The sequence below is a fragment of the Vicia villosa genome, linkage group LG2 (genome assembly GCF_029867415.1).
Source record: "Vicia villosa cultivar HV-30 ecotype Madison, WI linkage group LG2, Vvil1.0, whole genome shotgun sequence".
Lineage (NCBI taxonomy): Eukaryota > Viridiplantae > Streptophyta > Magnoliopsida > Fabales > Fabaceae > Vicia > Vicia villosa.
The window spans coordinates 67,337,147-67,409,235 of NC_081181.1; the positions used below are offsets into that span (position 1 = coordinate 67,337,147).

Below are 72,089 nucleotides of genomic sequence, written 5' to 3' on the forward strand. Positions count from 1 at the left end.
TAGACAAAGAGTCCGACTGACAGTTCATAGAAATGTGCAAAGCAAGATTGTGATTTCTGCCCTCCTCGGGGAGTTCTTCATCACAGAAGCTTAAATTGTTGCAAGCAGTTATGTTGGCTATTATCCCATCAAAATGGTCAACAGTCACATCATGATCTACAAAAGCCTGATCCAAGACCTTCATCAGGGCTTCCCTGTGGGCTTCTGAGTTTAACAGCAATGAAAGTATTGAGATTTTTGAAGGAGTCTGCATAAGCTGATCCACAATCTTGTATTCACTTCTTTTGATAAGCTTCAAAATTTCATCAAAATCAGGATTCACATTGGTTCCACTGGATTGACCAACATTAGTGTTTGTATTACTGACAGGAGTTTCCACAGGATTTCCCACTGGAATATTGACATGATTTTGTTCGGTCGCAGGAGCAACAGGCTGCTTTGGAGGTAGTGGAGTATACACACGTCCACTTCTTGTTACTCGACTCACATCAGCAATGTTTACAACAGATGAAAGAGTAGGTAAAGGAACTTCTTGTCCATCCTTTATCATCGTGGCATTGTAGTTGTATGGAACTGCCTTGTCAGAGTCATAAGGAACAGGTCCAGGTAGACAAATGATCAAAGGAGTAACAGGAACCTTCGGCTTGTTGTAAGTAACTTCTATGCGCTCAGGCATGTTGAAATGAGGAACGATGACGTTAACTTTAGGCATTTCCGAGTTGATATCTGAGACTAAAAGCTCATGCGGATAACATCCTATCATGTTAACTTCATTTTCATCCCTATTTCTGTAGATCTGAAGAGTACCATTATCTAGCAAAACTTGGAGATCTCTTCTCACAATCGAACACCCGTGAGGATCCACACAACATATTCTACAGGAACCGTATTGATGCTGGCGAAAATTCTGCCCCCGACAAAGAGTAGCGTGCATTTGTACCAAATCGGCTCTTGAGAAATTGATATTATAGACCCGGTATGGACCAGGACATCCATACACCATGTTTACAACATGCCCTCCATGATTGGGCAGTGGATTTGCTTGCACATTTGGATTCAAATTTCTGAACGAGAGGAGATTAGATTTAACCAACCTCTGAACTTCATATTTCAAGGCTATGCAATGCTAAAGATCATGTCCAGGTGCTCCTTGATGATAAGGGCATGAGACCTCTGCTTTGTACCACCACGGGAGTCTCTCAGGTACTGGTGGTGGTGCTTTAGTTTGAACAAGACCTCTTTCAATCAAAGCAGGGTACAATTCTGTATAGGTCATTGGAATCGGATCAAACTGTGGAGCTCTTTGCACACGATTCTGATTGTTGTTAAGTTGTTGAGCCTGTTGTCGAGGCTGTTGTTGTTGAAACTGCGGGGTAAATCCCGGATTCGGTGTTGTATTAACGACTGGTGTGATAGCAGCAACCTGTCGTTGACGATTGACGTTTCCTCTTGGCTTCCCTTGGGACACCATGTCAACACTTTGTTCTTTCTTCTTTGGGAAACCACTTCCGAACTTTTTGGTTCCGCTTGAAGATCCACCTTCTTTAGTTAAACGTCCGGTTCGGACCCCTTCTTCTAGACGCATCCCCATGTTTACCATTTCGGTGAAATCACTTGGAGCACTAGCAATCATGCGTTCATAATAAAACGGACTGAGAGTATTCAAGAAGATCTTTGTCATCTCTTTCTCTTTTAACGGTGGATTAATCTGAGCAGCAGTTTCTCTCCATCGTTGGGCATACTCTTTGAAAGCTTCATGGTCTTTCTGAGCCATGGATCGAAGCTGATCTCTGTCTGGAGCCATATCCGAGTTATACTTGTATTGTCGGACAAAGGCCTCGCCTAGGTCATTGAATGTTCGAATATTAGTGCTATCCAAGCCTGTGTACCACTTCAGTGCGGCACCAGTCAAACTGTCTTGAAAGTAATGGATAAGCAACTGATGATTATCTGCATAAGTAGACATCTTTCTGGCATACATTACGAGATGACTTTGTGGACAAGAACTACCTTTGTACTTCTCAAAGTCAGGGACCTTGAATTTAGCAGGTATTTGTACACTGGGAACCAAACATAGCTCCTGGGCATTCTTTCCAAACAAATCTTTTCCACGGATAGCTTTAACTTCCAACTGCATCTTGTTAAACTGCTCTTGGAGATCTCCCACAAGATTACGCTGATTTGTGCTATCACCTTGATCATGATAAATCTCATTGCCATCATAAGGAACAGTGTGAACCGTAGGGGTCGGAACTGTCATAGTGGGTTGAGAAAGTGCCATAGTGATTTGGGAAAAAGTTACCCCTGAATGTGGAATAAATGCTGAACCTTGTGCAGCAGGTGCTTCAGTTGTAGCTGTTTGAACCCCAGAAAAATTATGGCGGAAACCTGCACCAAAGCTGAAAGGCGTGCCCCAACCTTCTGGCATGGAGAAAGATGGAATGTTGAATGCAACTGTAGAAACTGGAGTAGTGACTTCAGATGTTACTGTTGCTTGACTGTTGGGTGGCGGCGGCTGATTCTGTGCGGCCATTAAGGAGTCAACCAGAGTAGTGAGACTTTCCAACTTTTCCTGAAGGGTGGTCACTGTACCACGGAGCTCAATATTCTCTTGTTCAGAGTGTTCCATTACTCTTCTTCTGCTTGAACGAGTATTGTATCTGTGATCTGATTGCGAGCGCGGTCGAGAAACTTTGAGACGCGACAGCTTGACGATCTATTGGAGAAAGATCCAAAAGATGAGACTCTATACAACAGACTCGATATGCAGAATGATGTATGCAAAAAGAAATTTATGATTTTTTCCAATTATTTTAGAGATTATTTCCTTGCAAACAATTGAACACAAACTATTCTTTTATTCATTTTTTTTTATTGCAATAATGGGAAATGTTACAACATTGGAGCATAGCTCCTTACAGAAGCAAATGATAAGTAAAAAAAGCTAAATAAATCCTAAGCATCTTCATCAGACGAAGAACCAAATGCATTATGCAGCTTGAGCTTCATGATTTCTTTCCCATAGTGAGCTTTCAATTTGGCCTTTTCAGCTCTCAGCTTGTCAACCACATTCTTCCATTCGTCAGGCATCGGAGCGTTGCTTGTCGAGGCTTCAAGATTCTTCTTGCTTTCTTTGATGTATCTTCTGATTGCAGCATCTTTCTGACGGATCTTCTCATCTTTACTCATGAGCCAACCATCTTGATAATAGAGTGTTTCTTCGTGATCTTTCACCCTTTTCTTCAACTTTCTATTTTCCTCCTCAGTTTTACGAAACTTTTCTTCCCAAGCGTCTTTTTCTGACCTCATCTTGGCTAAAATCTCTTGGTATTCTTCCGTAGTGTCAATGGGAATGTTATGTAGTTGAGACACCACAGGGAACATGGGTTTTTCATAATCGTAAGGCATTTGAAACTCTTTTGCTCTTTTCTTTACCCAGCTGGTGTAGGCGTTCGTAGCAATGCAGTTCCTTATCCCACCTTTTTCTTTTCTTCGGACGTCGTACCAAGCTCTCACCATTCTTGTCTTCAACCTTTGAGGATCCTCCCCTTCTCGGTAAAAGTAGCATTCCACTGCGAGACCCATTGGTTTAGTTGAATTTGCATACCCGAGTTGTCGTCGGGCTAGGACCGGATTGTAGTTAATTCCTCCTTGTGTACCAATGAGGGGTACATTGGCGAACTCTCCACAACTATCAATGGTTTCTGTACCACAGCGAGCCAAGGTATACCAATGAATATCATTATTAGTAAGTGACATAAGTCTTCGAGGCCAACGTAAACCTTCTCGGTTTTCCGTGAAAATAGGAGACTTAGGTAAGTGTGAAACTATCCATTTGTACAAAAGAGGTGCACAACATACAATGATTCCACCGCCTTGGCGATTCCTATGATGAACAGAGAAATACATGTCACCAAGCAAGGTCGGAACAGGATTTCCAATCAGAAAGATCTTTATGGCGTTGATATCAACAAAGTCGTTGACGTTGGGAAACAGAACCAACCCATAGATGAGCAAGGCTAGTACAGCTTCAAAAGCTATCATGCTACCAGTGTCAATGAAATCAAAGGCTTTCTTTATTAGAAACTGCGAAGTTAAACCCGGAAAGTTTCCTTTGGTAGTCCAATTACTTTCTATTTCAGATTTCTTCAAGTGGATACTTGCTGCAATGACTGGTGACTTAGGAATGGCTTCCAAACCATTGAAAGGTATTTTGTCAGACACAGGAATACCCAAAAGATCGGCGTATTCTTCCAAAGTTGGTACCAACTGATAGTCTGGAAAGGTAAAACACCGGTAGACGGGATCATAGAACTGAACCAGAGTTTTGAGAAGTCCTTCATCAACATGAGTGTTCAAGATAGGCAAAAGCTTTCCATGGCTTTTCCTAAAATCAGAAGGATCTTGTAAAGAAGATGCTAACTCTTTCAGCCTTTCCACATTAGGCATTTTGAAATCGTACTTTTTGGTATGCCTTTTTACCCACTCCATAACTTAATCCTATAATGTTTGCAAAGAAAATTCTCTAAATTTTTTTGGAAAAATCATGTTTTTATGGAAAAAGATGGATTTTTTTGAATGTATGAATGCATGGATGCGTGGATGCCACATATTCAAACATGGTAAAGCAAACATGGTAGTTCAAACATAGTAACGCAAACATGGTAATTCAAACATAACTCTACAAACATGGTAACACAAACAAGGTACACACAAGTTCAATGGTCCAGCGTCACGAGCATGAGGTCAGAGAACCAAACATGGGATAGTACTAGGGTTTATCACCTGCAAAACATGTTCTACTGATACGTCAGAGTCTACATTTTTCTTTCGGATATTACCGGCTTGCACAACTGAACTTGTGAGCTAGAAATATTCTCAAGAAAAACTCGTCTGAGTGTGGTTCTCCGCATGACAACTATCCAAGTCTTCACCTGGATCGTTTCTGCACCACGTCCTAATAAGGCCAGGATGGGTTGGGGTTCTACAGCCAACTCAGCTTCTACAGTTCAATGAAAGCAATAATGTCTTCGCAACTGAACTTGCTAAACATGTACTACAAACAAGGAACCTCCACTGAGCGGAAGGATTCTCATGCTGACTTTTTAAGGACTAACTCCTTGTATGCCATACATGACTATACCCTCCACCTAATTCTTATGTGTACTTAATCCGGGTTAGGATTTGTCCATAATGTATCACTTGTAACAGAATCACAGATGTAACAGAACCAAGGAACCACACATGTAACAAGAATAAAATAAAAACAAAACAAATAGAAATAACCCTTTCTTTGGAAACAATAAAAAGATGGTCCCCAGTGAAGTCGCCATTTTTCTGTCGCGGGCGAAAAATCGTTTTGTGTTCCTCTTTTTTGTGGGATGAGACACCTGATGCCTTCTTTGGGCTCGAGTGCTCAAAAAATGATTTTTCTTTTGTACCGACCAAACTTTTTATTGTTTCCAAAGTAGGAAAAGGAAAAAAGCTGCAATAACCTAAAAAGTGGGGGAGAGATTCCGGGTAAGAGGGTTGGTTATACGAAGGGAAGGTATTAGCACCCAACGTATCTATAGTACTCTATAGGTTTCTTTGTTTTGTTTATTCCATTCTTGTTATGGTGGAGGTTCTTGTGAGAAAGAGGTGGGACCTAAGGTGTTTGTTTGATTATGCTCGCAAAGATCATCGCGATCCTCTGCATACATATCCCCTAGAGGGAATCAGAGCATCTGTAGCTCGGGGTCTACGGGTGCTAAGGTTTGAATGGTTTGAGAGAGAAGTTTTGTTTTGTTTTGAAGAATGTTTTGAAAACTGTACAAAAAGAAAAGAAATGGGACTTACATTCTCTAATATTCGAGAGGCCCCACTTCGTTTTGAAAATCAATTGATCAATTAAAAAGATTTAATCAAAAGTTTCCTTTGAGAATCAAAAAGAAATGGTTTATCGTTTTTGAAAAGAATCGCGATCGCTTGTTTTAAAACGATTTGAATTTGACAAAAGTCAACTTAATTAAGTTAAAACAAATTTTAATGCTTAATTAAGACCTAAATGATTAGGGTTTGATCACAAAAATATTTACAGGTGATTAGGTTAAAAAATTTAAATGAAAAAAACAATATTTAAAGTGTTAAAAATACTTAAAAATAAGTCATTTTAAACCTAAGTAAAAACATATTAAATAAATATTTTTTGATGATTTTTTTGATATTGTCAAAATAGGTATATTAAATAAGAAGTGTGTAAAAAATGAAGAAAAAATAATGAATTTTGATTGGTTAAAATAATTGATGAAGTTTGTTAAAAAATGAAAGAAAACAAGTGGCAAAAAATTGGTTTTGTCTCCACTAGGGTTTGAACCCACGCCCTCTCTCTCACAACTCAAAACACTTGCCAACTGAGCTGCGCGCGCAGCTTGTAATATACACGCTTCTATTGAATTATATTTTAAACTTAGCATTTGAAATTTCCAAACCAAAACTGGCGCCAAGAACACACCTTCAACTGATTTTCAAAAATCTTCAAAACTGTGTTGTTTTGATTAATCAAAGGGTCTATCTCACTCGGTTTTTCACGAGGAACATGATGATGACCTTTAATTTCATTTATTTTCACTCTAAGGGGGTCAATTTTCGCATGAACATGAAGAACCCTAAAACTGAATTTGATCGTGAAATCGTGTATGTGCAAGTTATGATGCAATTGATTGAGGGTTAATGATCCTCATGTGTGCAGAAATGAGATGGTATGTTCATATTTCATTTATGATGCATGGAGAGTAGAGTTTGAAGTTCAAGTGCACTTACCTCAAAACGGCCAAACTGAGAATTGGATTTTGATCTGGAGGTGTTACAGATGCTTTGTATCAATCTGAATAGCTTCTATGATGATTATGGAAGGTGTCTGGATGTCTGGAACAAGTTGAATTCGTCTGAGCATAGTCATGGGACCCGATCTGCAGTTGCTTGGAGTGAGGATCGAATCTGATGATGGAGGTGTTTCAGGTCATGGATGATGATTGGTATAGCTCATATATGATATATGGAATGTGTTTGAAGCATTAGTTTGGGCAGAAATGAGCTTGTGTGGATTTTGGCATGATAAGGCTCATTTGATGTTCATATGAAGGTTGAAAAGTGAATCTGAGTTTTGGAGTGATTTGGGGTGTGTGAGTGGTTCAAACACATCCCATATGATGTTTATGAGTTGTTAGAACCATCACTTTGGCCATAACTTCAATGATTTGGAGGTTGAGTTTTCTACCTCTTTGAAAACTATGAAACTTGTAATTCAAGAAAGAAGAGAGAAAACCTATAATTGTGAGGTTTTGGTGTGAATTGAAGAGTGATTTGCACCTCTATTTATAGGCCAAAGTTTCTGAATACAAAGCTCTTGCAAGTTGATCAAGAATGATGATTTGGCTTAAGAGATAAAATGGAATCTTTCACATTAAATGCAAATGGTTAAAAGTGACTTAACCATGGTTATTTCTCAAGCTTCTTATCCTCTTCCATTCTGATCTCAAATCAGAAAATATCTACCAATTATTGCTTCTATGCATCATTACTTGGATCATTTGGCAAATTGGTTCATAACTTAGTAAAAATGGCATGTAATTTCAAGTGAAAAGTTCACTAATGTCAAAATTCAAAACCATGGCTACACTCCATATTTTTTCATGCTCTTGGACATTTTGGAAAGCTCATATTACACACTTCAAAACCCTAGTTGAAAGTTTCTTCAAGATCCTTAAGGAAGTGGGTGAAAAAGATCCATGAACTTTGAAGAAAATGAAGTTTTAAGTGAAATTTTCATAAGATACCAACTTTGAAGCTCCATATCTCTTAAATGGTTGATCTTATGAAAAAAAATTATATGTGACAAAGTTGTTCATTGGATCAAAATCTACAACTTTCATGTTGGAAGTTTTTTTCAGTTTGTAGGTGAAATTTTGAGTTATTCCCTTTCAAAGTTTGGAAAAAAACCATTGAAAAACACTTAGAAATTTTTCTAAGTATGAAAGTCAAACTTTTGACTTTTTGATTCTTGATTGATTTTCTTGATTTTTCTTGATCAAATGACTTCTCATATCATATATTGATGATTTAAAACTTCAAAAGTCATGGTTGACCAAAATTCCCCAAAAGTCAATGGTGATCTTGTACAGTTGACTTTTTCAGACGAATCGCGTTTCTGGAGATTTCAAATGAAACAGGCTATCCTCACCATATGAATGGTATGAATGGATCACATTGAAGCATTAGAGGATATTGAGCCATGGTTTGAGTTGTGGCACCATGTCCTGATTAAAAGGTCAGTTGTTCAGTGAGTTAGGTCAAAAACCCTAATTGTCGACCAGATGAAATTGATGACTGTAGGTCTTGAATTGAAATGTAATTTCCATTGGATGTTGTCATAGGGATTATTTGAGGATGATTGAAACCTTTGATTGACTCCCTGGGGATTTTTAGGGTTTCCCAAATGTGATCCCTGATTTCAGTCCCTGATAGTTCAAAACCCTGATCTGAGGATTTGTCTGATCAATCTTTGTGTAGGAGATGTATTGAGCCAATGGATTAGATCAAAATGGTGTACTTGGGATGTGAGGTCATGTCCCCAAGTCATTAGGTCAAATTCTGAGCAAAAGTCAGGAGTATGCTATCTTCAGTCAAAACCCTAATTCAGTCGATTCAGAGCCTTTGAGCTTGTTGAAATGAATCTCTGAGGACCAAATATTGATTGTTGATGAAGATGATTCATTTGAGATGAAGGGAGAACAAGACCCTAATTGACTGTTGCTTGCACTGATGAGTGATCTCTTGATTAAATCCCTGCTGAGTCACAAGTAGCAAACACAAGCTATGCAATTTGTTAGAGATGCAGATGATGCATATGCAAATGATATGAGGTGGTATCTTAGGTCAAAAATTGGGGTATGACAGTATGCTTCATGAACTTTTAACTAGTTGGGGCAAATATATACATATATTTCTAATATAAATTTTTTAATATATATATATATATATACATATATATATATATATATATATATATATATATATATATATATATATATATATATATATATATATATATATCCGTGTGTGTATGTATGCGCACGCGTGCGTGCGTATGTGAAATAATTTCTATGATATATACTAGTATAGTATGACATTGAGGAGTTAATCGTGTAATTAGCTTAAAATACCACAACTAATTAAATAACGTTTGTATATTTAATGCAAAGACCAACTAACATAAAAGAGAGTTGTGAGATGTGGATCGAACTCTAGTATGACCGAAGGGTAGCTTCTTGGTTCGACAGGGTTAAGCATGATGTTGAAGGTTGTTCACATGCTTGTGTCGAAGATGCTAGGGTTGTTAGCATGTTAAATTAGGTTTTAGTGTTTAAACCCTAATTTGTTAAGTTAGCTTGTTTATTAAGTTGGCTTGTGTAATGGGCCTTGTGGAAAAAGCCCATTAGTTAGTATGTTAGGTTTTATTATAAATAGCAAACTAGTCTCTCCTCATTGCTAAGCTGCAAATCCTAATTTAGGGTGAGAGAGATTATTTGTTATTCTTGTAAACTTGTAATCTTGTTTTAAGAGAAAGTGAAAGAATAGCAGTTATAACCAATTCTTGTGTTCCTCTTCTTCCGTCAGTGGTCCACCACCCAATTCGAATCTATTCCTTATCTGATAATTAACTCTATACAATAAATTATTTCGAATCCGTCAGTGGTCCACCACCCAATTCGAATCTATTCCTTATCTGATAATTAACTCTATACAATAAATTATTTCGAATCCGTCAGTGGTCCACCACCCAATTCGAATCTATTCCTTATCTGATAATTAACTCTATACAATAAATTATTTCGAATCCGTCAGTGGTCCACCACCTACATCCATTTATATATAGGGACTCATACATCCATTTATGTACCAATATCCCAAATCCCATCCAATCTACCTCCAATATCACAAAAAATGGATCCATCACAATATCATTTTGATATCGCAGCCTACAATCAAAATCGTGAAATTGAAGAAAATTATATAGTCAATCGATTTAGAGAGCGTAGAAACAAAATATCGGAAGATAATGCGCCTCGTGTTAGAACAAGATTTGTTCTGATCAATTATCTTAGTTTTGATGATAACAATAATATGAATTTTGCTTAAGATAATATGGTACTCTAATCCAATGCAATTTCCTTTTCAGGAAATATATAAAGAGTATGCATAATTCAGCGCTCAGAAGCTTTGTCTCAAGGGTTCAGCATGCAACATCAGAACATGGTCTGGCAAGACATCAGAAGATGGTCGAAGCAGAATCAGAACATGGGTCTATGGAAGCATCAGAAGAACATGAGATCAGAAGCACTGAAGTTCTGATGGTATCACGCACAGAAGCACTTCAAGGTCAGAAGATCAGAAGATGCTTTGCACCAAGCTGTTTGACTCTGATGATATTCAAACGTTGTATTCACAAACATCAGATCAGAAGGAAGTACAAGTGGCAAGCTACGCTGACTGACAAAAGGAACGTTAAAAGCTATTAAAGGCAACGTCAGTAGACACAGTGTGAACAAGGCTCGAGGTAGTTGACAAAAGCGTATAACATTAAATGCGATGCTGTACGGAACACGCAAAGCATTAAATGCACTCAACGGTCATCTTCTCCAACGCCTATAAATATGAAGTTCTGATGAGAAGCAAGGTTAACGATTCTGAACAAAACAACTCATATTAACTTGCTGAAACTCTGTTCTATTCAAAGCTCAGAATCTTCATCTTCATCAAAGCTCACTACATTGCTGTTGTAATATATTAGTGAGATTAAGCTTAAACGTTAAGAGAAATATCACAGTTTGTGATTATAGCTTTTAAGAAGCAATTGTAATACTCTTAGAATTGATTACATTAAGTTGTAAGGAACTAGAGTGATCGTGTGGATCAGAATACTCTAGGAAGTCTTAGAGGTTATCTAAGCAGGTTGTAACTAGAGTGATCGTGTGGATCAGAATACTCTAGAAAGTCTTAGAGGGTATCTAAGCAGTTGTTCCTGGAGTGATCAGTGTGTGATCAGAAGACTCTGGAAGACTTAGTTGCTGACTAAGTGGAGAACCATTGTAATCCGTGCGATTAGTGGATTAAATCCTCAGTTGAGGTAAATCATCTCTGCGGGGGTGGACTGGAGTAGTTTAGTTAACAACGAACCAGGATAAAAATAACTTTGCAATTTATTTTTATCGGTCAAGTTTTTAAAGCTACACTTATTCAAACCCCCCCTTTCTAAGTGTTTTTCTATCCTTCAATTGGCATCAGAGCGCCGGTTCTAAGGTGCAAGCACTTAACCGTGTTTAGAAAAGATTCAGGAAGAGAAAAACGCTTCAGTAAAAGATGGCTGATGAAACTGCAAAGTCTACATCTACATCTGGCTCTGCTGAGCAACACAACGGTAACAATGGTTATACTAGACCGCCGGTATTTGATGGTGAAAACTTTGAATACTGGAAAGATAAACTGGAAAGTTACTTTCTTGGTCTAGATGGTGATCTATGGGATCTTCTGATGGATGGTTACAAACATCCGGTAAATGCCAGTGGCGTAAAGCTGACAAGGCAAGAAATGAGCGATGATCAGAAGAAGCTTTTCAGGAATCATCATAAATGCAGAACTGTTTTGCTGAATGCTATCTCTCGTGCTGAGTATGAGAAGATATCTAACAGGGAAACGGCCTATGACATATATGAGTCCTTGAAAATGACTCATGAAGGAAATGCTCAAGTCAAGGAGACTAAAGCTCTTGCTCTAATCCAGAAATATGAAGCCTTCAAGATGGAGGATGATGAAGACATTGAAAAGATGTTTTCAAGATTTCAAACTCTTACTGCTGGATTGAGAGTTCTTGACAAGGGATACACCAAGGCTGATCACGTAAAGAAGATCATCAGAAGCTTACCCAGAAGATGGGGTCCTATGGTGACCGCATTTAAGATTGCGAAGAATCTAAATGAAGTCTCTTTGGAAGAGCTGATCAGTGCCCCGAGGAGTCATGAAATTGAACTGGATGCAAACGAGCCTCAAAATAAAGGTAAGTCTATTGCATTAAAATCCAATATCAAGAAATGCACTAATGCTTTTCAGGCTAGAGAAGAAGATCCTGAAGAATCAGAATCTGAAGAAGAAGATGAACTGTCCTTGATCTCCAGAAGGCGAAATCAACTCTGGAAGAACAAGCAAAGGAAGTTCAGAGGCGTCAGAAGTTCAAAGAAATCTGAACGTGGAGAATCTTCTGATGACAGAAGATTTGACAAGAAGAAGGTCATGTGCTATGAATGCAATGAGCCTGGACACTTCAAGAATGAATGTCCAAAACTTCAGAAGGAAAATCCCAAGAAGAAGTTTCATAAGAAGAAAAGTCTTATGGCAACCTGGGATGAGTCAGAAGATGATTCAGACTCTGAAGATGAGCAGGCTAACTGTGCGCTGATGGCGACAGAAGATGACGGATCAGAATCTACATCAGAATCAGATTCTGAAGAGGTATTTTCTGAACTTACTAGAGATGAGTTAGTTTCCGGTCTAACAGAACTTCTGGAATTCAAGTCTCAGATTAGTCTCAAATACAAAAAGCTGAAAAAGCTATTTGAATTTGAAACAAAGAAGCTTGAGTTGGAGAATTCTGAATTAAAAGAAAAACTTTTAAAATTATCCAATAATGTTGGATCTCCTTCTGATTCAGAAAAATCCACTCCTAGTCTAAACCATATTCTGAAAGAATATGATTTAAGTTTCAGGAAGTTCTTATCTAGAAGTATTGGCAGAAGTCAGCTAGCTTCTATGATATATGATGTGTCTGGAAACAAAAGAGTCGGCATTGGTTTTGAGGGTAAAACCCCATACAAACTTGAACCTGTTGATGAAATGAAAATCACATACAAGCCATTGTATGATCAGTTCAAGTATGGCCACTCCCATGATATTAGGCACACTTCACATGCTCAAAGTTTTCACATAACACACACCAAAAAGCATGTGACACAACCTAGGAAATATCATGAAACTCACATTAAAAATTATCATGATGTTCCTCCTATTGCTTACAATGTCAAACCCAAGTTCAATCAGAACTTGAGGAGAACCAACAAGAAAGGACCCAAGAAGATGTGGGTACCAAAGAAAAAGACTATTTCTTTTGCAGATTCTCTTGGCGACAAAGAAGATAAAAGTCAACATGTCATGTCACCTGGACTCAAGTTGGTCTCAACACTTGAAGGGAAGAAGGACTGTCTTCCAAGTTCTGGTACTTAAATCTGTTGAAGAAACTATGTTCGTAGGAGATCAGAAAAGAAAGTTTATTAGTCTTGGAACCATCTGTTTTGTTTGTTTCTAAAGCAATGATGTTTCGTTCTTGATTATTCTGAATGCTCTAAATGCTACAGAATATACAATATTGAAACATTGATTGTGGACGAATCAATAAATATCTGGTTTGATGATAAACTTATTTCTGATGAAACAAAGCAGCTTAAGAATTTCTGCAGATACAGTTTTGTCTTATCAGAAGCTGCAGAACAAAGAAGTGAATCTCCAGAAGCTGTGTATATCAGAAGTAATGGATCAGAAGATCATTCAGATTTACATCAGCACACTTCAGAAGGAGCGTTTCCAGAAGAGAAACTTGATCAATTCAGAAGCAGTGATCGAAATCAGAAGGCGTAAAGCCTATTGAATATTTCACACCTGTCATCCATTATCTGATGATGAACACGTGTCTCTACGGTCAGTACGAAGCGTGCAGTTGAAAAGACGCCGACCTAGGTAACTGTATTAAATCATTTCATTTACCATGCTATCTCTCCTAATGTCATTTCTCATTTAATGCAAAATGATTTAATTATTTTCAAATCTTTTAAATAGCCCGCTTCAACTTCATTCTTTTCTCCTTCTCTCTATTTTGTTGTACATTTTTTTTTCGCTGCATCTGTTTTTCTTTTTCAAACCCTAGTCTTTGTTCTAATCTTACGACATAATCATCATGAACTCTTCCTCTTGTTCATCTTCCTCAAAAGAAAGACTTACTTCTTCACAAATCCTTCTACGAAATTATGAATATGCTCCTTTGAAAACTTGCTTGATACCCACGAAGGACTTGGAGGTTTTATGTGAAACTGCTGTGGACTTAAACAATCTTAAAGCGAATGGCTTTAAGTGTGATGCAAGAATCCTTGAGCAAGGATGGTCCAAGTACCTTAATAGATTGGTTGGTCCAATTTATCCTGATCTTGTGAAGGATTTCTGGGTACATGCAACGGTTACCCCAACGGCCATCATTTCATTCGTGCTAGGGCATGAAGTGGTTATCTCTGAAAAACTGATCAGGAAGCTATACAATCTGAATGATGAAGAAGGTTGGTCTGGTTTTCGACATGCATCTGTTGATTGGTCGATAGTTGAAAAACAAATCTCTCAGTCTTCTGGGATTGACTCGAATAACACAGGCACCTTGAGGCCATTTTATAGAGTATGGGCTGAGATTATTCTGGGTTCTCTTCATCACAGAAAAAGGATGCTCTCCTCTTCTTACATCAGTCCAGATCACAAGCACATTCTTTTCTGCATTGGCAAAAAGACTGAGATCAACATTTCTCACATTCTGTTTGAGAATCTGAAGACTTCAATCTTTGAGTCAAGAGAAGAGGAAAGGGCGAAGTACCCTCATCTTTCAAGAATGACTATTCCGTTTGGAAGAATGATTTCAGACATTCTTACTGAAAGCAAAGTGCTGGACTCCATCAGAAAACTCAATGCATCCCATTTGCTTGGAGTAGTTCAAGGTCCCATTTTCAATGGTGTGGATTTGTTCAGATTAGAACTCATTCAAAATGTACCTTCTGTGTGCCCAAGCTTTCCTGACATTCTCTCAAGAAGAGTTGCCGTTGAAGGTTTTGCCTCCTTGTTTCAAGAAGAACTGCATCAGGTTGTCAAGTCTTACCTGGAAGATTTTGTTAGGAAGCAATCAGATATTGATCCTGCTTGGATCCGTGGCAGAGTACTTGCGTCCAAGGCTGACCTTTTGAAGAAGGATCAGAAGGAACAAAAGGCTAGGTTTAAAAGAAAAGCCCGAGAAGATGAGGCTAAGAAAGCCAAGAAGTTGAGAGTCACCTTTGATCCTGACAAGGTGGACTCTGAAGAACGAAGGGAGAAAAGGATTAGAGATTCCTTTCGCAGAACCAGATCTTCTTCTTCTGTGCAAATCTCCAGGCAGGTTTTTACTCCACCTCCCTCTGTCCCTAAACCATCCTTCCAATCACCTCCATCTGAACCAAAAATAAACTTCACCTTACCAAATCCTTCTCCATCAACCTCCTCCTCTCCCATTCTAAATCCCACTCCTCTAAATATTCTTCCCCCAACTCCTTCTGATAAGACTTTCTCACCAATTCCCTTTACAAATAATCCATCCTCATCAATCATTCTCTCAGTTATTCCCTCCTCCTCATCCACCGCACCTCCACCTTCTGTATCCAATCCCTTACCTACCAGAAAATCAAAACCTTTTTGTCCTCTCTACCCGGACTACAAATTCACCCTCAATCCGCCTGAACCTGAACTCTCTACCTACCTGGAACTTTTCAGATATGAGGTAATCAATGGCTTAGACCTTCTGAAGGAAGCCTTCCTAAATGGTCTGAATGATGTTTCTACAAGAAATATCTGGAAAAGATTTCGCAAGGTGTTTCAAGAAGAAGCAATGGGAGTACAGAAAAGACTAGTGGCTGCTGCCCCACGACCTCGTGGAATTCTGAGGAATTATGAAGACTTCTGGTTTGCTAGTCTCAAAGGAAGACATCTGTTGGAAGAGAAGCCCTTCTTGGATGAGATGGAACAATTAAGACTGGCTGCTGAAATGGAAGAAAATCCATGCAGGGATATTGTTATCTTTATTCCTGATTATCCTGTTCTGCTCGGAGACTTCAAGACTCTCTTTGACTATCTGAGGGAAAACCCTTCTGAGAAAGACCCAAGCTTGGTCATTCCAGAAGTTGTTGACCCACCAGAAAGTGAAGGTCCTTCTGCTCCCAGGAATCTAGCTGCCATTCTTCAGGCACTTGAGAATGGAGACTCGGAAATTCCTGCTGCAGAATATGGAGATGCTTCTATGCAAGAAGCAGAGGTTGAAGATCATGTTGCTGAATCAGATCCTGTTGAGGAAATCCCTGCAAATGATCTATCCATGGAAGCTACAGATCAAGTTGCTATTCCTGTGGTTGAAAGCGGTGAAGCTTCTTCTGATGAATCTTCTCGTCTTGCAAGGACTCTGGAAGAAATTCAGAAGAGACAGGATGAGCAAAGCTCACTCAATGCTGAGTTTAGAGCTTTCATGGTGAGGCAAGATGGACACAACAATGAGGTTCAAGAGATGCTGGCCAAGATCCTGTCAAGGCTAGGGCCATCTTAGATTGAGTCTGTGTTGTTTCTTTCTTTTCGTTGCATCTGTTTTTGTGCATCTGATCTTACTTATCTTCATGTACTTCTGTACCTGATGTTTGAACTTCAATGAAATCATCTTCCTCCTCCGTGTGTTTCTTTCCTTTTGTCTCTTGCTTTGCATCTGAATCTTTTATGCTTTTTGATGTTATGACAAAAAGGGGGAGAAGATAAATGATAAATGATTTGATTAATCTATCAGTTGCCGGGTAAAGCTCCCACACATTTACTAACAAGAACTGCAAGTTCTATATGGTTTAAGTGTTTTGCAGGTATAAAGAAGTGAAGAGAATCTTCAAAGCAAACACAAGAAGCAAAACCATAAGAAGCGTTATTCTATAAAAAGAATAAACTCATGGAAACTGAAGCAAGCTGAGTGCTGTCAAGCTTCAGAAATCAGAAGCAAGAAAGAAGAATGAATGAGAAGCACTGATAATAGAATTTGATCCATATTTGTCTATTTGCTCTGACAAAATTCTATTTGCTCTGATACATTATTTTAGCCTATATGGCTCTGATACATATCATGTGTTCTAATATACATTTTATGTTCTGACTCGTTCATGCTGACTTTTGTCGTTTAGTTTTTGTTCTGTAACATTTCAGGATGAAGAGATGCTCTGATGATGCTCTGGTACATTCAACAATGTTCTGATACAAATCTAGCATGAAGTGATGTTGGTAGAAATTCAAAGCTCTGAAGCTATCCGAGGGAAGCAGAAATCAGAAGCTGTGAATGTTCTAAAGATCCAGAAAACTCAAGCTCTGAAGCTGTCCTAAATGGAAGCAGAAATCAGAAGCTGTGAATGTTCTGAAGATCAAAGAAATTCAAGTTCTGAAGCTGTCCTAGATGGAAGAAGGAATCAGAAGTTGTGAATGTTCTGTTGATCTAAAGAAATTCAAGTTCTGAAGCTGTCCTAAACGGAAGCAGGAATCAGAAGCTGTGAGTGTTCTAAGGATCTAAAGAAATTCTAGTTCTGAAGCTGTCCAATGGAAGCAGAAGTCAGAAGCTATGAATTCTCTGAAGACAGAAGCTTATGTGATCGTCTCTACCGAAATAATCAGGGAAGTCTTTTATTAAAGTTCTTCGAGTATTTATTTCAGGGGGAGATTATTTATCTCAGGGGGAGATTGTTAATCTCAGGGGGAGACATATTCACATGCTTATGCTATAGCTGTGTAATTTGTTTTTTGCCGTCTGCTCTTTCTGATCGCAAATTCATATCATTTATATATGTTTTTGTCATCATCAAAAAGGGGGAGATTGTTAGAACAAGATTTGTTCTGATCAATTATCTTAGTTTTGATGATAACAATAATATGAATTTTGCTTAAGATAATATGGTACTCTAATCCAATGCAATTTCCTTTTCAGGAAATATATAAAGAGTATGCATAATTCAGCGCTCAGAAGCTTTGTCTCAAGGGTTCAGCATGCAACATCAGAACATGGTCTGGCAAGACATCAGAAGATGGTCGAAGCAGAATCAGAACATGGGTCTATGGAAGCATCAGAAGAACATGAGATCAGAAGCACTGAAGTTCTGATGGTATCACGCACAGAAGCACTTCAAGGTCAGAAGATCAGAAGATGCTTTGCACCAAGCTGTTTGACTCTGATGATATTCAAACGTTGTATTCACAAACATCAGATCAGAAGGAAGTACAAGTGGCAAGCTACGCTGACTGACAAAAGGAACGTTAAAAGCTATTAAAGGCAACGTCAGTAGACACAGTGTGAACAAGGCTCGAGGTAGTTGACAAAAGCGTATAACATTAAATGCGATGCTGTACGGAACACGCAAAGCATTAAATGCACTCAACGGTCATCTTCTCCAATGCCTATAAATATGAAGTTCTGATGAGAAGCAAGGTTAACGATTCTGAACAAAACAACTCATATTAACTTGCTGAAACTCTGTTCTATTCAAAGCTCAGAATCTTCATCTTCATCAAAGCTCACTACATTGCTGTTGTAATATATTAGTGAGATTAAGCTTAAACGTTAAGAGAAATATCACAGTTTGTGATTATAGCTTTTAAGAAGCAATTGTAATACTCTTAATTTGATTACATTAAGTTGTAAGGAACTAGAGTGATCGTGTGGATCAGAATACTCTAGGAAGTCTTAGAGGTTATCTAAGCAGGTTGTAACTAGAGTGATCGTGTGGATCAGAATACTCTAGAAAGTCTTAGAGGGTATCTAAGCAGTTGTTCCTGGAGTGATCAGTGTGTGATCAGAAGACTTTGGAAGACTTAGTTGCTGACTAAGTGGAGAACCATTGTAATCCGTGCGATTAGTGGATTAAATCCTCAGTTGAGGTAAATCATCTCTGCGGGGGTGGACTGGAGTAGTTTAGTTAACAACGAACCAGGATAAAAATAACTGTGCAATTTATTTTTATCGGTCAAGTTTTTAAAGCTACACTTATTCAAACCCCCCCTTTCTAAGTGTTTTTCTATCCTTCACCTCGTAGTAGAAAATATCTCAATAGAGATCATGCAGCGGCAAACCAAAGACTAATTGACGACTACTTTGCCAATGAGCCTACATATAACGATGCAATGTTTCGTCGTCGGTACTGGATGAAAAAAAATGTTTTCCTTCGAATCGTTGGGGACCTTTCAAGTAGTGATAACTACTTCACCCAGCGAGTTGATGCAGCCAATAAAGAAGGTATATCACCCTTAGCAAAATGTACCACAGCAATGCGAATGTTAGCATATGGTGTGGCAGCAGATGCGGTCGATAAGTACTTCAAAATAGGAGGTACTACAGCATTGGAGTGCTTACGTAGATTTTGTAAAGGAATCATACGCTTGTACGAGCAAGTGTATCTGAGAGCACCAACCCAAGATGACCTGCAAAGAATACTGCATTTTAGTGAAATGCGGGGGTTCCCAGGGATGATTGGGAGTATTGACTGCATGCACTGGGAGTGGAAAAATTGTCCTAAAGCATGGGAAGGAAAATTTACTAGAGGGGATAAGGGAACCACCACGGTTATTCTTGAAGCAGTTGCATCTCATGACCTATGGATCTGGCATGCCTTTTTTGGATGTCCGGGAATGTTGAACGATATAAACGTTCTAGACCGGTCACCAGTGTTTGATGACGTGGAATAGGGAAAGGCTCCAAGTGTGAATTTCTTTGTGAATCAACGTCCATATAATATGGCATACTATCTAGCTGATGGTATCTACCCTTCTTATCCAACTTTCGTCAAATCGATTAGACTTCCTCAAAGTGAACCCGATAAATTATTTGCAAAATTTCAGGAGGGATATCGGAAGGACATCGAACGTGCATTTGGAGTGCTCCAAGCTCGATTTAAAATCATCCGTGAACCAGCTCGCTTGTGGGACATAGCTGATTTGGGTATCATCATGAGGTCATGCATCATATTACATAATATGATTGTTGAAGATGAACGAGATTCATATTCTCAACGTTGGACCGATTTTGAGCAATCTGGGGAAAGTGGATCTAGTGCACCACAACCATACTCGACCGAGGTGTTACCCGCTTTTGCAAATCATGTGCGTGCTAGATCAGAGTTCCGTGATCCAAATGTTCATCAAGAATTGCAAGCCGATCTAGTGAAGCACATATGGACAAAGTTTGGAATGTTCCGTGATTGAATTATTTGTGTGTTGTATTGCATTTTAAATTATTTGTATCGTACTAATTACGTTACTTGTGTGTTGTATTGCATTTTAAATTATTTGTAACGTACTAATTACGTTAATTGTGTGTTGTATTTTAAATTAATTTAAGATGATTTGTATCGTATCCAATTATTTAAATAAATTTTGTTTTTATTACAAAAAATTAAAAAATAAATTATTAAGTATTTATTATTTTAATTTAATTTTAATCGATAATTGTAATTTTATGTAATCATAAAAATAAAAATAAAATTTAAATAAGAATATGAAAATAAAAAGTGGTGGGGTAGGGTGTTGAGTGAAAAACCATTGGAGAGGGTAAAAGTTGAATGGGTGTTGAGTTATTAGGTGGAAGAAAGAGAAAATGATGTGGAGTGTTGGGAGTTGAAAAAGTGGGTGTTAAGTTTTTCAACCATTGTAAATGGTCTTAAAATGTGCCAACTACACCTATAGTAATAATGGAGTACTGGTAGAATATAAAGCAATCTACTGGAAGAAATAAATGTAACTTTCGGTCGGTGTCAGACTGAATAAAACCACTTGCAGATCCGTGAGCTCAAACTTAACAGTGTGTTTGGTTTTAATGAAACTTGAAGGAAAGAAAGAGGAAGGAGGGAAAGACTAAAGAATATTCCATTTTCCTTTGTTTGGTTTACTATCATGAAGTGAATGAAAGAAAGTATGTGAGTGGGACCCACCAAAAAAGTAATCACTCCTAAATTGAACGGAAAGTGAAACTCCACTTGCTTTTTTGTTAAAATGACTTAAATGACCATCAATATTTTATAAAATCAAAACACTACACAATTTATATTCAATTTGCAGTGACAATGAATTGTTTCTTTAAAGTTTATATAATTCTTTTTTAAAGTGATAAAAATGGTTTTAATGTATTAAATTTTATATCTACTTAAAATTTATTAAATATTATTTTTTGGCATTAGATAAAAAATAATTTTTTTTGTTCAATTACATTTATATTTTTATTTAGGGACAACTTTGTCATTTTATATATACACATCTTTCTTTCCTCTCACTTTTTATTCATTTTCACTTCTAACAAACAACTAAACTTTCTTCTCACTTTCCTTTCACTTTCTATTCACTTTCATTCTTTTAACATTCTTTCCTTTTACTTTCTTTCTTATTGTTTTCCTTTCTCATCCAAACAGAGTGTAACCGTCTGAAGTGTTGGTTTTTTCAACGGGTGAAACGGGTTCGGTCGGACCTAACTTGTACTAACTCATTTGCTGTTTTCTGCAGAGCATTAATTGAGTAGAAGATGACCTGTTAGACCACCCAGTGGGTATTTCACCAAATTCAAGAAAATTGTGTCAGTAAGTTTTACTTTTGGACAGAAAACTTGTACTCCTATAATTTTCAAACGGTTATTTTTTAATTTATTTTTAATATATGTTGTGTTTTTTTATTACATTTTGATATAGTTGAATTAACTTGTTTAAATTATATATTTATATACTAATATATAAATTTGGAATATATTAAAAGTTTAATGGGATGCATTTTAAAATTTTAGAAGAGTGGTATGAATATTTGAAAAATATAATTGGGTGGTTTAAGTAATTGGAAAATATAAAATAATATATTATATTGGATGAGGTCCATTTACACCACCAAATTGGGTGGCTTTGATGCTCTTAGGTGGTGTGGTGTTCTTAGTTTGGTGTGTATTGCTTTCCTGAGTTGTTTTCTAGGTGTCCTTCCTGGTGTTAATTATGTCTCAGTCTTTTTAAACTTTGTGCTAGGTTTCTCCATCACAAAGCAAAGCATGTCAATAAAGAGTGCTATGTCAGGCACGCCTCCACCTCGAAACTTGTTAATAGGAAAACTTCACTTCTCTTTCTCCATCTTTTTTGGAGCATCCAAATACATAAATATGCAATCTCTTATATTATTGATTACTATAGTCACACTAACATCAGCTTATATTTTGTAATTTTTTAAAAATGTGATATAATTAGACTTTAAAATATTACTAAATTTATATTTTAATATTTAAAATAATAAAAAATATTATAAATTTATTTAGTGAGTAGTCTCAATGGTAGGACGTTTTTATATTTATATTTTGAGTTAAATGTATTATTTTATATCTATTAAAATACAAATTAACATTAAATTAAAAGGTTTGTTTTAAATTTTTTAAATTAAATTAAATATGTTCGATAAATTGACATGTGAATTTAAGAAAATGATGATGTCCAAATGCAGGGAGTGGAGAAAAAGAGAATCACGCGCAGTTCTTTTGGTGACAAAAGAAAAATCTACTTTGTTTAGAATAAAAAGAAGAGAAAGAGCACTCTATAACAAGGGCCTCTTTTTCCTCAAAAACATGCATTCTATGAATTGGTCCCTCTGGTGATAGAAGTGTTTGATAAAATATAATTTGATGATGTTGGTGTGTGAGAGTGTACGTTTCTTCATTTGTACTGATATGAATTTTTCATCTTCTTTTATTAAAGCTATCTACTACTCTTGACCAAACATCACATATGGTATATTGTTGTTTGAATTGGCTAGAAGAGGCAATCCATTTGACCATTGAAAATTTTATCTTCAACTCTCCTCAGAGCCCACAAGTTCATCACTTTGAAATCCATAAATTCACCTGTCCTCCCCGCAAACTTCTCACTTTAAAAACTCTTTAAGTTCATCACTTTGATCTCCATAAATTCACCTCTCCTCCCAGCAAACTTCTCACTTTAAAAACTCTTCAAGTTCATCACTTTGATCTCCATAAATTCACCCCGCAAACTTCTCACTTTAAAAACTCTTCAGGTTCATCACTTTGATCTCCATAAATTCACCCCGCAAACTTCTCACTTTAAAAACTCTTCAGGTTCATCACTTTGATCTCCATAAATTCACCTCTCCTCCCAGCAAACTTCTCACTTTAAACATATACAGACAGGTATTACTTTTCTTTGAACATTTGTTATATACTACATTTCCTTTTTAAGAAAAATCTAGAATGCATAACATATGTTAACAAGATTTCAATAGAAGAAAAAAATAGCAAGGTGCGTTTCTTCTTGTTGCAGTAAACTTGAAAATAAAGATGTTAATGGGTTCACGATTCTCGTAAGTTGTCTCGCAATGTTCATCTTTTATTGTTTATTTTTAGAAATTCCGAGTGGGACACTCGTGATGTGGTTTGGGGTTGAAAGGCGGTTGTTTGGCGGTGGTCCTTTATAAGGAATATTTCTCACGCCAATTGCAATTTTTATGAGTTGGACAAAAACCCTTTGTTTTACTTATGTTAAATTTCAATTGGTGGGCAATTTTCCGTTTGTGGTCTAGACCCCGTTTTTTTATTTCGCTTCGTGACCCTTTGGGTTATATATAAATAACGTTAAGGAAAAATAATCCAAGCGAAAACAAAAGGAAAAGATCATTATCAATATCATTATATAACATATAGTAAAAATTTCTAATTAGTATTTTGTTTTTGAGATCTTTTCATGCCTAGAAATTAAAAAGATTTCTCACAATATCATTTAACATGTTAATAATCATCACCCTTTAAATATTCTCAATCTCTTAGTAAGTGAATATCATCATTAATTTAGTGAACCATACAGTTTTATTTTTCATTAAACAATATATAATATGAAAATATAGTGGGGGCAAATATATACATATATTTTTAATATAAAATATATATATATATATATATATATATATATATATATATATATATATATGTGTGTGTGTGTGTGTGTGTGTGTGTGTGTGTGTGTGTGTGCATGTATGCGCGCGCGTGCGTGCGTGAAATAATTTCTATGATATATACTAGTATAGTATGACATTGAGGAGTTGATCGTGTAATTAGCTTAAAATATCACAACTAATTAAATAACATTTGTATATTTAATGCAAAGACCAACTAACATAAAAGAGTGAGTATGCAAAGACCAAGTGACATAAAAGGACATAAAAGAGAGTGAGTGTGATAATATGAGGTGTGAGTATGATAATATAATTATATGATGTGTATAAAAGTTTAAAAGATAGTGGGGGCATGGACCCACACTTTGTTGTGAATAGCTCCGTCTCTGGGCAAAATTCATTTGAATCATTAATCATATATTTTAATTTTTGACCCAACTAAATGTATAGTCATGCCCCCACATTTTTCATGACGTCACCGATGCGAGTCTCACAATTGTTATTTTGATGAACATAGTACAAATTAATATTATATAATTATATTGTTTGCAAATTGACATTTTAAAAAATATAGTGAAGTCTAAGAGATAAATTTAAGTCTAAGAGATAAATTGACTAAAAATAGTAATTTTTTTACTTGTGTGATAAATTTAAGAATAAGAGATTTATTTATTTGCATTAAGTGCTTTAAATTAAGTGTTTTTTTATAAAGATATATAAATAATTATAAGATAAAATAAATTTAAATTATTTTAGTAAATAATATAAATTATTTTAAACTGATACCTATAAATTAAGAAAAGCTTATGAAAAATATCATTATTAAGTTGTTTTCATAATTTTCTTTTCTAAAACAATTTCACAAAATTAATTATACTATAAGGCAGGCACAAATAAATTTATTTAAACAAGTTTTAAATAAATTTTTTATTAATTTTAATATTTTTTTTATTTATTAGAGTGTTATATATAATGATGTTAAAAAAATTTCCAATACTTTTAAAATATAAAAATGCTACATAAATACTTATAATTTTAAACTTGAAAATGTCTTTATACATATATATATAGGATTCAGAGATAGTGTGGCTGCAGCCCGCGGATGCTTCCACCTCCTTCTCGTACGCAGTGGATGATGGTGTGGTCGTGGGTGCTACTGTAACTCCGTGAATTTAATGAATTATTTAATTAAATTAATCCAGGATTTATTCGTTGGAATTAGTTGAAGTCGGAATTTATCGGTATTATTCTAAAGGCGTAACTGGATTAATATGTTTATTTAAGCAGTTAAGTTTATGGCCGAATTTATTAGTCGGATCAGTCGGAGAAATACAAATCGCAAAGCATGTCAATAAAGAGTGCTATGTCAAGCACGCTTGACGCTCCACCTCGAAACTTGTTAATAGGAAAACTTCACTTCTCTTTCTCCATCTTTTTTAGAGCATCCAATGACATAAATATGCAATCTCTTATATTATTGATTACTATAGTCACACTAACATCAGCTTATATTTTGTAATTTTTTAAAAATGTGATATAATTAGACTTTAAAATATTATTAAATTTATATTTCAATATTTAAAAATATTATAAATTTATTTAGTGAGTAGTCTCAATGGTAGGACGTTTTTATATTTATATTTTGAGTTAAATGTATTATTTTATATCTATTAAAATACAAATTAATATTAAATTAAAAGGTTTGTTTTAAATTTTTTAAATTAAATTAAATATGTTCGATAAATTGACATGTGAATTTAAGAAAATGATGATGTCCAAATGCAGGGAGTGGAGAAAAAGAGAATCACGCGCAGTTCTTTTGGTGACAAAAGAAAAATCTACTTTGTTTAGAATAAAAAGAAGAGAAAGAGCACTCTATAACAAGGGCCTCTTTTTCCTCAAAAACATGCATTCTATGAATTGGTCCCTCTGGTGATAGAAGTGTTTGATAAAATATAATTTGATGATGTTGGTGTGTGAGAGTGTACGTTTCTTCATTTGTACTGATATGAATTTTTCATCTTCTTTTATTAAAGCTATCTACTACTCTTGACCAAACATCACATATGGTATATTGTTGTTTGAATTGGCTAGAAGAGGCAATCCATTTGACCATTGAAAATTTTATCTTCAACTCTCCTCAGAGCCCACAAGTTCATCACTTTGAAATCCATAAATTCACCTGTCCTCCCCGCAAACTTCTCACTTTAAAAACTCTTTAAGTTCATCACTTTGATCTCCATAAATTCACCTCTCCTCCCAGCAAACTTCTCACTTTAAAAACTCTTCAAGTTCATCACTTTGATCTCCATAAATTCACCCCGCAAACTTCTCACTTTAAAAACTCTTCAGGTTCATCACTTTGATCTCCATAAATTCACCCCGCAAACTTCTCACTTTAAAAACTCTTCAGGTTCATCACTTTGATCTCCATAAATTCACCTCTCCTCCCAGCAAACTTCTCACTTTAAACATATACAGACAGGTATTACTTTTCTTTGAACATTTGTTATATACTACATTTCCTTTTTAAGAAAAATCTAGAATGCATAACATATGTTAACAAGATTTCAATAGAAGAAAAAAATAGCAAGGTGCGTTTCTTCTTGTTGCAGTAAACTTGAAAATAAAGATGTTAATGGGTTCACGATTCTCGTAAGTTGTCTCGCAATGTTCATCTTTTATTGTTTATTTTTAGAAATTCCGAGTGGGACACTCGTGATGTGGTTTGGGGTTGAAAGGCGGTTGTTTGGCGGTGGTCCTTTATAAGGAATATTTCTCACGCCAATTGCAATTTTTATGAGTTGGACAAAAACCCTTTGTTTTACTTATGTTAAATTTCAATTGGTGGGCAATTTTCCGTTTGTGGTCTAGACCCCGTTTTTTTATTTCGCTTCGTGACCCTTTGGGTTATATATAAATAACGTTAAGGAAAAATAATCCAAGCGAAAACAAAAGGAAAAGATCATTATCAATATCATTATATAACATATAGTAAAAATTTCTAATTAGTATTTTGTTTTTGAGATCTTTTCATGCCTAGAAATTAAAAAGATTTCTCACAATATCATTTAACATGTTAATAATCATCACCCTTTAAATATTCTCAATCTCTTAGTAAGTGAATATCATCATTAATTTAGTGAACCATACAGTTTTATTTTTCATTAAACAATATATAATATGAAAATATAGTGGGGGCAAATATATACATATATTTTTAATATATATATAATATATATATATATATATATATATATATATATATATATATATATATATATGTGTGTGTGTGTGTGTGTGTGTGTGTGTGTGTGTGTGTGTGCATGTATGCGCGCGCGTGCGTGCGTGAAATAATTTCTATGATATATACTAGTATAGTATGACATTGAGGAGTTGATCGTGTAATTAGCTTAAAATATCACAACTAATTAAATAACATTTGTATATTTAATGCAAAGACCAACTAACATAAAAGAGTGAGTATGCAAAGACCAAGTGACATAAAAGGACATAAAAGAGAGTGAGTGTGATAATATGAGGTGTGAGTATGATAATATAATTATATGATGTGTATAAAAGTTTAAAAGATAGTGGGGGCATGGACCCACACTTTGTTGTGAATAGCTCCGTCTCTGGGCAAAATTCATTTGAATCATTAATCATATATTTTAATTTTTGACCCAACTAAAAGTATAGTCATGCCCCCACATTTTTCATGACGTCACCGATGCGAGTCTCACAATTGTTATTTTGATGAACATAGTACAAATTAATATTATATAATTATATTGTTTGCAAATTGACATTTTAAAAAATATAGTGAAGTCTAAGAGATAAATTTAAGTCTAAGAGATAAATTGACTAAAAATAGTAATTTTTTTACTTGTGTGATAAATTTAAGAATAAGAGATTTATTTATTTGCATTAAGTGCTTTAAATTAAGTGTTTTTTTATAAAGATATATAAATAATTATAAGATAAAATAAATTTAAATTATTTTAGTAAATAATATAAATTATTTTAAACTGATACCTATAAATTAAGAAAAGCTTATGAAAAATATCATTATTAAGTTGTTTTCATAATTTTCTTTTCTAAAACAATTTCACAAAATTAATTATACTATAAGGCAGGCACAAATAAATTTATTTAAACAAGTTTTAAATAAATTTTTTATTAATTTTAATATTTTTTTATTTATTAGAGTGTTATATATAATGATGTTAAAAAAATTTCCAATACTTTTAAAATATAAAAATGCTACATAAATACTTATAATTTTAAACTTGAAAATGTCTTTATACATATATATATAGGATTCAGAGATAGTGTGGCTGCAGCCCGCGGATGCTTCCACCTCCTTCTCGTACGCAGTGGATGATGGTGTGGTCGTGGGTGCTACTGTAACTCCGTGAATTTAATGAATTATTTAATTAAATTAATCAAGGATTTATTCGTTGGAATTAGTTGAAGTCGGAATTTATCGGTATTATTCTAAAGGCGTAACTGGATTAATATGTTTATTTAAGCAGTTAAGTTTATGGCCGAATTTATTAGTCGGATCAGTCGGAGAAATACAAATCGCAAAGCATGTCAATAAAGAGTGCTATGTCAAGCACGCTTGACGCTCCACCTCGAAACTTGTTAATAGGAAAACTTCACTTCTCTTTCTCCATCTTTTTTAGAGCATCCAATGACATAAATATGCAATCTCTTATATTATTGATTACTATAGTCACACTAACATCAGCTTATATTTTGTAATTTTTTAAAAATGTGATATAATTAGACTTTAAAATATTATTAAATTTATATTTCAATATTTAAAAATATTATAAATTTATTTAGTGAGTAGTCTCAATGGTAGGACGTTTTTATATTTATATTTTGAGTTAAATGTATTATTTTATATCTATTAAAATACAAATTAATATTAAATTAAAAGGTTTGTTTTAAATTTTTTAAATTAAATTAAATATGTTCGATAAATTGACATGTGAATTTAAGAAAATGATGATGTCCAAATGCAGGGAGTGGAGAAAAAGAGAATCACGCGCAGTTCTTTTGGTGACAAAAGAAAAATCTACTTTGTTTAGAATAAAAAGAAGAGAAAGAGCACTCTATAACAAGGGCCTCTTTTTCCTCAAAAACATGCATTCTATGAATTGGTCCCTCTGGTGATAGAAGTGTTTGATAAAATATAATTTGATGATGTTGGTGTGTGAGAGTGTACGTTTCTTCATTTGTACTGATATGAATTTTTCATCTTCTTTTATTAAAGCTATCTACTACTCTTGACCAAACATCACATATGGTATATTGTTGTTTGAATTGGCTAGAAGAGGCAATCCATTTGACCATTGAAAATTTTATCTTCAACTCTCCTCAGAGCCCACAAGTTCATCACTTTGAAATCCATAAATTCACCTGTCCTCCCCGCAAACTTCTCACTTTAAAAACTCTTTAAGTTCATCACTTTGATCTCCATAAATTCACCTCTCCTCCTAGCAAACTTCTCACTTTAAAAACTCTTCAAGTTCATCACTTTGATCTCCATAAATTCACCCCGCAAACTTCTCACTTTAAAAACTCTTCAGGTTCATCACTTTGATCTCCATAAATTCACCCCGCAAACTTCTCACTTTAAAAACTCTTCAGGTTCATCACTTTGATCTCCATAAATTCACCTCTCCTCCCAGCAAACTTCTCACTTTAAACATATACAGACAGGTATTACTTTTCTTTGAACATTTGTTATATACTACATTTCCTTTTTAAGAAAAATCTAGAATGCATAACATATGTTAACAAGATTTCAATAGAAGAAAAAAATAGCAAGGTGCGTTTCTTCTTGTTGCAGTAACCTTGAAAATAAAGATGTTAATGGGTTCACGATTTTCGTAAGTTGTCTCGCAATGTTCATCTTTTATTGTTTATTTTTAGAAATTCCAAGTGGGACACTCGTGATGTGGTTTGGGGTTGAAAGGCGGTTGTTTGGCGGTGGTCCTTTATAAGGAATATTTCTCACGCCAATTGCAATTTTTATGAGTTGGACAAAAACCCTTTGTTTTACTTATGTTAAATTTCAATTGGTGGGCAATTTTCCGTTTGTGGTCTAGACCCCGTTTTTTTTATTTCGCTTCGTGACCCTTTGGGTTATATATAAATAACGTTAAGGAAAAATAATCCAAGCGAAAACAAAAGGAAAAGATCATTATCAATATCATTATATAACATATAGTAAAAATTTCTAATTAGTATTTTGTTTTTGAGATCTTTTCATGCCTAGAAATTAAAAAGATTTCTCACAATATCATTTAACATGTTAATAATCATCACCCTTTAAATATTCTCAATCTCTTAGTAAGTGAATATCATCATTAATTTAGTGAACCATACAGTTTTATTTTTCATTAAACAATATATAATATGAAAATATAGTGGGGGCAAATATATACATATATTTTTAATATAAAATTATATATATATATATATATATATATATATATATATATATATATATATATATATATATATATGTGTGTGTGTGTGTGTGTGTGTGTGTGTGTGTGTGTGTGTATGTATGCGCGCGCGTGCGTGCGTGAAATAATTTCTATGATATATACTAGTATAGTATGACATTGAGGAGTTGATCGTGTAATTAGCTTAAAATATCACAACTAATTAAATAACATTTGTATATTTAATGCAAAGACCAACTAACATAAAAGAGTGAGTATGCAAAGACCAAGTGACATAAAAGGACATAAAAGAGAGTGAGTGTGATAATATGAGGTGTGAGTATGATAATATAATTATATGATGTGTATAAAAGTTTAAAAGATAGTGGGGGCATGGACCCACACTTTGTTGTGAATAGCTCCGTCTCTGGGCAAAATTCATTTGAATCATTAATCATATATTTTAATTTTTGACCCAACTAAAAGTATAGTCATGCCCCCACATTTTTCATGACGTCACCGATGCGAGTCTCACAATTGTTATTTTGATGAACATAGTACAAATTAATATTATATAATTATATTGTTTGCAAATTGACATTTTAAAAAATATAGTGAAGTCTAAGAGATAAATTTAAGTCTAAGAGATAAATTGACTAAAAATAGTAATTTATTTACTTGTGTGATAAATTTAAGAATAAGAGATTTATTTATTTGCATTAAGTGCTTTAAATTAAGTGTTTTTTTATAAAGATATATAAATAATTATAAGATAAAATAAATTTAAATTATTTTAGTAAATAATATAAATTTTTTTAAACTGATACCTATAAATTATGAAAAGCTTATGAAAAATATCATTATTAAGTTGTTTTCATAATTTTCTTTTCTAAAACAATTTCACAAAATTAATTATACTATAAGGCAGGCACAAATAAATTTATTTAAACAAGTTTTAAATAAATTTTTTATTAATTTTAATATTTTTTTATTTATTAGAGTGTTATATATAATGATGTTAAAAATTTTTCCAATACTTTTAAAATATAAAAATGCTACATAAATACTTATAATTTTAAACTTGAAAATGTCTTTATACATATATATATATATAGGATTCAGAGATAGTGTGGCTGCAGCCCGCGGATGCTTCCACCTCCTTCTCGTACGCAGTGGATGATGGTGTGGTCGTGGGTGCTACTGTAACTCCGTGAATTTAATGAATTATTTAATTAAATTAATCAAGGATTTATTCGTTGGAATTAGTTGAAGTCGGAATTTATCGGTATTATTCTAAAGGCGTAACTGGATTAATATGTTTATTTAAGCAGTTAAGTTTATGGCCGAATTTATTAGTCGGATCAGTCGGAGAAATACAAATCGCAAAGCATGTCAATAAAGAGTGCTATGTCAAGCACGCTTGACGCTCCACCTCGAAACTTGTTAATAGGAAAACTTCACTTCTCTTTCTCCATCTTTTTTAGAGCATCCAATGACATAAATATGCAATCTCTTATATTATTGATTACTATAGTCACACTAACATCAGCTTATATTTTGTAATTTTTTAAAAATGTGATATAATTAGACTTTAAAATATTATTAAATTTATATTTCAATATTTAAAAATATTATAAATTTATTTAGTGAGTAGTCTCAATGGTAGGACGTTTTTATATTTATATTTTGAGTTAAATGTATTATTTTATATCTATTAAAATACAAATTAATATTAAATTAAAAGGTTTGTTTTAAATTTTTTAAATTAAATTAAATATGTTCGATAAATTGACATGTGAATTTAAGAAAATGATGATGTCCAAATGCTGGGAGTGGAGAAAAAGAGAATCACGCGCAGTTCTTTTGGTGACAAAAGAAAAATCTACTTTGTTTAGAATAAAAAGAAGAGAAAGAGCACTCTATAACAAGGGCCTCTTTTTCCTCAAAAACATGCATTCTATGAATTGGTCCCTCTGGTGATAGAAGTGTTTGATAAAATATAATTTGATGATGTTGGTGTGTGAGAGTGTACGTTTCTTCATTTGTACTGATATGAATTTTTCATCTTCTTTTATTAAAGCTATCTACTACTCTTGACCAAACATCACATATGGTATATTGTTGTTTGAATTGGCTAGAAGAGGCAATCCATTTGACCATTGAAAATTTTATCTTCAACTCTCCTCAGAGCCCACAAGTTCATCACTTTGAAATCCATAAATTCACCTGTCCTCCCCGCAAACTTCTCACTTTAAAAACTCTTTAAGTTCATCACTTTGATCTCCATAAATTCACCTCTCCTCCTAGCAAACTTCTCACTTTAAAAACTCTTCAAGTTCATCACTTTGATCTCCATAAATTCACCCCGCAAACTTCTCACTTTAAAAACTCTTCAGGTTCATCACTTTGATCTCCATAAATTCACCCCGCAAACTTCTCACTTTAAAAACTCTTCAGGTTCATCACTTTGATCTCCATAAATTCACCTCTCCTCCCAGCAAACTTCTCACTTTAAACATATACAGACAGGTATTACTTTTCTTTGAACATTTGTTATATACTACATTTCCTTTTTAAGAAAAATCTAGAATGCATAACATATGTTAACAAGATTTCAATAGAAGAAAAAAATAGCAAGGTGCGTTTCTTCTTGTTGCAGTAACCTTGAAAATAAAGATGTTAATGGGTTCACGATTTTCGTAAGTTGTCTCGCAATGTTCATCTTTTATTGTTTATTTTTAGAAATTCCAAGTGGGACACTCGTGATGTGGTTTGGGGTTGAAAGGCGGTTGTTTGGCGGTGGTCCTTTATAAGGAATATTTCTCACGCCAATTGCAATTTTTATGAGTTGGACAAAAACCCTTTGTTTTACTTATGTTAAATTTCAATTGGTGGGCAATTTTCCGTTTGTGGTCTAGACCCCGTTTTTTTTATTTCGCTTCGTGACCCTTTGGGTTATATATAAATAACGTTAAGGAAAAATAATCCAAGCGAAAACAAAAGGAAAAGATCATTATCAATATCATTATATAACATATAGTAAAAATTTCTAATTAGTATTTTGTTTTTGAGATCTTTTCATGCCTAGAAATTAAAAAGATTTCTCACAATATCATTTAACATGTTAATAATCATCACCCTTTAAATATTCTCAATCTCTTAGTAAGTGAATATCATCATTAATTTAGTGAACCATACAGTTTTATTTTTCATTAAACAATATATAATATGAAAATATAGTGGGGGCAAATATATACATATATTTTTAATATAAAATTTTATATATATATATATATATATATATATATATATATATATATATATATATATATATATATATATCTGTGTGTGTGTGTGTGTGTGTGTGTGTGTGTGTGTGTGTGTGTGTGTGTGTATGTATGCGCGCGCGTGCGTGCGTGAAATAATTTCTATGATATATACTAGTATAGTATGACATTGAGGAGTTGATCGTGTAATTAGCTTAAAATATCACAACTAATTAAATAACATTTGTATATTTAATGCAAAGACCAACTAACATAAAAGAGTGAGTATGCAAAGACCAAGTGACATAAAAGGACATAATAGAGAGTGAGTGTGATAATATGAGGTGTGAGTATGATAATATAATTATATGATGTGTATAAAAGTTTAAAAGATAGTGGGGGCATGGACCCACACTTTGTTGTGAATAGCTCCGTCTCTGGGCAAAATTCATTTGAATCATTAATCATATATTTTAATTTTTGACCCAACTAAAAGTATAGTCATGCCCCCACATTTTTCATGACGTCACCGATGCGAGTCTCACAATTGTTATTTTGATGAACATAGTACAAATTAATATTATATAATTATATTGTTTGCAAATTGACATTTTAAAAAATATAGTGAAGTCTAAGAGATAAATTTAAGTCTAAGAGATAAATTGACTAAAAATAGTAATTTATTTACTTGTGTGATAAATTTAAGAATAAGAGATTTATTTATTTGCATTAAGTGCTTTAAATTAAGTGTTTTTTTATAAAGATATATAAATAATTATAAGATAAAATAAATTTAAATTATTTTAGTAAATAATATAATTTTTTTTAAACTGATACCTATAAATTATGAAAAGCTTATGAAAAATATCATTATTAAGTTGTTTTCATAATTTTCTTTTCTAAAACAATTTCACAAAATTAATTATACTATAAGGCAGGCACAAATAAATTTATTTAAACAAGTTTTAAATAAATTTTTTATTAATTTTAATATTTTTTTATTTATTAGAGTGTTATATATAATGATGTTAAAAATTTTTCCAATACTTTTAAAATATAAAAATGCTACATAAATACTTATAATTTTAAACTTGAAAATGTCTTTATACATATATATATAGGATTCAGAGATAGTGTGGCTGCAGCCCGCGGATGCTTCCACCTCCTTCTCGTACGCAGTGGATGATGGTGTGGTCGTGGGTGCTACTGTAACTCCGTGAATTTAATGAATTATTTAATTAAATTAATCAAGGATTTATTCGTTGGAATTAGTTGAAGTCGGAATTTATCGGTATTATTCTAAAGGCGTAACTGGATTAATATGTTTATTTAAGCAGTTAAGTTTATGGCCGAATTTATTAGTCGGATCAGTCGGAGAAATACAAATCGCAAAGCATGTCAATAAAGAGTGCTATGTCAAGCACGCTTGACGCTCCACCTCGAAACTTGTTAATAGGAAAACTTCACTTCTCTTTCTCCATCTTTTTTAGAGCATCCAATGACATAAATATGCAATCTCTTATATTATTGATTACTATAGTCACACTAACATCAGCTTATATTTTGTAATTTTTTAAAAATGTGATATAATTAGACTTTAAAATATTATTAAATTTATATTTCAATATTTAAAAATATTATAAATTTATTTAGTGAGTAGTCTCAATGGTAGGACGTTTTTATATTTATATTTTGAGTTAAATGTATTATTTTATATCTATTAAAATACAAATTAACATTAAATTAAAAGGTTTGTTTTAAATTCTTTAAATTAAATTAAATATGTTTGATAAATTGACATGTAAATTTAAGAAAATGATGATGTTCAAATGCAGGGAGTGGAGAAAAAGAGAATCGCGTGCAGTTCTCTTGGTAACAAAAAAAATCTACTTTGTTTAGAATAAAAAGAAGAGAAAGAGCACTCTATAATAAGGGCCGCTTTTTCCTCAAAAACATGCATTCTATGAATTAGTCCCTCTGGTGATAGAAGTGTTTGATAAAATATAATTTGATGATGTTGGTGTGTGGGAGTGTAGGTTTCTTCATTTGTACTGATATGAATTTTTCATCTTCTTTTATTAAAGATATCTACTACTCTTAACCAAACATCACATATGGTATATTGTTGTTTGAATTGGCTAGAAGAGGCAATCCATTTGACCATGTAAAATTTTATCTTCCACTCTCCTCGGAGCCCACAAGTTCATCACTTTGATCTCCATAAAATCACCTCTCCTCCTCGCAAACTTCTCACTTTAAAAACTCTTCAAGTTCATCACTTTGATCTCCATAAATTCACCTCTCCTCCCAGCAAACTTCTCACTTTAAAAACTCTTCAAGTTCATCACTTTGATCTCCATAAATTTGAAGGATAGAAAAACACTTAGAAAGGGGGGGTTTGAATAAGTGTAGCTTTAAAAACTTGACAGATAAAAATAAATTGCACAGTTATTTTTATCCTGGTTCGTTGTTAACTAAACTACTCCAGTCCACCCCCGCAGAGATGATTTACCTCAACTGAGGATTTAATCCACTAATCGCACGGATTACAATGGTTCTCCACTTAGTCAGCAACTAAGTCTTCCAGAGTCTTCTGATCACACACTGATCACTCCAGGAACAACTGCTTAGATACCCTCTAAGACTTTTCTAGAGTCTACTGATCCACACGATCACTCTAGTTACAACCTGCTTAGATAACCTCTAAGACTTCCTAGAGTATTCTGATCCACACGATCACTCTAGTTCCTTACAACTTAATGTAATCAATTCTAAGAGTATTACAAATGCTTCTTAAAAGCGTTAATCACAAACTGTGATATTTCTCTTAACGTTTAAGCTTAATCTCACTAATATATTACAACAGCAATGTAGTGAGCTTTGATGAAGATGAAGATTCTGAGCTTTGATTTGAACAGGGTTACAGCAAGTTAATTTGAGTTGTTTTGGTGTAGAATCGTTAACCTTGCTTCTCATCAGAACTTCATATTTATAGGCGTTGGAGAAGATGACCGTTGAGTGCATTTAATGCTCTGCGTGTTCCGTACAGCATCGCATTTAATGTTATACGCTTTTGTCAACTACCTCGAGCCTTGTTCACGCTGTGTCCACTGACGTAGCCTTTAGTAGCTTTTAACGTTCCTTTTGTCAGTCAGCGTAGCTTGCCACTTGTACTTCCTTCTGATCTGATGTTTGTGAATACAACGTTTGAATATCATCAGAGTCAAACAGCTTGGTGCATAGCATCTTCTGATCTTCTGACCTTGAAGTGCTTCTGAGCGTGATACCATTAGTACTTCAGTGCTTCTGTTCTCTTGTTCTTCTGATGCTTCCATAGACCCATGTTCTGATTCTGCTTCGACCATCTTCTGATGTCTTGCCAGACCATGTTCTGATGTTGCATGCTGAACCCTTTGAGACAAAGCTTCTGAGCGCTGAATTATGCGTACTCTTTATATATTTCCTGAAAAGGAAATTGCATTGGATTAGAGTACCATATTATCTTAAGCAAAATTCATATTATTGTTATCATCAAAACTAAGATAATTGATCAGAACAAATCTTGTTCTAACAATCTCCCCCTTTTTGATGATGACAAAAACATATATAAATGATATGAATTTGCGATCAGAAAGAATAGACGGCAAAAGACAAATTACACAGCTATAGCATAAGCATATGAATATGTCTCCCCCTGAGATTAACAATCTCCCCCTGAGATAAATAATCTCCCCCTGAAATAAATACTCGAAGAACTTTAATAAAAGACTTCCTTGATTATTTCGGTAGAGACGATCATATAAGCTTCTTGTCTTCAGAGAATTCATAGCTTCTGACTTCTGCTTCCATAGGACAGCTTCAGAACTAGAATTTCTTTAGATCCCTAGAACACTCACAGCTTCTGATTCCTGCTTCCATCTAGGACAGCTTCAGAACTTGAATTTCTTTGATCTTCTGAACATTCACAGCTTCTGATTTCTGCTTCCCTTTAGGACAGCTTCAGAACTTGAGTTTTCTGGATCTTTAGAACCTTCGCAGCTTCTGATTTCTGCTTCCCTCGGATAGCTTCAGAGCTTTGAATTTCTACCAACATCACTTCATGCTAGATTTGTATCAGAACATTGTTGAATGTACCAGAGCATTATCTGAGCATCTCTACATCTTGAAATGTTACAGAACAAAAAACTAAACGACAAAAGTCAGCATGAACGAGTCAGAACATAAAATGTATATTAGAACACATTATATGTATCAGAGCCATATAGGCTAAAATAATGTATCAGAGCAAATAGAATTTTGTCAGATCAAATAGACAAATATGGATCAAATTCTATTATCAGTGCTTCTGATCTCTGAAGCTTGACAGCACTCAGCTTGCTTCAGTTTCCATGGTTTTGCTTCTTGTGTTTGCTTTGAAGATTCTCTTCACTTCTTTATACCTGCAAAACACTTAAACCATATAGAACTTGCAGTTCTTGTTAGTAAATGTGTGGGAGCTTTACCCAGCAACTGATAGATTTAATCAAATCATTTATCATTTATCTTCTCCCCCTTTTTGTCATAACATCAAAAAAGAATATTTCAAAAGATTCAGATGATTAAAACGACAAATAAAATCACTGGAATGTAAAAACAAAGAAACTTTTCATTGATAAAAAAAAGATATTACAAAAGGTTCCTATGTTTAACAAGCAGATGCAACAAGGAAAGAAAAACTACTAAGACCAAATCCTAAGACCCTAGCTAAGACAAAGTCTGTGCCAGCATGCCATGAAGGAGTGAAACGCCTCATTGACTGCTTCTTGGGCTTCCAGGCGAGGGGTCAGGGAGACTTGGTTCTGATGCAGATCTTCCACAATCTTTATCAGAGACAACATTCTTAGCGGGTGAAGATGAAGAGATTTCTTCGGAATGGGTTGAGGAAGAGGAAAGGTTAGATGAAGAGGAAGTTGAGTCCAAAAGGAAACAAGATGAGGAAGAAGATGGAGATGATGGAGGGCTTTCACCAGGTGGATGAAACACACGTCTAGAATAGTTTCCAGATAACATTGCTTCGAATGGATTCACCTTGAGAGGGTCATAGGTGATCTTTATCTTTTTGGGTTTGGAGGGAGATGATTCAACAGCTTTCCTCTTGTTGTTTTGATCTTTTCCATGGTTTCCTGGGCTTGATGAGGAGTTCATGATGGATTTGCAGATAATGAACGGGTAGGGTTTGATATGAATGCAAAAAGATAGAGTGAATAGAGAAAATATGAGAGGGAAGGAAAAAAGTTTGAAGAATATAAAGAAAAACTGAAAGAGAGTAAATGATGAAAAACATTTAATGTTACGTGACGTGAGGAGAGATAATAAAGACAAATGAGGTGACTAGCACAGTTACCTATGGTCGGCGTCCCTTCAACTGCACGCGCGCTTATCCATGAATAGTAACGACAGGTTTACCATCCCGAGATAAAACGTTACAGCTGTTTTGCTTTAAAAGAGGTTCTGAATCAACTTAGACAATGAAACGTTAGAAATAACCGAATCATAATTTCTAAAAGATTTCAATCAGAACTTCTGATTAAAAAAAATAGTCCATTTTCATTTCAGAAGATACTCATACATGAGAACTTCTCATCTTCTCATTCTGGGCATAAATCCATACTGATGTTCTTCAGAATGAACTTAAACCTATCTTCAGCCAGGGGTTTTGTAAAAATATCAGCCCATTGATGGTCTGTATCAACAAAGTTTAAAGATATAACGCCCTTCTGAACATAGTCCCTTATGAAATGATGTTTAATCTCAATATGTTTAGCTTTTGAATGAAGAATCGGATTCTTAGATAAACATATAGCAGAAGTATTATCACAGAATATAGGAATGTTACTCTCAAATATCTGATAATCTTCTAACTGACTCTTCATCCAGAGCATCTGTGTACTGCAACCAGCAGCAGCGACATATTCTGCTTCTGTTGTTGATAGAGCAATAGTTGCTTGCTTCTTGCTATACCAGGAGATCAAATGACTTCCAAGAAATTGGCAACTTCCTGAAGTACTCTTTCTCTCAATTCTGTCTCCAGCATAGTCAGCATCGCAGAATCCTACTAAGTTGTATTCTTTAGATTTTCTGTAAACTAAGCCAACATTAGTAGTACCTTTCAGATACCTTAGAATTCTCTTAACAGCAGTTAAATGAGATTCTCTAGGATCTGGTTGGAATCTAGCACACAAACAAACACTGAACAGAATGTCAGGTCTAGAAGCAGTCAGATATAGAAGAGATCCAATCATACCTCTGTATAACTTCTGATCTACCTTCTTACTTACCTCATCCTTACCTAGGATGCATGTTGGATGCATAGGAGTTTTGGCTTCTTTGCAGTCTAGAAGATTAACCTTCTTCAGAAGTTCCTTCACATACTTGGTTTGGTGAACATATGTTCCTTCTGATGTTTGATTTATTTGTATTCCAAGGAAATACTTGAGTTCTCCCATCATGCTCATTTCAAACTCAGCCTGCATAGACTCAGCAAACTCCTTTCCAAGTGTAGCATTAGATGTTCCAAAAATAATATCATCTACATATATTTGACAAATTAAAATATCCCTTTTAAAGGTTTTACAAAAGAGAGTAGTGTCCATTTTTCCTCTAGTGAAACCATTATCCAGAAGGAAAGAACTTAAGCGTTCATACCAAGCTCTGGGAGCCTGTTTCAATCCATACAATGATTTCTTTAGTTTAAAAACATGATTAGGAGACATAGAGTCTTCAAAACCAGGAGGTTGATGGACATAAACTTCTTCATCTATATAACCATTTAAGAAGGCACTCTTAACATCCATCTGATAGAGAGTGATGTTATGTTGAGTGGCAAATGAAATTAATAGACGAATAGATTCTAACCTGGCCACTGGTGCAAAGGTTTCTGTATAGTCAATTCCTTCTTGCTGACTATAACCCTGAGCCACCAGTCTGGCTTTGTTCCTTACCACTTCACCTTTCTCACTGAGCTTGTTTCTGAAGACCCATTTTGTACCGATTATATTGAATCCATCAGGTCTAGGAACAAGATCCCAAACATCATTCCTTGTAAACTGATTCAGTTCTTCTTGCATAGCAATTATCCAGTCTGGATCTTCTAGAGCATGATCAACAGAAGTTGGCTCGATCAAAGATACAAGACCTAATTGACAGTCTGCATTGTTCTTAAGGAATGCTCTTGTTCTGATTGGATCATCCTTCTTTCCAAGAATGACATCTTCTGAATGACCAGAGACGAGTCTGGATGATCTTCTGACAGATGGTTCTTCAGAAATGCTTAGATTCTCCAGAGAAGCTGATACTCGATCTTCCGATTCTTTGCTTCTGAGAAGCTCTGCTTCTGATGCGTTGCTTCTTGGCTCAACAACTTCTGATATATCAATATCACAATCTGCAAAATTATCAAACTGCTTTGGTTTTTCAGAACCAAGCTTATCATCAAACCTGATATTGATTGATTCTTCTACAGTCAAAGTTTCAGTATTGTATACTCTGTAGCCTTTTGAGCGTTCAGAATATCCAAGAAGGAAACATTTTTGTGCTTTGGAGTCAAACTTACCAAGATGATCTTTAGTATTCAGAATAAAGCATACACATCCAAAAGGATGGAAATATGAAATGTTGGGCTTTCTATTCTTCCACAATTCATAAGGAGTCTTATTTAGAATAGGTCTGATAGAGATTCTATTCTGAATATAACATGCAGTGTTTATTGCTTCTGCCCAGAAATGCTTAGCCATATTGGTTTCATTGATCATGGTTCTGGCCATTTCTTGCAGAGTCCTATTCTTTCGTTCTACAACCCCATTTTGCTGTGGAGTTCTAGGACAAGAGAAATCATGGGCAATACCATTTTCTTTGAAGAATTCTTCAAAGGATCTGTTCTCAAATTCACCACCATGATCACTTCTGACCTTTATGATTTTACACTCTTTTTCAGATTGAATCTGAATGCAGAAATCAAAGAACACTGAATGAGTCTCATCCTTGTGTTTCAAGAATTTTACCCATGTCCAGCGGCTATAATCATCTACGATGACTAATCCATATTTCTTCCCTCTGACAGATGCTGTTTTGACTGGGCCAAACAGATCAATGTGCAAGAGTTCTAATGGCCTTGAGGTAGAAACAACATTCTTGGACTTGAATGCAGGTTTGGAGAACTTGCCCTTCTGACATGCTTCACAAAGAGCATCTGATTTGAATTTCAGATTAGGGAGTCCTCTGACAAGATTCAGTTTGTTAATCTGAGAAATCTTTCTCAAACTAGCATGACCTAATCTTCTGTGCCAGACCCACTGCTCTTCAGAAACAGACATAAGACAAGTCACCTTCTGACTCATAAGATCTTGCAGATCTGTCTTATAAATGTTGTTCTTCCTCTTGCCTGTAAATAGGATTGAGCCATCCTTCTGATTTACAGCCTTGCAAGACTCTTGATTAAAGATTATATCATAACCATTGTCACTCAATTGACTGATAGATAAGAGGTTATGTGTTAATCCTTCTACAAGAAGTACATTAGAAATGGAAGGAGAGTTACCAGACTTTATAGTTCCAGAGCCAATTATCTTGCCCTTCTGATCTCCTCCAAACTTGACTTCTCCTCCAGACTTAAGCACCAGGTCTTGGAACATAGACCTTCTTCCTGTCACGTGTCGTGAGCATCCAGAGTCCAGGTACCATGACATGTTGTGCTTTGTCCTTTTTGCAGTCAAGGATATCTGCAATAGGAATAATCTTATCCTTAGGTACCCACATCTTTTTGGGTCCTTTCTTGTTAGATTTTCTCAAGTTCTGATTGAACTTGGGTTTAACATTGTAAGCAATAGGAGGAACAGCATGATAATTCTTAATGTGAGTTTCATGATATTTCCTAGATTGTGTCACATGCTTTTTGGTGTGTGTTATGTGAAAACTTTGAGCATGTGAAGTGTGCCTAATATCATGGGAGTGGCCATACTTGAACTGATCAAACAATGGCTTGTATGTGAATTTCATTTCATCAACAGGTTCAAGTTTGTATGGGGTTTCACCCTCAAAACCAATGCCAACTCTTTTGTTTCCAGACACAGCATATATCATAGAAGCTAGCTGACTTCTGCCAATACTTCTAGATAAGAACTTCCTGAAACTTAAATCATATTCTTTCAGAATATGGTTTAGACTGGGAGTGGATTTTTCTGAATCAGAAGGAGATCCAACATTATTGGATAATTTTAAAAGTTTTTCTTTTAATTCAAAATTTTCCAACTCAAGCTTCTTTGTTTCAAATTCAAATAGCTTTTTCAGCTTTTTGTATTTGAGACTAATCTGAGACTTGAGTTCCAGAAGTTCTGTTAGACCGGAAACTAACTCATCTCTAGTAAGTTCAGAAAATACCTCTTCAGAATCTGATTCTGATGTAGATTCTGATCCGTCATCTTCTGTCGCCATCAGCGCACAGTTAGCCTGCTCATCTTCAGAGTCTGAATCATCTTCTGACTCATCCCAGGTTGCCATAAGACTTTTCTTCTTATGAAACTTCTTCTTGGGATTTTCCTTCTGAAGATTTGGACATTCATTCTTGAAGTGTCCAGGCTCATTGCATTCATAGCACATGACCTTCTTCTTGTCAAATCTTCTTTCATCCGAAGATTCTCCACGTTCAAATTTCCTTGAACTTCTGAAGCCTCTGAACTTCCTTTGCTTGGTCTTCCAGAGTTGATTTAGCCTTCTGGAGATCAAGGACAGTTCATCTTCTTCTTCAGATTCTGATTCTTCAGGATCTTCTTCTCTAGCCTGAAAAGCGTTAGTGCATTTCTTGATATTGGATTTTAATGCAATAGACTTACCTTTCTTTTGAGGCTCATTTGCGTCCAGCTCTATTTCATGACTTCTCAAGGCACTGATAAGCTCTTCCAGAGAAACTTCATTCAGATTCTTTGCAATCTTGAATGCAGTCACCATAGGACCCCATCTTCTGGGTAAGCTTCTGATGATCTTCTTTACATGATCAGCCTTGGTGTATCCCTTGTCAAGAACTCTCAATCCAGCAGTAAGAGTTTGAAATCTTGAAAACATCTTTTCAATGTCTTCATCATCCTCCATCTTGAAGGCTTCATACTTCTGGATTAAAGCTAGAGCTTTAGTCTCCTTGACTTGAGCATTTCCTTCATGAGTCATTTTCAAGGACTCATATATGTCATAGGCCGTTTCCCTGTTAGATATCTTCTCATACTCAGCATGAGAGATAGCATTCAGCAAAACAGTTTTGCATTTATGATGATTCCTGAAGAGCTTCTTCTGATCATCATTCATTTCTTGCCTTGTCAGCTTTACGCCTCTGGCATTTACCGGATGTTTGTAACCATCCATCAGAAGATCCCATAGATCACCATCTAGACCAAGAAAGTAACTTTCCAGTTTATCTTTCCAGTATTCAAAGTTTTCACCATCAAATACCGGCGGTCTAGTATAACCATTGTTACCGTTGTGTTGCTCAGCAGAGCCAGATGTAGATGTAGACTTTGCAGTTTCATCAGCCATCTTTTACTGAAGCGTTTTTCTCTTCCTGAATCTTTTCTAAACACGGTTAAGTGCTTGCACCTTAGAACCGGCACTCTGATGCCAATTGAAGGATAGAAAAACACTTAGAAAGGGGGGGTTTGAATAAGTGTAGCTTTAAAAACTTGACCGATAAAAATAAATTGCAAAGTTATTTTTATCCTGGTTCGTTGTTAACTAAACTACTCCAGTCCACCCCCGCAGAGATGATTTACCTCAACTGAGGATTTAATCCACTAATCGCACGGATTACAATGGTTCTCCACTTAGTCAGCAACTAAGTCTTCCAGAGTCTTCTGATCACACACTGATCACTCCAGGAACAACTGCTTAGATACCCTCTAAGACTTTTCTAGAGTATTCTGATCCACACGATCACTCTAGTTACAACCTGCTTAGATAACCTCTAAGACTTCCTAGAGTATTCTGATCCACACGATCACTCTAGTTCCTTACAACTTAATGTAATCAATTCTAAGAGTATTACAATTGCTTCTTAAAAGCTATAATCACAAACTGTGATATTTCTCTTAACGTTTAAGCTTAATCTCACTAATATATTACAACAGCAATGTAGTGAGCTTTGATGAAGATGAAGATTCTGAGCTTTGAATAGAACAGAGTTTCAGCAAGTTAATATGAGTTGTTTTGGTGTAGAATCGTTAACCTTGCTTCTCATCAGAACTTCATATTTATAGGCGTTGGAGAAGATGACCGTTGAGTGCATTTAATGCTTTGCGTGTTCCGTACAGCATCGCATTTAATGTTATACGCTTTTGTCAACTACCTCGAGGTAGTTGACACAGTGTGAACAAGGCTCGAGGTAGTTGACAAAAGCGTATAACATTAAATGCGATGCTCTACGGAACACGCAAAGCATTAAATGCACTCAACGGTCATCTTCTCCAACGCCTAAAAATATGAAGTTCTGATGAGAAGCAAGGTTAACGATTCTGAACAAAACAACTCATATTAACTTGCTGAAACTCTGTTCTATTCAAAGCTCAGAATCTTCATCTTCATCAAAGCTCACTACATTGCTGTTGTAATATATTAGTGAGATTAAGCTTAAACGTTAAGAGAAATATCACAGTTTGTGATTATAGCTTTTAAGAAGCAATTGTAATACTCTTAGAATTGATTACATTAAGTTGTAAGGAACTAGAGTGATCGTGTGGATCAGAATACTCTAGGAAGTCTTAGAGGTTATCTAAGCAGGTTGTAACTAGAGTGATCGTGTGGATCAGAATACTCTAGAAAGTCTTAGAGGGTATCTAAGCAGTTGTTCCTGGAGTGATCAGTGTGTGATCAGAAGACTCTGGAAGACTTAGTTGCTGACTAAGTGGAGAACCATTGTAATCCGTGCGATTAGTGGATTAAATCCTCAGTTGAGGTAAATCATCTCTGCGGGGGTGGACTGGAGTAGTTTAGTTAACAACGAACCAGGATAAAAATAACTTTGCAATTTATTTTTATCGGTCAAGTTTTTAAAGCTACACTTATTCAAACCCCCCCTTTCTAAGTGTTTTTCTATCCTTCAATTGGCATCAGAGCGCCGGTTCTAAGGTGCAAGCACTTAACCGTGTTTAGAAAAGATTCAGGAAGAGAAAAACGCTTCAGTAAAAGATGGCTGATGAAACTGCAAAGTCTACATCTACATCTGGCTCTGCTGAGCAACACAACGGTAACAATGGTTATACTAGACCGCCGGTATTTGATGGTGAAAACTTTGAATACTGGAAAGATAAACTGGAAAGTTACTTTCTTGGTCTAGATGGTGATCTATGGGATCTTCTGATGGATGGTTACAAACATCCGGTAAATGCCAGTGGCGTAAAGCTGACAAGGCAAGAAATGAGCGATGATCAGAAGAAGCTTTTCAGGAATCATCATAAATGCAGAACTGTTTTGCTGAATGCTATCTCTCGTGCTGAGTATGAGAAGATATCTAACAGGGAAACGGCCTATGACATATATGAGTCCTTGAAAATGACTCATGAAGGAAATGCTCAAGTCAAGGAGACTAAAGCTCTTGCTCTAATCCAGAAATATGAAGCCTTCAAGATGGAGGATGATGAAGACATTGAAAAGATGTTTTCAAGATTTCAAACTCTTACTGCTGGATTGAGAGTTCTTGACAAGGGATACACCAAGGCTGATCACGTAAAGAAGATCATCAGAAGCTTACCCAGAAGATGGGGTCCTATGGTGACCGCATTTAAGATTGCGAAGAATCTAAATGAAGTCTCTTTGGAAGAGCTGATCAGTGCCCTGAGGAGTCATGAAATTGAACTGGATGCAAACGAGCCTCAAAATAAAGGTAAGTCTATTGCATTAAAATCCAATATCAAGAAATGCACTGATGCTTTTCAGGCAAGAGAAGAAGATCCTGAAGAATCAGAATCTGAAGAAGAAGATGAACTGTCCTTGATCTCCAGAAGGCTAAATCAACTCTGGAAGAACAAGCAAAGGAAGTTCAGAGGCGTCAGAAGTTCAAAGAAATCTGAACGTGGAGAATCTTCTGATGACAGAAGATTTGACAAGAAGAAGGTCATGTGCTATGAATGCAATGAGCCTGGACACTTCAAGAATGAATGTCCAAAACTTCAGAAGGAAAATCCCAAGAAGAAGTTTCATAAGAAGAAAAGTCTTATGGCAACCTGGGATGAGTCAGAAGATGATTCAGACTCTGAAGATGAGCAGGCTAACTGTGCGCTGATGGCGACAGAAGATGACGGATCAGAATCTACATCAGAATCAGATTCTGAAGAGGTATTTTCTGAACTTACTAGAGATGAGTTAGTTTCCGGTCTAACAGAACTTCTGGAATTCAAGTCTCAGATTAGTCTCAAATACAAAAAGCTGAAAAAGCTATTTGAATTTGAAACAAAGAAGCTTGAGTTGGAGAATTCTGAATTAAAAGAAAAACTTTTAAAATTATCCAATAATGTTGGATCTCCTTCTGATTCAGAAAAATCCACTCCTAGTCTAAACCATATTCTGAAAGAATATGATTTAAGTTTCAGGAAGTTCTTATCTAGAAGTATTGGCAGAAGTCAGCTAGCTTCTATGATATATGATGTGTCTGGAAACAAAAGAGTCGGCATTGGTTTTGAGGGTAAAACCCCATACAAACTTGAACCTGTTGATGAAATGAAAATCACATACAAGCCATTGTATGATCAGTTCAAGTATGGCCACTCCCATGATATTAGGCACACTTCACATGCTCAAAGTTTTCACATAACACACACCAAAAAGCATGTGACACAACCTAGGAAATATCATGAAACTCACATTAAAAATTATCATGATGTTCCTCCTATTGCTTACAATGTCAAACCCAAGTTCAATCAGAACTTGAGGAGAACCAACAAGAAAGGACCCAAGAAGATGTGGGTACCAAAGAAAAAGACTATTTCTTTTGCAGATTCTCTTGGCGACAAAGAAGATAAAAGTCAACATGTCATGTCACCTGGACTCAAGTTGGTCTCAACACTTGAAGGGAAGAAGGACTGTCTTCCAAGTTCTGGTACTTAAATCTGTTGAAGAAACTATGTTCGTAGGAGATCAGAAAAGAAAGTTTATTAGTCTTGGAACCATCTGTTTTGTTTGTTTCTAAAGCAATGATGTTTCGTTCTTGATTATTCTGAATGCTCTAAATGCTACAGAATATACAATATTGAAACATTGATTGTGGACGAATCAATAAATATCTGGTTTGATGATAAACTTGTTTCTGATGAAACAAAGCAGCTTAAGAATTTCTGCAGATACAGTTTTGTCTTATCAGAAGCTGCAGAACAAAGAAGTGAATCTCCAGAAGCTGTGTATATCAGAAGTAATGGATCAGAAGATCATTCAGATTTACATCAGCACACTTCAGAAGGAGTGTTTCCAGAAGAGAAACTTGATCAATTCAGAAGCAGTGATCGAAATCAGAAGGTGTAAAGCCTATTGAATATTTCACACCTGTCATCCATTATCTGATGATGAACACGTGTCTCTACGGTCAGTACGTAGCGTGCAGTTGAAAAGACGCCGACCTAGGTAACTGTATTAAATCATTTCATTTACCATGCTATCTCTCCTAATGTCATTTCTCATTTAATGCAAAATGATTTAATTATTTTCAAATCTTTTAAATAGCCCGCTTCAACTTCATTCTTTTCTCCTTCTCTCTATTTTGTTGTACATTTTTTTTTCGCTGCATCTGTTTTTCTTTTTCAAACCCTAGTCTTTGTTCTAATCTTACGACATAATCATCATGAACTCTTCCTCTTGTTCATCTTCCTCAAAAGAAAGACTTACTTCTTCACAAATCCTTCTACGAAATTATGAATATGCTCCTTTGAAAACTTGCTTGATACCCACGAAGGACTTGGAGGTTTTATGTGAAACTGCTGTGGACTTAAACAATCTTAAAGCGAATGGCTTTAAGTGTGATGCAAGAATCCTTGAGCAAGGATGGTCCAAGTACCTTAATAGATTGGTTGGTCCAATTTATCCTGATCTTGTGAAGGATTTCTGGGTACATGCAACGGTTACCCCAACGGCCATCATTTCATTCGTGCTAGGGCATGAAGTGGTTATCTCTGAAAAACTGATCAGGAAGCTATACAATCTGAATGATGAAGAAGGTTGGTCTGGTTTTCGACATGCATCTGTTGATTGGTCGATAGTTGAAAAACAAATCTCTCAGTCTTCTGGGATTGACTCGAATAACACAGGCACCTTGAGGCCATTTTATAGAGTATGGGCTGAGATTATTCTGGGTTCTCTTCATCACAGAAAAAGGATGCTCTCCTCTTCTTACATCAGTCCAGATCACAAGCACATTCTTTTCTGCATTGGCAAAAAGACTGAGATCAACATTTCTCACATTCTGTTTGAGAATCTGAAGACTTCAATCTTTGAGTCAAGAGAAGAGGAAAGGGCGAAGTACCCTCATCTTTCAAGAATGACTATTCCGTTTGGAAGAATGATTTCAGACATTCTTACTGAAAGCAAAGTGCTGGACTCCATCAGAAAACTCAATGCATCCCATTTGCTTGGAGTAGTTCAAGGTCCCATTTTCAATGGTGTGGATTTGTTCAGATTAGAACTCATTCAAAATGTACCTTCTGTGTGCCCAAGCTTTCCTGACATTCTCTCAAGAAGAGTTGCTGTTGAAGGTTTTGCCTCCTTGTTTCAAGAAGAACTGCATCAGGTTGTCAAGTCTTACCTGGAAGATTTTGTTAGGAAGCAATCAGATATTGATCCTGCTTGGATCCGTGGCAGAGTACTTGCGTCCAAGGCTGACCTTTTGAAGAAGGATCAGAAGGAACAAAAGGCTAGGTTTAAAAGAAAAGCCCGAGAAGATGAGGCTAAGAAAGCCAAGAAGTTGAGAGTCACCTTTGATCCTGACAAGGTGGACTCTGAAGAACGAAGGGAGAAAAGGATTAGAGATTCCTTTCGCAGAACCAGATCTTCTTCTTCTGTGCAAATCTCCAGGAAGGTTTTTACTCCACCTCCCTCTGTCCCTAAACCATCCTTCCAATCACCTCCATCTGAACCAAAAATAAACTTCACCTTACCAAATCCTTCTCCATCAACCTCCTCCTCTCCCATTCTAAATCCCACTCCTCTAAATATTCTTCCCCCAACTCCTTCTGATAAGACTTTCTCACCAATTCCCTTTACAAATAATCCATCCTCATCAATCATTCTCTCAGTTATTCCCTCCTCCTCATCCACCGCACCTCCACCTTCTGTATCCAATCCCTTACCTACCAGAAAATCAAAACCTTTTTGTCCTCTCTACCCGGACTACAAATTCACCCTCAATCCGCCTGAACCTGAACTCTCTACCTACCTGGAACTTTTCAGATATGAGGTAATCAATGGCTTAGACCTTCTGAAGGAAGCCTTCCTAAATGGTCTGAATGATGTTTCTACAAGAAATATCTGGAAAAGATTTCGCAAGGTGTTTCAAGAAGAAGCAATGGGAGTACAGAAAAGACTAGTGGCTGCTGCCCCACGACCTCGTGGAATTCTGAGGAATTATGAAGACTTCTGGTTTGCTAGTCTCAAAGGAAGACATCTGTTGGAAGAGAAGCCCTTCTTGGATGAGATGGAACAATTAAGACTGGCTGCTGAAATGGAAGAAAATCCATGCAGGGATATTGTTATCTTTATTCCTGATTATCCTGTTCTGCTCGGAGACTTCAAGACTCTCTTTGACTATCTGAGGGAAAACCCTTCTGAGAAAGACCCAAGCTTGGTCATTCCAGAAGTTGTTGACCCACCAGAAAGTGAAGGTCCTTCTGCTCCCAGGAATCTAGCTGCCATTCTTCAGGCACTTGAGAATGGAGACTCGGAAATTCCTGCTGCAGAATATGGAGATGCTTCTATGCAAGAAGCAGAGGTTGAAGATCATGTTGCTGAATCAGATCCTGTTGAGGAAATCCCTGCAAATGATCTATCCATGGAAGCTACAGATCAAGTTGCTATTCCTGTGGTTGAAAGCGGTGAAGCTTCTTCTGATGAATCTTCTCGTCTTGCAAGGACTCTGGAAGAAATTCAGAAGAGACAGGATGAGCAAAGCTCACTCAATGCTGAGTTTAGAGCTTTCATGGTGAGGCAAGATGGACACAACAATGAGGTTCAAGAGATGCTGGCCAAGATCCTGTCAAGGCTAGGGCCATCTTAGATTGAGTCTGTGTTGTTTCTTTCTTTTCGTTGCATCTGTTTTTGTGCATCTGATCTTACTTATCTTCATGTACTTCTGTACCTGATGTTTGAACTTCAATGAAATCATCTTCCTCCTCCGTGTGTTTCTTTCCTTTTGTCTCTTGCTTTGCATCTAAATCTTTTATGCTTTTTGATGTTATGACAAAAAGGGGGAGAAGATAAATGATAAATGATTTGATTAATCTATCAGTTGCCGGGTAAAGCTCCCACACATTTACTAACAAGAACTGCAAGTTCTATATGGTTTAAGTGTTTTGCAGGTATAAAGAAGTGAAGAGAATCTTCAAAGCAAACACAAGAAGCAAAACCATAAGAAGCGTTATTCTGTAAAAAGAATAAGCTCATGGAAACTGAAGCAAGCTGAGTGCTGTCAAGCTTCAGAAATCAGAAGCAAGAAAGAAGAATGAATCAGAAGCACTGATAATAGAATTTGATCCATATTTGTCTATTTGCTCTGACAAAATTCTATTTGCTCTGATACATTATTTTAGCCTATATGGCTCTGATACATATCATGTGTTCTAATATACATTTTATGTTCTGACTCGTTCATGCTGACTTTTGTCGTTTAGTTTTTGTTCTGTAACATTTCAGGATGAAGAGATGCTCTGATGATGCTCTGGTACATTCAACAATGTTCTGATACAAATCTAGCATGAAGTGATGTTGGTAGAAATTCAAAGCTCTGAAGCTATCCGAGGGAAGCAGAAATCAGAAGCTGTGAATGTTCTAAAGATCCAGAAAACTCAAGCTCTGAAGCTGTCCTAAATGGAAGCAGAAATCAGAAGCTGTGAATGTTCTGAAGATCAAAGAAATTCAAGTTCTGAAGCTGTCCTAGATGGAAGCAGGAATCAGAAGTTGTGAATGTTCTGTTGATCTAAAGAAATTCAAGTTCTGAAGCTGTCCTAAACGGAAGCAGGAATCAGAAGCTGTGAGTGTTCTAAGGATCTAAAGAAATTCTAGTTCTGAAGCTGTCCAATGGAAGCAGAAGTCAGAAGCTATGAATTCTCTGAAGACAGAAGCTTATGTGATCGTCTCTACCGAAATAATCAGGGAAGTCTTTTATTAAAGTTCTTCGAGTATTTATTTCAGGGGGAGATTATTTATCTCAGGGGGAGATTGTTAATCTCAGGGGGAGACATATTCACATGCTTATGCTATAGCTGTGTAATTTGTTTTTTGCCGTCTGCTCTTTCTGATCGCAAATTCATATCATTTATATATGTTTTTGTCATCATCAAAAAGGGGGAGATTGTTAGAACAAGATTTGTTCTGATCAATTATCTTAGTTTTGATGATAACAATAATATGAATTTTGCTTAAGATAATATGGTACTCTAATCCAATGCATGCAATTTCCTTTTCAGGAAATATATAAAGATTATGCATAATTCAGCGCTCAGAAGCTTTGTCTCAAGGGTTCAGCATGCAACATCAGAACATGGTCTGGCAAGACATCAGAAGATGGTCGAAGCAGAATCAGAACATGGGTCTATGGAAGCATCAGAAGAACATGAGATCAGAAGCACTGAAGTTCTGATGGTATCACGCACAGAAGCACTTCAAGGTCAGAAGATCAGAAGATGCTTTGCACCAAGCTGTTTGACTCTGATGATATTCAAACGTTGTATTCACAAACATCAGATCAGAAGGAAGTACAAGTGGCAAGCTACGCTGACTGACAAAAGGAACGAACGTCAGTAGACATAGTGTGAACAAGGCTCGAGGTAGTTGACAAAAGCGTATAACATTAAATGCGATGCTGTACGGAACACGCAAAGCATTAAATGCACTCAACGGTCATCTTCTCCAACGCCTATAAATATGAAGTTCTGATGAGAAGCAAGGTTAACGATTCTGAACAAAACAACTCATATTAACTTGCTGAAACTCTGTTCTATTCAAAGCTCAGAATCTTCATCTTCATCAAAGCTCACTACATTGCTGTTGTAATATATTAGTGAGATTAAGCTTAAACGTTAAGAGAAATATCACAGTTTGTGATTATAGCTTTTAAGAAGCAATTGTAATACTCTTAGAATTGATTACATTAAGTTGTAAGGAACTAGAGTGATCGTGTGGATCAGAATACTCTAGGAAGTCTTAGAGGTTATCTAAGCAGGTTGTAACTAGAGTGATCGTGTGGATCAGAATACTCTAGAAAGTCTTAGAGGGTATCTAAGCAGTTGTTCCTGGAGTGATCAGTGTGTGATCAGAAGACTCTGGAAGACTTAGTTGCTGACTAAGTGGGGAACCATTGTAATCCGTGCGATTAGTGGATTAAATCCTCAGTTGAGGTAAATCATCTCTGCGGGGGTGGACTGGAGTAGTTTAGTTAACAACGAACCAGGATAAAAATAACTGTGCAATTTATTTTTATCGGTCAAGTTTTTAAAGCTACACTTATTCAAACCCCCCCTTTCTAAGTGTTTTTCTATCCTTCACCTCGTAGTAGAAAATATCTCAATAGAGATCATGTAGCGGCAAACCAAAGACTAATTGACGACTACTTTGCCAATGAGCCTACATATAACGATGCAATGTTTCGTCGTCGGTACTGGATGAAAAAAAATGTTTTCCTTCGAATCGTTGGGGACCTTTCAAGTAGTGATAACTACTTCACCCAGCGAGTTGATGCAGCCAATAAAGAAGGTATATCACCCTTAGCAAAATGTACCACAGCAATGCGAATGTTAGCATATGGTGTGGCAGCAGATGCGGTCGATAAGTACATCAAAATAGGAGGTACTACAGCATTGGAGTGCTTACGTAGATTCTGTAAAGGAATCATACGCTTGTACGAGCAAGTGTATCTGAGAGCACCAACCCAAGATGACCTGCAAAGAATACTGCATGTTAGTGAAATGCGGAGGTTCCCAGGGATGATTGGGAGTATTGACTGCATGCACTGGGAGTGGAAAAATTGTCCTAAAGCATGGGAAGGAAAATTTACTAGAGGGGATAAGGGAACCACCACGGTTATTCTTGAAGCAGTTGCATCTCATGACCTATGGATCTGGCATGCCTTTTTTGGATGTCCGGGAATGTTGAACGATATAAACGTTCTAGACCGGTCACCAGTGTTTGATGACGTGGAACAGGGAAAGGCTCCAAGTGTGAATTTCTTTGTGAATCAACATCCATATAATATGGCATACTATCTAGCTGATGGTATCTACCCTTCTTATCCAACTTTCGTCAAATCGATTAGACTTCCTCAAAGTGAACACGATAAATTATTTGCAAAATTTCAGGAGGGATATCGGAAGGACATCGAACGTGCATTTGGAGTGCTCCAAGCTCGATTTAAAATCATCCGTGAACCAGCTCGCTTGTGGGACATAGCTGATTTGGGTATCATCATGAGGTCATGCATCATATTACATAATATGATTGTTGAGGATGAACGAGATTCATATTCTCAACGTTGGACCGATTTTGAGCAATCTGGGGAAAGTGGATCTAGTGCACCACAACCATACTCGACCGAGGTGTTACCCGCTTTTGCAAATCATGTGCGTGCTAGATCAGAGTTCCGTGATCCAAATGTTCATCAAGAATTGCAAGCCGATCTAGTGAAGCACATATGGACAAAGTTTGGAATGTTCCGTGATTGAATTATTTGTGTGTTGTATTGCATTTTAAATTATTTGTATCGTACTAATTACGTTACTTGTGTGTTGTATTGCATTTTAAATTATTTGTAACGTACTAATTACGTTAATTATGTGTTGTATTTTAAATTAATTTAAGATGATTTGTATCGTATCCAATTATTTAAATAAATTTTGTTTTTATTACAAAAAATTAAAAAATAAATTATTAAGTATTTATTATTTTAATTTAATTTTACTCGATAATTGTAATTTTATGTAATCATAAAAATAAAAATAAAATTTAAATAAGAATATGAAAATAAAAAGTGGTGGGGTAGGGTGTTGAGTGAAAAACCATTGGAGAGGGTAAAAGTTGAATGGGTGTTGAGTTATTAGGTGGAAGAAAGAGAAAATGATGTGGAGTGTTGGGAGTTGAAAAAGTGGGTGTTAAGTTTTTCAACCATTGTAAATGGTCTTAAAATGTGCCAACTACACCTATAGTAATAATGGAGTACTAGTAGAATATAAAGCAATCTACTGGAAGAAATAAATGTAACTTTCGGTCGGTGTCAGACTGAATAAAACCACTTGCAGATCCGTGAGCTCAAACTTAACAGTGTGTTTGGTTTTAATGAAACTTGAAGGAAAGAAAGAGGAAGGAGGGAAAGACTAAAGAATATTCCATTTTCCTTTGTTTGGTTTACTATCATGAAGTGAATGAAAGAAAGTATGTGAGTGGGACCCACCAAAAAAGTAATCACTCCTAAATTGAACGGAAAGTGAAACTCCACTTGCTTTTTTGTTAAAATGACTTAAATGACCATCAATATTTTATAAAATCAAAACACTACACAATTTATATTCAATTTGCAGTGACAATGAATTGTTTCTTTAAAGTTTATATAATTCTTTTTTAAAGTGATAAAAATGGTTTTAATGTATTAAATTTTATATCTACTTAAAATTTATTAAATATTATTTTTTGGCATAAGATAAAAAATAATTTTTTTTGTTCAATTACATTTATATTTTTATTTAGGGACAACTTTGTCATTTTATATATACACATCTTTCTTTCCTCTCACTTTTTATTCATTTTCACTTCTAACAAACAACTAAACTTTCTTCTCACTTTCCTTTCACTTTCTATTCACTTTCATTCTTTTAACATTCTTTCCTTTTACTTTCTTTCTTATTGTTTTCCTTTCTCATCCAAACAGAGTGTAACCGTCTGAAGTGTTGGTTTTTTCAACGGGTGAAACGGGTTCGGTCGGACCTAACTTGTACTAACTCATTTGCTGTTTTCTGCAGAGCATTAATTGAGTAGAAGATGACCTGTTAGACCACCCAGTGGGTGTTTCACCAAATTCAAGAAAATTGTGTCAGTAAGTTTTACTTTTGGACAGAAAACTTGTACTCCTATAATTTTCAAACGGTTATTTTTTAATTTATTTTTAATATATGTTGTGTTTTTTTATTACATTTTGATATAGTTGAATTAACTTGTTTAAATTATATATTTATATACTAATATATAAATTTGGAATATATTAAAAGTTTAATGGGATGCATTTTAAAATTTTAGAAGAGTGGTATGAATATTTGAAAAATATAATTGGGTGGTTTAAGTAATTGGAAAATATAAAATAATATATTATATTGGATGAGGTCCATTTACACCACCAAATTGGGTGGCTTTGATGCTCTTAGGTGGTGTGGTGTTCTTAGTTTGGTGTGTATTGCTTTCCTGAGTTGTTTTCTAGGTGTCCTTTCTGGTGTTAATTATGTCTCAGTCTTTTTAAACTTTGTGTTAGGTTTCTCCATCACAAAGCAAAGCATGTCAATAAAGAGTGCTATGTCAGGCACGCCTCCACCTCGAAACTTGTTAATAGGAAAACTTCACTTCTCTTTCTCCATCTTTTTTGGAGCATCAAAATACATAAATATGCAATCTCTTATATTATTGATTACTATAGTCACACTAACATCAGCTTATATTTTGTAATTTTTTAAAAATGTGATATAATTAGACTTTAAAATATTACTAAATTTATATTTTAATATTTAAAATAATAAAAAATATTATAAATTTATTCAGTGAGTAGTCTCAATGGTAGGACGTTTTTATATTTATATTTTGAGTTAAATGTATTATTTTATATCTATTAAAATACAAATTAACATTAAATTAAAAGGTTTGTTTTAAATTTTTTAAATTAAATTAAATATGTTCGATAAATTGACATGTGAATTTAAGAAAATGATGATGTCCAAATGCAGGGAGTGGAGAAAAAGAGAATCACGCGCAGTTCTTTTGGTGACAAAAGAAAAATCTACTTTGTTTAGAATAAAAAGAAGAGAAAGAGCACTCTATAACAAGGGCCTCTTTTTCCTCAAAAACATGCATTCTATGAATTGGTCCCTCTGGTGATAGAAGTGTTTGATAAAATATAATTTGATGATGTTGGTGTGTGAGAGTGTATGTTTCTTCATTTGTACTGATATGAATTTTTCATCTTCTTTTATTAAAGCTATCTACTACTCTTGACCAAACATCACATATGGTATATTGTTGTTTGAATTGGCTAGAAGAGGCAATCCATTTGACCATTGAAAATTTTATCTTCAACTCTCCTCAGAGCCCACAAGTTCATCACTTTGAAATCCATAAATTCACCTGTCCTCCCCGCAAACTTCTCACTTTAAAAACTCTTTAAGTTCATCACTTTGATCTCCATAAATTCACCTCTCCTCCCAGCAAACTTCTCACTTTAAAAACTCTTCAAGTTCATCACTTTGATCTCCATAAATTCACCCCGCAAACTTCTCACTTTAAAAACTCTTCAGGTTCATCACTTTGATCTCCATAAATTCACCCCGCAAACTTCTCACTTTAAAAACTCTTCAGGTTCATCACTTTGATCTCCATAAATTCACCTCTCCTCCCAGCAAACTTCTCACTTTAAACATATACAGACAGGTATTACTTTTCTTTGAACATTTGTTATATACTACATTTCCTTTTTAAGAAAAATCTAGAATGCATAACATATGTTAACAAGATTTCAATAGAAGAAAAAAATAGCAAGGTGCGTTTCTTCTTGTTGCAGTAAACTTGAAAATAAAGATGTTAATGGGTTCACGATTCTCGTAAGTTGTCTCGCAATGTTCATCTTTTATTGTTTATTTTTAGAAATTCCGAGTGGGACACTCGTGATGTGGTTTGGGGTTGAAAGGCGGTTGTTTGGCGGTGGTCCTTTATAAGGAATATTTCTCACGCCAATTGCAATTTTTATGAGTTGGACAAAAACCCTTTGTTTTACTTATGTTAAATTTCAATTGGTGGGCAATTTTCCGTTTATGGTCTAGACCCCGTTTTTTTATTTCGCTTCGTGACCCTTTGGGTTATATATAAATAACGTTAAGGAAAAATAATCCAAGCGAAAACAAAAGGAAAAGATCATTATCAATATCATTATATAACATATAGTAAAAATTTCTAATTAGTATTTTGTTTTTGAGATCTTTTCATGCCTAGAAATTAAAAAGATTTCTCACAATATCATTTAACATGTTAATAATCATCACCCTTTAAATATTCTCAATCTCTTAGTAAGTGAATATCATCATTAATTTAGTGAACCATACAGTTTTATTTTTCATTAAACAATATATAATATGAAAATATAGTGGGGGCAAATATATACATATATTTTTAATATAAAATTTTATATATATATATATATATATATATATCTGTGTGTGTGTGTGTGTATGTATGCGCGCGCGTGCGTGCGTGAAATAATTTCTATGATATATACTAGTATAGTATGACATTGAGGAGTTGATCGTGTAATTAGCTTAAAATATCACAACTAATTAAATAACATTTGTATATTTAATGCAAAGACCAACTAACATAAAAGAGTGAGTATGCAAAGACCAAGTGACATAAAAGGACATAAAAGAGAGTGAGTGTGATAATATGAGGTGTGAGTATGATAATATAATTATATGATGTGTATAAAAGTTTAAAAGATAGTGGGGGCATGGACCCACACTTTGTTGTGAATAGCTCCGTCTCTGGGCAAAATTCATTTGAATCATTAATCATATATTTTAATTTTTGACCCAACTAAAAGTATAGTCATGCCCCCACATTTTTCATGACGTCACCGATGCGAGTCTCACAATTGTTATTTTGATGAACATAGTACAAATTAATATTATATAATTATATTGTTTGCAAATTGACATTTTAAAAAATATAGTGAAGTCTAAGAGATAAATTTAAGTCTAAGAGATAAATTGACTAAAAATAGTAATTTTTTTACTTGTGTGATAAATTTAAGAATAAGAGATTTATTTATTTGCATTAAGTGCTTTAAATTAAGTGTTTTTTTATAAAGATATATAAATAATTATAAGATAAAATAAATTTAAATTATTTTAGTAAATAATATAAATTATTTTAAACTGATACCTATAAATTAAGAAAAGCTTATGAAAAATATCATTATTAAGTTGTTTTCATAATTTTCTTTTCTAAAACAATTTCACAAAATTAATTATACTATAAGGCAGGCACAAATAAATTTATTTAAACAAGTTTTAAATAAATTTTTTATTAATTTTAATATTTTTTTTATTTATTAGAGTGTTATATATAATGATGTTAAAAAAATTTCCAATACTTTTAAAATATAAAAATGCTACATAAATACTTATAATTTTAAACTTGAAAATGTCTTTATACATATATATATAGGATTCAGAGATAGTGTGGCTGCAGCCCGCGGATGCTTCCACCTCCTTCTCGTACGCAGTGGATGATGGTGTGGTCGTGGGTGCTACTGTAACTCCGTGAATTTAATGAATTATTTAATTAAATTAATCAAGGATTTATTCGTTGGAATTAGTTGAAGTCGGAATTTATCGGTATTATTCTAAAGGCGTAACTGGATTAATATGTTTATTTAAGCAGTTAAGTTTATGGCCGAATTTATTAGTCGGATCAGTCGGAGAAATACAAATCGCAAAGCATGTCAATAAAGAGTGCTATGTCAAGCACGCTTGACGCTCCACCTCGAAACTTGTTAATAGGAAAACTTCACTCCTCTTTCTCCATCTTTTTTAGAGCATCCAATGACATAAATATGCAATCTCTTATATTATTGATTACTATAGTCACACTAACATCAGCTTATATTTTGTAATTTTTTAAAAATGTGATATAATTAGACTTTAAAATATTATTAAATTTATATTTCAATATTTAAAAATATTATAAATTTATTTAGTGAGTAGTCTCAATGGTAGGACGTTTTTATATTTATATTTTGAGTTAAATGTATTATTTTATATCTATTAAAATACAAATTAACATTAAATTAAAAGGTTTGTTTTAAATTTTTTAAATTAAATTAAATATGTTCGATAAATTGACATGTGAATTTAAGAAAATGATGATGTCCAAATGCAGGGAGTGGAGAAAAAGAGAATCACGCGCAGTTCTTTTGGTGACAAAAGAAAAATCTACTTTGTTTAGAATAAAAAGAAGAGAAAGAGCACTCTTTAACAAGGGCCTCTTTTTCCTCAAAAACATGCATTCTATGAATTGGTCCCTCTGGTGATAGAAGTGTTTGATAAAATATAATTTGATGATGTTGGTGTGTGAGAGTGTACGTTTCTTCATTTGTACTGATATGAATTTTTCATCTTCTTTTATTAAAGCTATCTACTACTCTTGACCAAACATCACATATGGTATATTGTTGTTTGAATTGGCTAGAAGAGGCAATCCATTTGACCATTGAAAATTTTATCTTCAACTCTCCTCAGAGCCCACAAGTTCATCACTTTGAAATCCATAAATTCACCTGTCCTCCCCGCAAACTTCTCACTTTAAAAACTCTTTAAGTTCATCACTTTGATCTCCATAAATTCACCTCTCCTCCCAGCAAACTTCTCACTTTAAAAACTCTTCAAGTTCATCACTTTGATCTCCATAAATTCACCCCGCAAACTTCTCACTTTAAAAACTCTTCAGGTTCATCACTTTGATCTCCATAAATTCACCCCGCAAACTTCTCACTTTAAAAACTCTTCAGGTTCATCACTTTGATCTCCATAAATTCACCTCTCCTCCCAGCAAACTTCTCACTTTAAACATATACAGACAGGTATTACTTTTCTTTGAACATTTGTTATATACTACATTTCCTTTTTAAGAAAAATCTAGAATGCATAACATATGTTAACAAGATTTCAATAGAAGAAAAAAATAGCAAGGTGCGTTTCTTCTTGTTGCAGTAAACTTGAAAATAAAGATGTTAATGGGTTCACGATTCTCGTAAGTTGTCTCGCAATGTTCATCTTTTATTGTTTATTTTTAGAAATTCCGAGTGGGACACTCGTGATGTGGTTTGGGGTTGAAAGGCGGTTGTTTGGCGGTGGTCCTTTATAAGGAATATTTCTCACGCCAATTGCAATTTTTATGAGTTGGACAAAAACCCTTTGTTTTACTTATGTTAAATTTCAATTGGTGGGCAATTTTCCGTTTGTGGTCTAGACCCCGTTTTTTTATTTCGCTTCGTGACCCTTTGGGTTATATATAAATAACGTTAAGGAAAAATAATCCAAGCGAAAACAAAAGGAAAAGATCATTATCAATATCATTATATAACATATAGTAAAAATTTCTAATTAGTATTTTGTTTTTGAGATCTTTTCATGCCTAGAAATTAAAAAGATTTCTCACAATATCATTTAACATGTTAATAATCATCACCCTTTAAATATTCTCAATCTCTTAGTAAGTGAATATCATCATTAATTTAGTGAACCATACAGTTTTATTTTTCATTAAACAATATATAATATGAAAATATAGTGGGGGCAAATATATACATATATTTTTAATATAAAATTTTTATATATATATATATATATATATATATATATATATATATATATATATATATATATATATATATATATATATATATCTGTGTGTGTGTGTGTGTGTATGTATGCGCGCGCGTGCGTGCGTGAAATAATTTCTATGATATATACTAGTATAGTATGACATTGAGGAGTTGATCGTGTAATTAGCTTAAAATATCACAACTAATTAAATAACATTTGTATATTTAATGCAAAGACCAACTAACATAAAAGAGTGAGTATGCAAAGACCAAGTGACATAAAAGGACATAAAAGAGAGTGAGTGTGATAATATGAGGTGTGAGTATGATAATATAATTATATGATGTGTATAAAAGTTTAAAAGATAGTGGGGGCATGGACCCACACTTTGTTGTGAATAGCTCCGTCTCTGGGCAAAATTCATTTGAATCATTAATCATATATTTTAATTTTTGACCCAACTAAAAGTATAGTCATGCCCCCACATTTTTCATGACGTCACCGATGCGAGTCTCACAATTGTTATTTTGATGAACATAGTACAAATTAATATTATATAATTATATTGTTTGCAAATTGACATTTTAAAAAATATAGTGAAGTCTAAGAGATAAATTTAAGTCTAAGAGATAAATTGACTAAAAATAGTAATTTTTTTACTTGTGTGATAAATTTAAGAATAAGAGATTTATTTATTTGCATTAAGTGCTTTAAATTAAGTGTTTTTTTATAAAGATATATAAATAATTATAAGATAAAATAAATTTAAATTATTTTAGTAAATAATATAAATTATTTTAAACTGATACCTATAAATTAAGAAAAGCTTATGAAAAATATCATTATTAAGTTGTTTTCATAATTTTCTTTTCTAAAACAATTTCACAAAATTAATTATACTATAAGGCAGGCACAAATAAATTTATTTAAACAAGTTTTAAATAAATTTTTTATTAATTTTAATATTTTTTTTATTTATTAGAGTGTTATATATAATGATGTTAAAAAAATTTCCAATACTTTTAAAATATAAAAATGCTACATAAATACTTATAATTTTAAACTTGAAAATGTCTTTATACATATATATATAGGATTCAGAGATAGTGTGGCTGCAGCCCGCGGATGCTTCCACCTCCTTCTCGTACGCAGTGGATGATGGTGTGGTCGTGGGTGCTACTGTAACTCCGTGAATTTAATGAATTATTTAATTAAATTAATCAAGGATTTATTCGTTGGAATTAGTTGAAGTCGGAATTTATCGGTATTATTCTAAAGGCGTAACTGGATTAATATGTTTATTTAAGCAGTTAAGTTTATGGCCGAATTTATTAGTCGGATCAGTCGGAGAAATACAAATCGCAAAGCATGTCAATAAAGAGTGCTATGTCAAGCACGCTTGACGCTCCACCTCGAAACTTGTTAATAGGAAAACTTCACTTCTCTTTCTCCATCTTTTTTAGAGCATCCAATGACATAAATATGCAATCTCTTATATTATTGATTACTATAGTTGTAATACCCCGTATTAATTAAATGCTCTAATGTATTAACTGACACTGAGGTTTTATCAATTGATACGTTAGAGATACTTTTGGACATTAAGTTAGTAGTGTAACTTAAGATATTTTCTTATATCCTTTCCTTTGGCTTTTCTTCTTCATTCTACATCAAAAAGATAAAGTAGAGAGAAGGAAGAGAAGAGGAAGAAAAGCTTGTGAAGAGGAAAGCTTGGATCTTCATTATTTCTCCGCCGAATCAACTCATCTTCGACATCAACGACTCGTAATCGAGGTGGGTTCTAGTTAGAAACTTATAGTTTTGATTTATGGATGAAAATCATAAGTTTTGCATTTGGGGTTTTCTATAGAAAACCTAGGTTTTGAATCAAACCATGAATGTTCATGATTTAGTGTTGTATATTCCAAGTGTACCATGTATAAGTTGTTTCTATGCTTTAGTATGATTCTGGAACAGGTTTAAGTATGGAGATGGTTGGATTAAACCATGGGAAAAGCAAGAAACAGATCTGGAATTTCTGATTTCCGCGCGCTTCGCGGCGCGAACGGGGCTACGCGGCGCGAGCTATGCAGGTTTTTAGGGGTCTTGGTTCTGTCATCAGTACGCGGCGCGTACAAGGGTTCGCGATGCGAACACTATGAGAATGTTGTGAGGTTTGCCACTGCCTGAGGTTCGCGGCGCGACCTAGCTGTTGCGCGGCGCGAACTGAAGGTTACTTAGCCAATTCTTTAGTTTCATGAGATAAAACTGTTACGATCATAACTTTTGAACCATAACTCTGTTTTAATCACCGTTCGAAGTGATAGGAAGCTAGAAGCGTGTACTTTATAGTAGTATGGGTTTTGGGAACAAAGGGAGAATTATTTAATCGAGAATCGGGAATTGCTTGAGTACTTGGGTTGGTTTTCGTTCGAATTCTTGAGAACGTTATGCTTTTGGTATGATGCTTGTGTACTCTATAATTGTTACTGAGTTCTATTGCAGGTGGATTAGTATACCTTGTTATAAATGTTTATATCAAGAGGGTTAAATAACTACATTGTTATGTGAATAAAGCATAAGTGAGGAAAACTAGGAATTGTTAGGTTGTGTAGCTTAACAAAGAAACCTAGGATGAGACATTATATGGACATACGTGTTGGAATCTTATGTAGAAAGGCTAACAGGCCTAGTGGTTTGCGGAAGCGATCACCATTGTTGATGTATTAATCGGAACCGTTGTATTTTCTTTATTTCTTTATTTTTCCTTTGAATGCTAACAGGCATTCACCGTGCAGAGAGGCACAATAATCTTGGCAGGTTTGATTCCCGCTTTTGTGTACGAATGGAACCTACGGGTAGAGACTTGTGATGGTGTACGGGCCATGTGAAGTGACGATTCATGGGGAAAGGCTCATGAGTCCGAATCCATGTCGTATGTCAAGATTTTTCCAAAGGATCCATGACTCGTGCCACCTCCTAGACGTAGAAGGGGACGGGAATATGGGGATGCCTTGGTATTGGTTTCCGATTAATAATCTTGTGTTGAGTTGTTGAACTCTAAGTATGATTCCATATAATGTTAGTGTGAGAACTCAAGGTCTAGTTCCTTATGACTTGAGACTTATAGGTTAGAACCTTGTAAAGCCGAGAGGATCCATAGGATAGGGAACTCACTGGGATTTTATATCTCACCCCATTATATATTGATTTCAGGTACTACAGGTTCCGCGAAGGGTAAGGAGAAAGAAGTTTGATTTCCTTATTCCTTGTTCTTATTTTGGATATGGCGAAGCTTCCGTTGTGGAGTTCTTTTGAGATCATTGTTTGATCTAGTTCTTAGTATTTTACTTTTGAACATCTTGTATGTATTATGCCATTGTGTAGGACTTTTGTATTTGGGCATTAATATGTATAATGTGTTGACTAGGAACTTATTGGTATTTCAGTACCAAATACTTGGATTCATGTATATTTATATGATTTGATGCATGTAATTATATATGGGTGTTACAGTTGGTATCAGAGCAGGTCGTATCCTCGACCTAGCCATGAGATATTATAAGTGTTTCTTTCTGTCCAAGATGTGTTGTGTTCCCATGAGTTTTGTTGTGTTATGACTATGGCATTGAGCCTGATCAACTTAATCCCATTTTGATAACCTTCAGGAACATGGCGGACGGACGCAGGACTCGTGGTCGACCCCCCACACGACCTCCACAAGTGAATACACCGGATGGCGGTGCGAATGTTCCATGGCCCCAGTTCATGCAACAGATGCAACAGCAGCAGAATCAGTTCATGCTGCAGATGATGCAACAGATGAATGGCGGTCATAATGTTCCAGTGGTTGTGCCCGAAGCTGTAGGTGGGACTTATAGGGATTTCATTCGCATGAATCCTCCGGAATTTCATGGTGGATTAGATCCTATAAAGGCGCATGAGTGGGTGGCCAATGTAGAAGGAATCTTTGAGATCGTGCATTGTAGTGAAGAGGACAAGTTAGTGTTTGCTTCTCATTCGCTGAAAGGTCCAGCTATGAGGTGGTGGAAGGGTGCTTCTGCTTTGATGACTACTCAGGGAGTACCTAAGGAATGGGAGAATTTCAAGACCACTTTTATGGAGAAATACTTTCCTAGTTCACTGAGGACTAAGAAGGAGTTGGAGTTCCAACAGTTAAGGCAGGACAATATGTCAGTGGCTACTTATGCTGAGAAGTTTGAAATTTTGGCTGCTTACTCTAGGCAGGCCGCGTATGCTCCTGATGAGGGTTGGAAGGTGGACCAGTTTCTGTTTGGTTTAAGGGCTGATATCTCACATAGTGTGTCCCAGAGGGAGTTCACTACTTATACGGAGTTGTTGCGACAATGTTATGTGGCTGAGACTAGTTTGAAGAAAGTTCAAGCCGAGGAAGATTTGAAGAAGAAGAATCAACATGAAAGAGGAAGGCCAAGCCAACAATTTCGACCTAGGCCACAAGCTTTCAAAGGAAAGCAAGTGCAAGGTCCTCGGTCTAGTGCACCTCCGGTGTGTCGTAGTTGTGGTAAGAATCACCTTGGAAGATGTGCCTTTGAAGGGGCGAAATGTTTCCATTGTCATCAAGAAGGGCATATGGCTAGGAATTGTCCTCAGAATAGGAGTCAAGTTCAAGGAAGGGGTACTGGTAGAGTTTATACCTTGGATGCTAAGAAGACCAAGGGTGATAACTCTTTGATTGCGGGTACGTGTTTCATTAATGGGCATTCTTGTTTTGTTCTATTTGATTGTGGAGCAACACACTCTTTTGTGTCATTACAATGTATGAAGCGACTTGGGTTGCAAGCTACTCCTTTATTTCCTCCTATGGCGGTTACTACTGCTATGGATGAGATGGTAGAGACACCGTTGGTGTGTGAAAATTGTATGTTATCTGTGGGTGGTAGGAATTTCCAGATTGATCTTGTTTGCTTACCACTTAAGAAGGTAGACGTTGTATTGGGAATGGATTGGCTTTCTGCTAATTCGGTGTTCATTGGGTGTGAGGAGAAGTTAATCATTATTCCAACTGAAGAAGCTACTCCGAAGGATGTGTTGACTACTATACTAGAAGGTACGGTAGGTATGATTAATTTCTTGTTTGAGAAAGAGAAGTCTGTTCTGTTGGTTCTCACTGAGGAGACGGGTGACAAGTTAGAGGTTTCACAAATTGCTGTCGTTAGAGAATTTCCCGATGTTTTTCCCGAGGATGTCATTTCTCTTCCTCCAGAAAGGGAGGTGGAATTCTCTATTGACCTGGTACCGGGAACGGCTCCTATATCCGTTTCTCCGTATCGGATGGCACCACTTGAATTAAGAGAATTGAAGGGGCAATTGGAAGAACTAATGGCTAAACATTTTGTGCGACCTAGTGTCTCACCGTGGGGAGCTCCAGTGTTGTTAGTAAAGAAGAAGGATGGTGGGATGAGACTATGTATTGATTACCGTCGGTTGAATAAGGCCACCATCAAGAACAAATACCATTTGCCTAGGATAAACGACTTGTTAGACCAATTGAAAGGAGCCTGTGTGTTCTCGAAGATTGATTTGCGGTCAGGTTATCACCAAATCCGTGTGAAGAGCTCAGATGTGCCAAAGACTGCATTTAGAACCCGTTATGGTCATTACGAATTCTTGGTGATGCCTTTCGGTGTTACGAATGCTCCAGCTGTTTTCATGGATTATATGAATCGGTTATTTCAGCCTTACTTAGATCAATTTGTGGTAGTCTTTATCGATGACATTCTTATTTATTCTCGTACTCCACAAGAGCACGAAGAACACCTGAGGATTGTTCTGTCGGTACTGCAAGAAAATCAATTGTTTGCTAAGTTAAGTAAGTGTGAGTTTTGGATGACAGAGGTAAGATTTCTTGGTCATGTTATATCTCAAGGAGGTGTGGCAGTGGACCCGACAAAAATCGAAGCGGTAATTAATTGGGAGAGACCGAGCAATGTCTCAGAAGTCCGAAGTTTCTTGGGCTTAGCCGGCTACTACAGAAGATTTATAAAAGGGTTTTCTCAATTGGCTTTACCAATGACTAGACTTACTCGGAAGGAGTGTCCTTATGATTGGGATTCGGGGTGTGAACAGAGTTTCATGGGCTTGAAGGAAAGATTGACGACTGCTCCTGTTTTGATCGTTCCTGACCCAAATAAGTCCTATGAAGTATTTTGCGATGCTTCAAAGAAAGGATTAGGAGGGGTTTTGATGCAGGATGGTCAGGTGGTAGCATACACATCTCGACAGTTAAAGGTTCACGAAGAGAATTATCCAACTCATGATTTAGAATTGGCTGCGGTTGTTTTTACCCTGAAGGTGTGGCGTCATTACTTGTATGGAGTTCATTTTGAAATGTTCAGCGACCACAAGAGTTTAAAGTACCTATTCGACCAGAAGGAGTTGAATATGCGTCAGAGGCGGTGGATGGAATACTTAAAGGATTATGATTTTGACTTGAAGTATCATCCAGGCAAAGCAAATAAAGTGGCGGATGCTTTGAGTCGGAAGGTGTTAAAGAGGGCCGAATTAATGATGTCAGAGTATGCATTATTGGAGAAATTTCGAGATCTCAACCTTCAATTTGTTTGGACCCAAAATGGAGTATTGATGGGAAACTTGAATGTTAATTCTACTTTGAGAAACGACATCCAACAAGCACAAGCGTCTGATACTAAGTTACAAGAGGTGTTGGTTCAACCAGGTTTTACTCGAGCTACAGATGGGGTGATTATGTTTAATCAGAGGATTTGTGTTCCGGATGATGCGTTATTGAAAAGAAGGATTTTGGATGAAGCTCACAAGGGTGCTTTCACTATACATCCGGGTTCTTCAAAAATGTACCAAGATTTAAAAGGGGTTTATTGGTGGTCCGGAATGAAAAGAGATGTCGCAGTGTACGTATCAGAGTGTGCGGTGTGCCAACAAGTAAAGATTGAACATCAAAGGCCGGGTGGATTGTTACAACCACTAGAGATTCCAATATGGAAGTGGGATAGTATTTCAATGGATTTTGCGGTTAGTTTACCTCGTACTCAAGGTGGATATGATTCTATTTGGGTGATTGTAGATCGGTTGACGAAATCTGCGCATTTCTTAGCCGTGAAGACTACTTACAAGGCAAGTCATCTTGCACGGTTGTTTATCGCAGAGATTGTGAAGTTGCACGGTGTACCCTCTAGTATTGTGTCGGATAGAGATCCAAAGTTTACTTCAAGGTTTTGGAGAGCTTTTCAACAAGCGATGGGATCTAAATTATGTTTGAGCACGTCGAACCACCCTCAAACGGATGGTCAAACGGAACGAACGATACAAACCTTGGAAGATATGTTAAGAGCTTGTGTGCTTGAAAGTAGAGGAAATTGGAAGGAGCTTTTACCATTGATTGAATTTGCATACAATAACAGTTATCATGCGAGTATCGGTATGGCACCTTATGAGGCATTGTATGGGAGAAAATGTAGAACGCCGTTGTGTTGGTCAGAAGTTGGTGATGATAGAATTTTGGGACCCGAAATTATTCAAGAGACCACGGACAAGATTAGAATGATTCGTGAGAAGGTTAAACAAGCACAGGATCGTCAGAAGAGTTATGCGGATAACCGTAGGAGGCCTTTGGAGTTTATGGAAGGTGACCATGTATTTTTGAGAGTTACTCCGAGGTTGAGGTTGAAGGGACCGTTTAAGTCAAGGAAGTTAAGTCCGAGATACGTGGGACCGTATGAGATTCTAGAGAGGATTGGTGAAGTAGCTTACCGTTTAGCCTTACCACCTTCTCTATCAGAAATGCATGATGTTTTCCACGTGTCTCAACTGAGGAAGTTTATTCCCGATCCTCTCCAGCCGGTGTTACCAGATGCAATTGAGATAGAATCAGATTTGACTTTTGAACCCTTACCAAGCCGTATCGTAGGAAGAGAGACTAAAGTGTTGCGCAACAAGGAGATTCCTCTTGTCAAGGTTCAGTGGGATGTGACGCATCCGGGCGATGCTACATGGGAACTTGAATCGGAAATGCGGGATGCTTACCCTCACCTTTTCAGGTAATTCTTAAATTCGAGGACGAATTTCTATTTAAGTGGGGGAGGATGTAATACCCCGTATTAATTAAATGCTCTAATGTATTAACTGACACTGAGGTTTTATCAATTGATACGTTAGAGATACTTTTGGACATTAAGTTAGTAGTGTAACTTAAGATATTTTCTTATATCCTTTCCTTTGGCTTTTCTTCTTCATTCTACATCAAAAAGATAAAGTAGAGAGAAGGAAGAGAAGAGGAAGAAAAGCTTGTGAAGAGGAAAGCTTGGATCTTCATTATTTCTCCGCCGAATCAACTCATCTTCGACATCAACGACTCGTAATCGAGGTGGGTTCTAGTTAGAAACTTATAGTTTTGATTTATGGATGAAAATCATAAGTTTTGCATTTGGGGTTTTCTATAGAAAACCTAGGTTTTGAATCAAACCATGAATGTTCATGATTTAGTGTTGTATATTCCAAGTGTACCATGTATAAGTTGTTTCTATGCTTTAGTATGATTCTGGAACAGGTTTAAGTATGGAGATGGTTGGATTAAACCATGGGAAAAGCAAGAAACAGATCTGGAATTTCTGATTTCCGCGCGCTTCACGGCGCGAACGGGGCTACGCGGCGCGAGCTATGCAGGTTTTTAGGGGTCTTGGTTCTGTCATCAGTACGCGGCGCGTACAAGGGTTCGCGACGCGAACACTATGAGAATGTTGTGAGGTTTGCCACTGCCTGAGGTTCGCGGCGCGACCTAGCTGTCTCGCGGCGCGAACTGAAGGTTACTTAGCCAATTCTTTAGTTTCATGAGATAAAACTGTTACGATCATAACTTTTGAACCATAACTCTGTTTTAATCACCGTTCGAAGTGATAGGAAGCTAGAAGCGTGTACTTTCTAGTAGTATGGGTTTTGGGAACAAAGGGAGAATTATTTAATCGAGAATCGGGAATTGCTTGAGTACTTGGGTTGGTTTTCGTTCGAATTCTTGAGAACGTTATGCTTTTGGTATGATGCTTGTGTACTCTATAATTGTTACTGAGTTCTATTGCAGGTGGATTAGTATACCTTGTTATAAATGTTTATATCAAGAGGGTTAAATAACTACATTGTTATGTGAATAAAGCATAAGTGAGGAAAACTAGGAATTGTTAGGTTGTGTAGCTTAACAAAGAAACCTAGGATGAGACATTATATGGACATACGTGTTGGAATCTTATGTAGAAAGGCTAACAGGCCTAGTGGTTTGCGGAAGCGATCACCATTGTTGATGTATTAATCGGAACCGTTGTATTTTCTTTATTTCTTTATTTTTCCTTTGAATGCTAACAGGCATTCACCGTGCAGAGAGGCACAATAATCTTGGCAGGTTTGATTCCCGCTTTTGTGTACGAATGGAACCTACGGGTAGAGACTTGTGATGGTGTACGGGCCATGTGAAGTGACGATTCATGGGGAAAGGCTCATGAGTCCGAATCCATGTCGTATGTCAAGATTTTTCCAAAGGATCCATGACTCGTGCCACCTCCTAGACGTAGAAGGGGACGGGAATATGGGGATGCCTTGGTATTGGTTTCCGATTAATAATCTTGTGTTGAGTTGTTGAACTCTAAGTATGATTCCATATAATGTTAGTGTGAGAACTCAAGGTCTAGTTCCTTATGACTTGAGACTTATAGGTTAGAACCTTGTAAAGCCGAGAGGATCCATAGGATAGGGAACTCACTGGGATTTTATATCTCACCCCATTATATATTGATTTCAGGTACTACAGGTTCCGCGAAGGGTAAGGAGAAAGAAGTTTGATTTCCTAATTCCTTGTTCTTATTTTGGATATGGCGAAGCTTCCGTTGTGGAGTTCTTTTGAGATCATTGTTTGATCTAGTTCTTAGTATTTTACTTTTGAACATCTTGTATGTATTATGCCATTGTGTAGGACTTTTGTATTTGGGCATTAATATGTATAATGTGTTGACTAGGAACTTATTGGTATTTCAGTACCAAATACTTGGATTCATGTATATTTATATGATTTGATGCATGTAATTATATATGGGTGTTACAATAGTCACACTAACATCAGCTTATATTTTGTAATTTTTTAAAAATGTGATATAATTAGACTTTAAAATATTATTAAATTTATATTTCAATATTTAAAAATATTATAAATTTATTTAGTGAGTAGTCTCAATGGTAGGACGTTTTTATATTTATATTTTGAGTTAAATGTATTATTTTATATCTATTAAAATACAAATTAACATTAAATTAAAAGGTTTGTTTTAAATTTTTTAAATTAAATTAAATATGTTCGATAAATTGACATGTGAATTTAAGAAAATGATGATGTCCAAATGCAGGGAGTGGAGAAAAAGAGAATCACGCGCAGTTCTTTTGGTGACAAAAGAAAAATCTACTTTGTTTAGAATAAAAAGAAGAGAAAGAGCACTCTTTAACAAGGGCCTCTTTTTCCTCAAAAACATGCATTCTATGAATTGGTCCCTCTGGTGATAGAAGTGTTTGATAAAATATAATTTGATGATGTTGGTGTGTGAGAGTGTACGTTTCTTCATTTGTACTGATATGAATTTTTCATCTTCTTTTATTAAAGCTATCTACTACTCTTGACC

At 35.3% G+C, this 72,089-nt stretch overlaps 2 protein-coding genes across 2 annotated transcripts; both read left to right on the top strand.

Moving 5' to 3' along the window:
* The first annotated feature begins 9,984 nt into the window (after window positions 1–9,984).
* On the top strand, window positions 9,985–20,244 carry LOC131646248 (uncharacterized). Its single transcript, XM_058916347.1, has 5 exons — window positions 9,985–10,108; window positions 10,541–10,544; window positions 18,972–19,171; window positions 19,232–19,460; window positions 19,683–20,244. Exons 1-5 carry the CDS (start codon window positions 9,985–9,987, stop codon window positions 20,134–20,136), a joined length of 1,011 nt encoding a protein of 336 aa, XP_058772330.1. The 3' UTR covers window positions 20,137–20,244.
* A 15,168-nt stretch (window positions 20,245–35,412) lies between these two features.
* LOC131649277 (uncharacterized) lies at window positions 35,413–54,573 on the top strand. Its single transcript, XM_058919048.1, has 3 exons — window positions 35,413–35,455; window positions 53,321–53,834; window positions 53,934–54,573. Exons 1-3 carry the CDS (start codon window positions 35,413–35,415, stop codon window positions 54,508–54,510), a joined length of 1,134 nt encoding a protein of 377 aa, XP_058775031.1. The 3' UTR covers window positions 54,511–54,573.
* Window positions 54,574–72,089: the final 17,516 nt, after the last annotated feature.

Coding starts and splice junctions, on each gene's coding strand:
- LOC131646248 (XM_058916347.1), top strand. CDS start 9,985: ATGGATCCATCACAATATCATTTTGATATCGCAGCCTACAATCAAAAT. Junction 19,172..19,231: donor TGATGCAGCCAATAAAGAAG/GTATATCACCCT, acceptor ATGGTGTGGCAG/CAGATGCGGTCGATAAGTAC. Junction 19,461..19,682: donor AATTGTCCTAAAGCATGGGA/AGGAAAATTTAC, acceptor GGCATACTATCT/AGCTGATGGTATCTACCCTT.
- LOC131649277 (XM_058919048.1), top strand. CDS start 35,413: ATGCAGGGAGTGGAGAAAAAGAGAATCGCGTGCAGTTCTCTTG. Junction 35,456..53,320: donor AATCGCGTGCAGTTCTCTTG/GTAACAAAAAAA, acceptor CCCCTTTCTAAG/TGTTTTTCTATCCTTCACCT. Junction 53,835..53,933: donor AATTGTCCTAAAGCATGGGA/AGGAAAATTTAC, acceptor TTTTGGATGTCC/GGGAATGTTGAACGATATAA.